This window comes from Dasypus novemcinctus, chromosome 2 (assembly GCF_030445035.2).
Source record: "Dasypus novemcinctus isolate mDasNov1 chromosome 2, mDasNov1.1.hap2, whole genome shotgun sequence".
Classification (NCBI taxonomy): Eukaryota; Metazoa; Chordata; class Mammalia; order Cingulata; family Dasypodidae; genus Dasypus; species Dasypus novemcinctus.
The window spans coordinates 38,773,344-38,825,874 of record NC_080674.1 but is presented as its reverse complement, the minus strand read 5'-3'; the positions used below and the strand labels follow the sequence as shown (position 1 = coordinate 38,825,874).

Here is a 52,531-nt window from a genome sequence, read left to right as displayed (position 1 = left end):
AGGTTTGCAAACAAAAACATATGATGAAAAAAACACATTTTACTTTTAACTTTTGTCAAAACATTTTTAGAAAAGAAAAACAGTTGATAAATTGGATTTTATCAAAATTTAAAATGTTCACTCTTCTAAAGAGAGCAGTAAGAAAACATAAAGGAAAGCCTCAAACTGGGAGTAAATATCTGTAACACATATGTCAGATAAAGAAATTGTATCTAGAATAACTCTTATAACTTATAAGAAGAAAAATAAACCAACAATTTGCCAATATAGAACTTGGCCAAGAGGTTTCAATAGACAATTCACCAAAAAAAAAAAAGAAATACAAATGGCCAATAAGCACATGGGAAGATACTCAACAACATTAGCTATCAGAGAAATTAAAAATAAAACCACAATTAGTTACCAAAACGTATCTGACATTTCAAATGACTGACTTTACCAATAGTTGGAAAGAATAAAGAACCACTCGAACTTATGCATTCCACTGCTGATGGGAATGAAAAAATAGTTCAATCACTTTGGAAAATTGCCTGCAAGTTCTTAACAAGTTAAGTATACACTGACTGTATGACCCTGCCATTCCACCTCTAGATATTTACCAAAGTGAAATGAAAGTGTGTTCAGAGCAGCTCCATTTATATTAGCACCAGACTGGGAAACAAAAAGAAAAAGAAATATCCAGCAACAGGTGAATGAATAAACAAGTTGTGGTATATCCAAGAAATAAACTACTCTTCTGCAATAAAAAGGAATAAACTACTGACACCCACAACTATATAGAAGAATCTCAAAATTATCATGCTAAGTAAAAGAAGCCAGACACAAAAGAGTACAACTTAGATAATTCCACTGATACAAAATTCAAGAAAATGTAAACTTTTCTACTGTGATCAAAAGCAGACCAAAGGTTGCAGGGTGCCGAGCTGAGGGAGTGTGGACTGCAGATGGGGCTAATGGAGCTGTGTTGTGCATCTTGCAGATGAGGGCAATGGAAATGTCTACACATCCATCAAAACTTATGAATTGGATACTTTAAATGGATGCAGTTTATTGGTTGCTAATTATTCCTTAATAAAGTAGATTGAAACATTTCTATGAATGAGATGTGTTCTTAAGTGTCTTTCTCTTTGGGTGCCTGAAAAGTTAGTATTTATGAATTATTATTGCAATTAAATATGCTTGAAAATGTGAATACAGTTTAATAATTTCCAAAATAGTAGAGCTAGTGCAGTTTGGAAGAAGGTGGAGATATATGTGTGTACATGAATTAGAACCATTTCCTCGGGAATCAGAGGGCTAATAAAAACAGACTAGGGGGAAACGGACTTTGGCCCAGTGGTTAGGGCGTCCGTCTACCATATGGGAGGTCCGCGGTTCAAACCCCGGGCCTCCTTGACCCGTGTGGAGCTGGCCATGCGCAGTGCTGATGCGCGCAAGGAGTGCCCTGCCACGCAAGGGTGTCCCCCGCGTGAGAGCCCCACGCGCAAGGAGTGCACCCCGTAAGGAGAGCCGCCCAGCATGAAAAGAAAGAGCAGCCTGCCCAGGAATGGCACCGCCCACACTTCCCGTGCCACTGACGACAACAGAAGCGGACAAAGAAACAAGACGCAGCAAATAGACACCAAGAACAGACAACCAGGGGAGGGGGGGGGGGGGGGAAATTAAATAAAATAATAAATCTTTAAAAAAAAAACAAAAAAACAGACTAGGATTAGGGGTCAAGCTCCCTTACTTAGACCTAATTCCAGTTTATTTTGTGAGTGGGACCTGGGGTCTTTCTATAACTTATGGAATTTCACATTTGACTGAAAAATTACAAGAACAGGCAAGATATTTAATTTGTGGATCTTTAATAGGCATGGAACACAATGTACACTAAGGATTTACCTATGGACATATATTTGAAGCACATTTTAAGATTTTAAAATGAAGTTCAGTATGTTGTTTATGCTTCTTTTCATTAAATAGCTATTCTTCTGCTTATCTGTTTCTCCATTACAACTGCCCACAACCTATATACCGAAATGCTCTATAGATGTGATTTTCCACATCTAATTTTTCTGTTGTTTCACCTGTCACATCATAATTTTGGGGTTAATGAGAAATGGTTACATTTATTTAAGTGCCAACCAATTATCTACAAAAAAGGAAGTAAAAGGGGTATGTGTGCTCTTAGATAAACTTCTACTTAGTACAAAGAAGTTACTATTTCTGATAAACAGATTTCATATTTTAAATGTCCTTAATAAGAATGCACTTTACCCAGTTCAACAATCTAATTCAACTAACATGGATTGATTTCACATCTGTACAAGGCAGATTTATTTGTGGCCACTGATGCATCTTGTCCAAGTGGTTGTTCCTTAATAGTTAATTAGCTTAGTAATTTATGATTTAGTAACTTAATGAAAGTGAAATGACACAGATTAAAACCATTGGGCCAATGTAGCAAAGAAGGATGTTTTGGATGAAAAAGCCTCCTGGAGTTTGGAGAAGACACTCCCCATTCTCCTGGGGAGAAGTTTGGGAGCATATCCAGCATATGTCAGCACTTTCTTGTTTAGTAGGTGTTGTGCACCATAGGCAGGGGCATTCTGGAGATATTACCTAATCCCAAAAGAAAGCCAAGAAGATATTTTCAAACAAGTGGCCTGATTTTTGCTCCTCAAATCACACCTAGTGGGAAATCTCCTCAGCCAAGTCCAGTCTTCATTAAAATCCACAAAGAATATCACCCCATTGACCTCTAGGGCAAGGCTAAGAATTTGGCAAGGCAGATGTAAGGCCCACTTTAGTGGTCTTAGAGAGTGATTATTACTGAGAATATTACCTATAATGTAAGATCCTGAATAGAAAGTGGAAGCCAGTTCTTCATGGTCTGAGTCTTGGGTTCTTGGTACCACTTCACGGTAGGAGAGAGTGGGATTGTCAGGGGTGGGATTGTCAGGGGCAGGGTGGATATCACAGGCACCCTGCCCCTGATTTTCACCCAGCGTGAAAGGGAACATGGGCTTGGCGTTTCCTCTGAACAGGGCCACTAGACTGTGTCTTACCTGCCAAACCTACTGCCAAGGAAGGAGGGTAAAACAGGGTAAAAAGAAGGGAAGTGAAAAGAGAAGAAAAAAGAAAAGAAACCTAGGATGTGAACAGTGGGAAATGACATCCTATCAGTATGTGGATGCTGAGGAGGGAGAACTTTATATCATCTGTAATTACACCTGCCTGCTCAGGTGTGTTGTCATTTTAAACCTTACCTGGTAATAAGACACCCTTTCCAGAAAGCCACCTGTAGACAACAGAGGGACAGGAAGGGGCTGCTGAAAGAAGTAAGATAATTTGATGAATATTTCCTTATAAAACATGGGAGGCAAGTTTTGATAATATTTTAGAAACCAAACAAATGCCAGCAAAACTTCCGGCTGATTCCTCTGCAAGGGCAAGCAACTTGGGCTTACACAGTTACCAGAGTATCCTAGGCAACAAGAGTGTAAACTTGAGAAAAGGCAGGTTCAGGATCGGAAGTGACAGTGAGCTGAGCCAATCAGGCTGTGAGTCTGCAGCAATGATCCCAAACCATCCAATTGGTGCTAAGAAAGTGAGACCAGGAGACTCGAAGAAAGGTAAGAGGGAGGAGGCAAAAGGGTTTGGGAGGGGACCAGGTTTTCCAGATGCAGGAGAGAGCGTCCATAGTTTCAATTTGAAGCAATTGCTGGCGACATTTAAGGTTAGCATTTAAGGTAAATCGATGCTTTGTTTATGATAAATAACAGTATTTGATGACGTTTTGCTTTGTATTAACTATAAAAAGACATAGTAGATCTTATACTCTGAAAAAGAAACCCTAAAAGTTGATGAGAGTTCTTGGACTGAGAGAGCCATCACTAGGTTGTCAGTGTTGGAAGGAAATAGCTTGGCCATGAGAAAAGCTTTTGTAATCATTGCAAAGAGATGCTCAGCTAAAAATGGACAAAAATAAGTTTCATTCAGTAAGAGGGAAAGAAATAACAGCACTGAGCAGTCATGCTGTACTGGGTCCTTGAATGTGAAGTGTTTGGGTGAATTCTTATAATTATCCTGTGAAGTAGCTATCATTTGTTTGGCCATTGATGAAAGTGAGCATCAGAGAGGTTAAATATCCCCAAGTCACACAGCAATTTAAAGACTGAGCTGGTATTCAGATCTTGGTTAGTCTGATATTCAAAGCTTGTGCTATGTCTGCCATACCCTGCTGAACTGACCACTTGGAATCAGAATAAAAATCACAATTCTTATTAGAGGGCACTGACACAGCTTGCTAAAAATCGTATCAGAGTTGATTTGATTAACCACAGAGATAGGAAGAACTTTAATAAATGGTGACACCATTTATCCAGCTGTCCACCCCTTGCCTTCAGTACGGGACAGAGTTCAGCCATACTAAGCAAAGGAAATGCTTTCCTTTCCTGTTTTTAGAGGTCTTACTTTTTCCTCCGAATCATACAACTACAGATATCCATTTATTTTGTTATTGTGAACTTTAAATACTGTGATTTAATTTGTAGGCATTCATTTCCATTTATGTTTATATTAATAGCAAGTATCAAGCCTTTACTTGGTGGTAAGTATCATGCTATGTACTGATGATAGGAGACACAAAAGATACAACCTTTGTCCTTAAGGACCTTATTGTCTGGTAGGGGAGGCAGTTCTGAAAACAAAGGGTTATATTATAGTGTAATATGGATGCAATTTGGGCCATATCTTATGGGAGACCTCACCACTGAGAAGAGGCAAGGATGAGCAGGCTTTCTCCAGGCCAGCGAGGGAGGGAGGGTGTTCCTGAAAGCAGGACCTGCATATGCAAAGGCACAGAGGTTTGGGACACCATAGTGTGTCCGGGACAGCTGTGAATAGGTGTAGGGGATGAATAGATTTTGAAGGGGTCAGGGAGTTATTAGTGACAAAGCTGGACCAAAGCATACTCTCAATGCTAAGAGGTTTAGCCGTTACCTGTCCACAATGGTTTTTAGCCAAAGGGTTTTAAGTTAGTGTGTAAAGTTCCTATTTCCATTTTATAAAGATGGTTCTGGTAGACATCTGGAGGATGGATTGGAGGGCATAATGCTGGAGGAAGGGAACCACATTGGAGACAATTGCAATAGCTGGGATGAGAGGTGACCAGGTCCTGGACGAAGGTAGCATCCATGGTGACAGAGGTGACAGAGGCCAGGCAACGGGGATGCAGAAAGTGCAAGGTGATAACCGTTGATGGGGTGGGGAGGGGGAGGACTGAGAATACTGACCATTTAATGACTTGGATAAAACCGTTGCCATTTCCTGAGGCAAGGAATAATGAGGAAAGGATAATGAGTTTGTTTCTGGAATGTTAGACTTGAAGTGTCTGTAGGTCATCCATGTGCAAATGTTTGGTGGGAAATTAGAAGCATGGCTCTGGAGCTCAGCAGAGTGCCTGGGTGGGAATAAAGACTTGGGAGTTGTCGGTGCATCAGTGAATATGGTTGAGATTGCTATGGGATGGTGTGAGAGGGAGAAGAGGATTAATAATTGGAACCTGGCAAACGTAGTATTTAAGAAGCAGGCAGAAATATTCTTCCAGTTTGAGTTGACCTCTTTGTTCATGATCTTTTTGTAGTCTGCTGGGGAACTATTGTGATTAGTAAGGGAAGAAATTGCAGTAGTGAGGTGGAGAGGGTGGACATGGTGGCTGCTGATGGTCGGGAGAGGGAAGAAGAGATATGGTGTGGGGGCATTTTTAGGAGTTGGAGTTGTCCTAGGTGGTGCTGCAGGGACGGATGCTGGATGTTGTGTGTCCTGTCGTGGCCCACTGGGTGGACTGGGGGAGAGTGTGGACTACAATGTGGACCACTGTCCATGTGCTGCAGCAGTGCTCCAGAATGTATTCGCCAGGTGCAGTGGATGTGCTGCAATGATGGAAGAGGTTGTTGATGTGGGAGGGGTGGGGTGGGTGGGGTGGGAGATATATGGGGACTTCATATTTTTTGAATGTAACATTTTAAAGAAAATAAAGAAAAAAGAAAAAAAAAAAAAAGAAGCAGGCAGAAGACAAGGAGGAGACACAATAGAAAAGACCTGAGAGGAAGCAGGAGAAACAGGAAGTGAAGGTCAAAGGTATTAAAGAGGAAAGAGCTTCAAGAAGGAGAATGACTAATAGAGTCAAGTGTTGGAAGAAGTGAAATAGAGACAAAGAATGATGTTGAACTTGGCAATCAGTTTACCAATGACTTATCAAGGCTATGTTATTGGAGTCACAGGGTGGAGGCCAGACTGAAGAATGAATGGGTTATGACAAAATGTACAATGGTCCATATCCCTATAAAATTGGGTAGGGTAGAGTGTAAACTGTAATGTAAACTATAGTCCACAGTTAGTGGCAATGCTTTAATATGTGTTCATCCATCTTAACAAATGTACCACACTAATGAAAGATGTTGTTAATGTGAGAAGCATGGGAGGGGGAAGAGGTGGGGAATATGGGAATCTCCTCTGTATTTTTAATGTAACATTTATATAATCTAAATCTTCTTTAAAAATAAAAATTTAAAAGCAAAAACAAAAAAATGAATGGCGTATGAGGAAGTGGAGAAGCAAGATTCTTACAAGCAGCTTGACTTTGAAGATTTGAGAGAGAAAGTCTAGGACCAGAGTGTATCCATGAACTAAAGGGAAGGAGCTGGGAGAAAGGAGAAAAAGGACGTAACTTGTGGCTAAGAGTCCAAAAAGGGCTGGGATCTATGTCTTGAGTGGGGAGATTATCCTTGGCTGGGAGGAAGTCCCACTCTCCCTCTCAGGAGGAGGAGGTGAAGTCAGAATGATTGCAGAGATAAATACCTGTATAGATTTGGAGCCCTGTGGGAGGGAGTTCCCATTTGGAGGCTCAGTTTTGTTCTGTGACTTAAAAGGCAAGGTGCGGAGGACAGTGGCAAAGCCTTGAACTAGCCTCTCGGAAGACTGGAAGAAGAATCTGACCAAGATAATATAAAGGTGTAGTTGACCATTTCTGAAGGCCCATCATGGCCAATGACCAGCACCTGCCAACCTTAGTGTATGAGTTTGTTCAGCTGCACTTCACAGCCTGCCTTTAAAGAGGGGGCGCGTGAAAGAACTGTGCTAAGTTAGGCACTCATAAATGAGAGGAGAGAAGATTGACAAGTAAGACTAGAGAATGAAGGCGCTGGTAGGGAGTGGTCAGAATGATGTACTGAGTGTCTAGAATGGAGAGGGAATGGCTCCAGAAGGGAGTGAGGTAGGTAATGGCTGTGTTGACAATGTAGGATTAAGGCCCTAGAGATGTTATAAGGGCAAAAGCATCTACAGTTGAATAATGGAATGGGAAAGTAGAGGGAAAGTAAATGTTGAAGTGTGAACTTTCAAAGGAAACTAGCTTTGGTCATGAGGACAAAATTCAAGACAGAGTCTTGGGAAGGGGATACAGAAAGGGCAAGCAGATGAAGTTGACAGAAATCAAGGAGCTCCAGGAAGTTCATGGCCTCAGGATGGGTGGATTGTCTGGATGAGCTCTGAAGTTGCCCAGATTGATGGGACACTTGGGATAGAGAGGAAGTCTCTGAGGCAGAAGCCAGAATGTCAGTGATTTAGAAAATTACAGAACCAAAGAGGAACTCTGGGAGTATGTCCAAATGGGCTTTGTTCAAAGAAGGATGTGAAGGGGACATGATGTGTAGGTGGCAGGCTATAACTTAGAAACTGTGGAGTTCCTTAGAATTTGGGAGTAAGAAGCAGCCTTCATCTGAGAAGAGGACCAGAGTAGGAATGCTCCTGACACAAAATCGGAGGTCAGGTAGGATAAGGACATCAGATCAATCAGCATCTTGGCAGAAAATGGATGACATATTCAAAAGTAAAGTTTAATGAGCAACTATTTCCAAAGACGTGGGCAGGGTTAAGGGATATAGACAAGGGGTGATGAATCACCACAGGGCTGTGTGTGTATGGCGGGGGTGGGGGGTGCAGGGGAATTACCTTTAGGCCTGAAGGGGCAAGATTGGGGAGCAGTTACCAGACCTCAAAAAGAATGTAGCTGCAGGAGAGGGCTGCCTTTGGGAAAGGACTGTGGTTGGCAGAGACTGAGCTAGAGAAGTCAATGCTCCAATCTCTTTCTCCTCCTGCCTCTGATCTCCTGGGAGTGCCTCCCACTTTCTGACTCCAGCTGGCAAGCAGAGGAGCCAGGTTGACACAGCTCACAGAGATCCACCTCCTGAGCCGGGATGCGGGTGGAGAATGGATGTGCGGAGGGGTCTGGGCAAACCTATTCAGGTCAGCAGTGGAGGGAGTCAGTTGTTTGAAGAGGCTGCGGATTAGGAGATTATACTGGAATAAGGGAATCCAGTATTGCGTCCTGCTGAACCAGCAGCAAGACTCATCCAGGAAGAAGAAGTAGAGGCCTGTGGAGATTCAGAAGAAAGCAGCACTAAACGTCCTTAAGCATTTATTAGGGGAGCTTACTTACAGAGAGCCACAGCTACCTCCCAACAGCAAGATGACAGGAAATTCAGTAGAGTATGTCCTCACCTATTGCAACCACTCTTTAGGTTTACTTGGGGCTGGGGACAAAGGTGGCTGAGCACCAGAGTCTTGCGTGCAAGTTTTGGGAAAGCACCTGGGTTTGTGCTCTTTTGTTAAGCTAAGATGTGCTGGGTGGACAGCAGTCAAGGTAATAGCAGCTGAAGCTCTGGGTGATTCCAGGGAGTTCCAGGGAGCGACATCTGGGGAGCAGGGCAAAGGCAAGGTCAGTCCTCAGCCAGGTAGGAGATGCTCTGTGCATCATACACTAGGAAAATCTGCATCTCTGCATGGACATTGCTCTCAGTCTCAAGAGGGCTGAGCCTCTGCCAGTAATTGTTCATGGTGGTGGTGGTGGTGGTGGTGGAAGTGGAGGTGGTGGTGGAGGTGGAGGTGGAGGGGTGCTTGGGGGCTGGCAGGGGTGGGAGGATATTTAGGCTGTGGAATGACTTTTTTGGTTTCACCTGTTGCTTTAATCTTGGGGAATCAATGGATTTATTTATGAACAAGGCTTTACACTATTGAAAAAAATTTAGGGGGAGGGAATTATGTAAAATACTTTGTGAAATTTTGTTCTTCATTCTGATCTCAGACGGCTGTGTATAAAGAAAAAATAACAAGGCTCATAAGAGCAGTTTTCTGTATTTCATAAACAAGTTGGCATCTGGGAGAAGATAATGATAGGCCACATGCTGCCTTCTTTTGGCACCCCTCGCCTCCATGAAAATTTGCTTTTCCTACATCGCTAGTCATAATTTTTTGCTATCAGTATCTTGTTTTTCTTTCTCCAGTTTGGGAAAACCTTTTTTTTTTTTGAAACAAAACAATTTCTCATAATATGAGGCGAAATAAAATTGGTGACTGGGGCTCAGAATTTTGGTCCTGCTACATGTGCAGGAACTGGGGACATGCCTCAAATCTCTCTGTACCTCACTGTCCTTATTTTATAAAAAGGGAACAACTACGTTCCCTCTAATGTATGTAGAAGAATGTTCTCACCCATAAGCAGTTCTGCACATAAATCCAACGAAACCTTTGCTGTTCCTAACAGAGTTCGCCTCCTCTTTGGTTGCTCTGTGTCTATAAAAGCCTCAGGCCCCAGAGGGTGTGGTGGAAAAAGCTGATCTGGAAGTGCTCATTCCCTTACCTTCTGGAAGGGCTCTCCACTCTACCAACTGCAGCAGAAACTCCCGTTGCCCATTCAATAGCAGTTTCCTTTATAACCAGAACCTGGGTGCTGACAAAGTAGCCAACCGAAAATGAGTTTTCCCTGCCTCCTTTGTAGGAGTGGCCAGGGTCAAGTGGAAGGAGTTGGGTGAAGTCTTCTGGGAATCACTGGAAAGGGTGCTCACAGCTGGGAAATGCATCTGTATTCTCCTTGCCCCTTTCTCCTTTCTGCTGCTTGGAGTGTGGATGTAATGGCTGGAGTTGCTATGATTATTTTGTAACTTGAGTTAAGTTTGAGAATAAACCTAGGTAGAGAGATAGTGGGAGCTCGATGTCTACCTGAAGGCCTACTTCCAGGCTTGATTTAATGAGAGGAAAGTAAACTTCTTTCATTTCCAGAGACATTACCACAAACCTAAAAAAAAAAAAAGAGAGCACTTAGGATGCTGAGAATTGGCTGAAATTTTAGGTGGTTATAAAATAAACATTGCATTGACAAACGACTCCAAAAGATGCATTCTAAGTCACTATACAGTATACTAAGCAAGTGATTTTGGCAACTAATGGCTGTGAAAGGGCAGCTGGTAGTTAGAGCTGTGACTTTACCTGAATCTAAAAGGATGAGGGAAGATATATGGCAATGATATATCTTCTGTCTGAGGACAAGGCTTCAAGGTGCCCAAGAAGTGGAATATTTGGACATTATCTGGTTGGTTCTAAGAGCATTATCATTCAAACCAGGGAGCTTGAAACAAAAGTTCTATTTTTCTTCTGTTTCTCTTTGTGTGTGTGTGTGTACTGCACACACATCCAACCAAACTTTTGTTTACCTTCTGTAGTTTAGATTTCTTCCTGCTGTTTCTTTAAGATCTTTCACCTGGCAGGCTGCCTGACTCAGAATAGACTGCAAGTAATTTCCTGGTAAAAGCCCCAGAGACTCAAGGCAGAGCAGGATGGAGGAGCAGACAGCGAGGGTAGTGTTACGAAGACAGCTCGTGTCTCCTGAGATTCCCAGAGGATGCTCAGGGTGACAAGGACCCCGCGTGCCTGTACCTGGGGCCTCTGTGCCTTATTAAACCTGGCCTAGCACCACCCTGTGTTCATTATACAGATCCTTGACAATCACGCTAAGCAGTTTTCCTCACTCTCTTTCACAGCCAAAAACGTTGGAGAGGCTGCCAAGTATTGATGAAATTCTACTGAAAGAAGAGGTTACGGTGGAGTTCCTTTCTCTTCCAGTTCTCAGGGCGAGCTGAGTCTCTCCTCACCCTGGGTCTCTGGTTACTTTACTCAGGTAGTGGTCAGTATCTAGGGGCAACCCAAACACTGCAGGAATAAGCAGTTGCCAATTGTCTCACTTAGGAATACCTTTGCTGCAAGTACCAGACAAGCTCATAAATCATGGCTTAAACAAATAGGGGCATGTCTCTCACGTGCACGAGTGTGGAGTTGGGCAGTTGCTGTCGTTGTTTCAGCAGCTCAGTGATGTTAGGGCTGCAAGTTGGTATCTCTGTGACTCCCTTGGCCTTTATCTCGTGATTGCATGTCAGCTGCCACAGCTCCAGACATTACATTCTTGGTCAAGGCAGGAGGAATGTGAAAGAATTGGGAGAGCTCTCCCAGAAGCCCTCTGCAGAACTGCTGGTTCAGGCACCCAGCTGAGGAAAGGGACATTGGAATGACTTAGGATCAGCTGGAAAATCAGCTGTAATTCAAACTACTTCAGGATGTAAGCTCCTTGAGGGTAGGGACTTTTATTGTTATTGTGTGGCCCATAAAATAGGTGCTCAATAAACTTATGTTGCAGGCAGGGCCCTGACTGGGGAAAGGCAAAGTAGAGTCCTACTATTTAAGGAGGCACTTATTTGCATGGCTGGGAAAAGGCAGGATCTACATTTGCATGATCCTGAGGGTGAGTGCCTCCTTAAACGCTGTGCCCTAGGCATCTACCTTGCCTCACCCTAGTCAAGGCCCAGGTTGAATAACTAAAATGATGATGTCAAGATTAATGAAGAAAAAAAGAAGAAAATGAAAAAAGAAGATTTACGGAGCAAACGCTTTACAACAATATTTATGAAACATTTTAAAATTTTGTCATTAGGTTAATTTATACCCCAAGGAGCGGTAGAAAGGGGAAAAAATGCTTTGATTTAGCATTTTGATGGGCGCTAGGGAAACCCGGCCATTGACAATAGCTGAAACATGAATTATAAACATTTTGAGAAAATGCCTTTCAACGCAGAGAAAATTTGGTAAGGTGCCAGACTTCAATAACATTATGCACCTTATTTCCTTGTATAATTATGTTACCTGAGTACAAATTAAACACTCCTATACTTTTAGGAGGTACCGGGAATTGAACCCAGGACCACATACATGGGAAGCAGCTGCTCAGCCACTGAGCTACACCCACTCCCCTACTCTTATACTTTTTTTTCTGTATTTAGGGTTTTTTTCATATTTTTATATTTTATTTTTATTCCCTTTATTGTTTTTTTAAGATACATAGATTACCAAAAAGTGTTACAATAAAAAATATGAGGTTCCCATATACCCCACACCCTGCCCCCCCCAACTCCTCCCACATCAACAACCTCTTTCATCAGCGTGGCACATTCATTGCATTTGGTAAACAGATTTTGGAGCACTGCTGTACCGCATGGATTATAGTTTACATTGTAGTTTACACTCTCCCCCAGTCCATTCAGTGGGTTATGGCAGGATATATAATGTCCAGCATCTGTCCCTGCAATATCATTTAGGACAACTCCAAGTCCCGAAAATGCCCCCACATCACATCTCTTCTTCCCTCTCACACTCAGCAACTACCATGGCCACTGTCTCCACATAATGCTATCATTACTTCCATTGCTAGAGTCACAATAGTTCTATAGTAGAATACCAGTAAGTTCACTCCAATCCATTTTTTATTCCTCCATCCTGTGGACCCTGGGATGGTGATGTCCACTCCACCTCTAGATTGAGAGGGGGCTTAGATCCCACATGGTTGATGGATGCGTTTCCCCTGCTTGCAATTGTAGACACTCTTGGTTCGCTGGTGTGGTGGTTGACCATCTTCACCTCCCTGTTAGCTGACCTGGGCAAGTCCAATGAACCAGAGAGTAGGAGTTGCAACTCTGCTGAGGCTCAGGGCCCAGCTGGCACATGACCAGTCCAGAGATTCAAGTCTGTTGCGTTTATACTAACCCCAGAGCTAACCACAGGTTCAGTAAAAGTGACAGAAGAGGCATGTGTAGAAAGATCATATCTGAGTTCAACTCCATCGCACTCAGGAGCACAAATTCCAAAGTAGGGCCCACTGGCAAGACACTGAACTCCAGAGCCATCTGCCACGACCGTAGGACCCTGTGTGTCTCCGCAGTCTCAGGAGCACCAGTACCTGGGGTTGTATCTACTCTTTTATATATATATATATATATAAAATATATATATATATATATTTTTTAAGATTTTAAATTTTATTTATTATTTATTTATTTCCCCCCTTTGCAGCTTGCTTTCTGTTTGCTCTCTGTCCATTTGCTGTGCATTGTCTTGTGTCCGCTTGTCTCCCTTTTGTTGTGTCATCTTGCTGCATCAGCTCTCCGTGGGTACAGGCTGTCAGCTCTTTGCAGGTGCCGGCCAGCTTGCCTTCACAAGGAGGCCCTGGGATGTGAACCCAGGGCCTCCCATATGGTAGATGGGAGCCCAATCAATTGAGCCACAGCTTCTCTCCCTACTCTTATACTTCTAATGCTACATGGAAGTTGGCAATCCAAACAAAAAACCAGATGTTTTCATATATTCATAAACTGTGCAAATAATTAAAAATTGACCTGTGGAAAAATAGTAAATGTGATGGAAGATAATCAGTACAGAAACTTAGTGTTCAGGTTTAAAAAAATCCACACAGCAAAACCCTCAAAGAAAACAACAGTAACTTCTGTAGTGATGGGAAGAGATTAAGTGGTTAAGTGGGGTTGTACATTTCAACCAGAAGGAGTTCACACCAAACCTTAAGTTATTTTTTTTTTTAGGGGGTATAGTACCTGGATTTGGATCCAGGACCTCATATGTGGGAAGCAGGTGCTCAGTTACTGAGTTACATCCGCTCCCTGATGAGAGTTGCTCTTGTTGTTTGTGTGTTTGTGTTATAACCAATTATGTTATCTCTGCTCTCCAAGCCTTAAAGTTTTGAAAACCTGAGCAAGGACCCTGAGGTGGGAGAGTGCGGTCATGCTTGATGAGCAGTGGGCAGCCTGGCTTTGCCCTGCACTACTGGGTGGTGAAATCCCATCAGCACTCCAATGCAATCGCTTCCTTGAAGTTTTTCCTTCCCTTCATCTTATTTCATGGACATTCTCTGAATTCATCCCCAGCAATTTGCCAGCACCTTAGCATAGTGGTTGAAGAGGTTGATTAAGTCAGGCAGAACCGACTTAGGCCCTGGTTCTGCCACTTTCCAGTGGTGCATTCTGAGGCAAAGCTCCCCGTTCTCTGGGTTTCTGTTGTGTCTCTGTCATTGGGTGGTAATAATCGAGAGGGCCCATGCCACGAAGTGCTGTGCTAATGCGGTAAACATTAGGCTTGGCCCCTGGAGTGGCAACAAATACTATTACCACCACTTCTCTCCATGACTTGATCTTATCCCATGTCTTGCCATGGTCTTTCCCATAACCTTTCCCACCAGGTCTTACTCCTTTTTACTAGAGCATGTCTTTATATTTCCTATAGCATAGCTTCTCAATCTTAGATGTGCATTAAAACTACATGAAAGCATTAGAATGCAGATCCCTGCCACCCATACCTGGAGAGTTCAATTTACTGTGTTTGATGTGGGGCGTGGGACTCTTCATCTATCAACTGCATCCCGATGGTTTTCTCAACCTCAGAACTACTGACATTTGGGACAGGCTAATTTTTTTTTTTCTAGCGGGGATTGTCCTGTGCCTTGTAGGATGATTAGTAATATCCTTTGCCTCCACTCACTACACGACAGATGTACCCCTTGCTTCCACTTGTGATAAATATCCCATGGGGGCCCAAACTGTCCCTTTATGGTAATCAGTGCTCTCTAGAATCAGCTGGAGAATTAGCACAGTGCTTGCGTTGCCAGAGGTGCATAAGGGTCTATATAGTTGAGTTTCATTGGGATACATGAAGTAACGTCAACATCACTACACATAATTTTCTTTAAATTTTTTCAGGGGTCTCCCAGTATGCTACTGCAGAAACCAAGTCTGCGTAATTCTCTCTTCAAAACTTCTGAGTCTTTAAAGTTATTCCTGGAGGGTGGAGAGGGCACTGCTATGTATTCCCTTCCTAAGCCCCTATTAGGCTATTCTCAGCACTTGGGATCCAATATTTATTCCAGAGGGGCTTTTTCTAAGGGGACTCTTGAGGAAGCACAGGTTTTTTGCCATGTACTATGTAGGAGGAACCCTTGTTGAATGGACTGGGTTAGGGGGGATACAAAGAGGAGATGGTTTAATTTTTTCCCAATCATTGCTTTAAAACATTTTCTGTCTCCATCTTGAGATGACATGTCAAATAATAAAGGGTTCAGGGAGTCTAAATCAAAATTTCAATCTTACATCCAATTTCCAAGTAGAGAGGCAAAGAGTGGCCTATCACTTCATATCGCCCATTCCCACTGCAGGGTTTGATGCTCACAGTCAATCCTGAGCTGCCAGGGAATAGAATAGCTTTGCCTTGAATGTGAACTTGAGAGAAGGCAAGTAGGTTTCCACCTCTCTGGAACTAGCATAAACTGCTACAGTTTAATCAATAGCTTTCCACTTTCTACACTGCATTCTTCTTTCTTCCCTTCTACACAGCAGGATGCTTTAAAATTGCAGGGAACTGTCACTGCAACTTCAGGTCCCTTGCTATTGAAAATCGCTAATGTAATGGTGGAGGTATTTAACAATCACAGAAATGCCTAAAAACATCCTTGAGGCAAAATTATTACATGATCTGGCTGTGGGGAAAATGGGTTTGATGGCACAGAGAGGCGGGAGAAGTGTTTGGAAAAATTGGATGACTCTGCAGGTAGTCGCTGTTCTCACAGGGCTAGGTTTAAATGACTTCCTCACTAGGAGAGTTTCCAGTCATAGTAGACGCTGTCCCCTTGCCTCAGCACCCTAAACAAGGGGTTACAAAAAAGGATTCCAGCAAATCCAGGCCTGTCCATTTTAGAGCACGCCCCTGCCCAGCCAGGCAGTCTGCTTCCTTCCACACTGCAGGGCCACTGACCTACCTCACCTCCACCTTCCTGTATGCCCTATGCAGTGCCTTCCCTACTATCATGTACCTAGTTCAGTTCCTTCTTCATTAGCTGCCCTCTTGTCTAAAGTTCATCTGAGCTCACTACACTTTTTTCAACACCCTTTGCTCCTTCAAGCACCCACTCTTTCTCAGAAGGAAGAAAACCAGGAGTGTGGTGTCATAGAAACCAAGGGAAGGGGTTGTAAACAGTGGGGAGAGACATTTCCTTAGGATTCTGCAACAAAGAGGATGCAAAAGACCTTGATGCTTTCTGTATGGGGCAGTCCCTGCAGCTCTGAATGTCACTTTTGTATTGAAAGGGTGTTTTAAAAATGATAGGTATGTAAGTCAGTCTACTGCCACGAGGGGGAACCAAAGATAACCTAATAAAGTTCAGACTGGAGCTTTCGAGTGTCTCTTTTCTAAAAGGTTAGCGTAAATCTGTCTCTGAACTCAGCAAGCGGATTCCCACGAACCCTACTAAGAACACTGATGAGGTAACCCTCCAGTCATCATCGCCTTTCCATACCTTGTCCCACAATTATTCTTGAAACCCAGGGGGACAGAGACCTTTGGCAGCAGCAGTCGTTGTGCTTGGGAGGGAGCCTTCCCTGGGCCCGTGGGAGAAGACGTGGTGAGTGTCGCTGGAAGGTCCGCTTTGGTTTTGTTGCTGGCAGCTCCGCACAGCCAGTGCCCCAGATCTTCAGTCAGCTGTGAGTCGTCACTCCAGGAAAGTCCCTTCCCACCAGCCACTGGGGGTTGGGAAACAGGGACAAGCAAAGAGTTCTGGAGGTCATTGGTGAGTCCTCCTTCTCCCTCAGACTGTACAATTAGTTGATCACCATCTTGACTCTCTCCCTCTCTGCTCCCAGCACCAATACCTCTTCCCAGGCAGCACTGCCTCTCACCTGGTTGGCTACACGGATCTGCCACTGGCCAGCCTCACCTTCCAGCCCACTCTCCACACTAAAGCTAGAGGGTTTATTTAACATGCCAACTGTCTTTCCCTTATTTAGAACCTTTTGCAGCCTCTTATTGTCCCCAGTTCAAAATCCTGCCCACTTTCATGTTTTTCCAAATTTCCCTTTTCCATATTTCCTCCCACCCTCCACAACTCTCTTGTCTTATACACACACTCCTCTTCTCCAAGAATACTAAAATGCGTGTGTTTCTCTAATTGTGTTTTCTTTTTCACGTTGGCCTTAGAACTTGGCACACATGCTGCCTGAGCTATACAATGCCTTTCCTTCTTCTGCCCCCACAACGGCTGCCTCCAGAGCTGCCACCTTCCTTTAGGATTAAGGCTCCTCTGAAAAGTTTTAAGAAAGCCCCACCCCAAGGCTCGGTTAGCTGCCCGTCTTCGTCTTCCGATTTGCTCTGGGTGGGTAGTGTGGTTGCTTCCCCCCCCCCCCGCCCAGGCTGTAAGTGCTGTCTTCTTCCCCCTTTCCCGCCACACCTAGCTATATGTCAGCCCCCAGTGGAACTGGCTTTTGTTGGAAGAACTCGGGGAATGAGCCCGTGGGTCCGCGCAGACGCTGTTCCAACACACGGTGGCGCTGCAGCCACTTGCATTCGGGGGGCTGCAGCTCGTCCGTGCGCAGGCCTTCCGTCCTTCTGCCCAGCCTGGCTGGACGAGCTGTTTCCCCACGCCGGCTCCCTGATGTTAACAGAGGTTTTTCTGGAGTCAGGGGCTCTTGATGCAACACTGTGATGTCGGTGACATTAGTTCAGGGGAACAGACACTTGCCTCGGTGCTGGTGCCTTCATGCAAGCTTCTGAAGGCAGGTGTATGGCCTTTCTTCACCCAAGACTCTACTCAGTCCTGTCTTCTTCAAACCCCCCAGTTTGTAGCAAACTTTTTTTCCTCTCCCCTCCCCCCCACCCAGCCCCTCCTTCCTGCCCCCTTCCCAGTTGTCTGTTCTCTGTGTCTATTTCCTGCGTCTTCTTTGTCTGCTTCTGTTGTTGTCAATGACAGGGGAATCTGTGTTTCTTTTTGTTGCGTCATCTTGTTCTGTCATCTCTCCGTGTGGGCGGCGCCATTCCTGGGCAGGCTGCACTTCCTTTCGTGCTGAGCGGCTCTCCTTACGGGGCGCACTCCTTGCGCATGGGGCTCCCCAACGTGGGGACACCCCTGCGTGGCAGGGCACTCCTTGCGCGCATCAGCACTGCACATGGGCCAGCTCCACATGGGTCAAGGAGGCTCGGGGTTTGAACTGCGGACCTCCCATGTGGTAGACGGCGCCCTAGCCACTGGGCCAAGTCCGCCGCCTGTAGCAAACTTTATCTGCTTCCTGTCCTGCTTAAATACAGAATTTCAGTACTCAAATTTAAGATTTTAAGTTATTCGAGGGCTTGCTTCTCTAATTACTCTCTACCCCTTTGAATAGTACACAGTAGATATGGGCTATATGTTGATAAACTAGGTAGCTCAATGATGAGAAAGAATGACTAACAGGATGGAGGAATAAAATATGGATTAGAGTGGACTCACTGGTGTTCTACTATAGAATGATTGTGACTCTAGCAATGGTAGAAACTGTATCATCGATGTGGAGACAGTGGCCATGGGAGTTGCTGAGGGCAGGGAGAGGGAGGAAGAGATGAGATGTGGGGATGTTTTCAGGACTTGGAGTTGTCCTAAATGATATTGCAGGAACAGATACTGGACATTATATATCCTGCCATAACCCACTGAATGTACTGGGGGAGAGTGTAAACTACAATGTAAACTATAATCCATGCGGTGCAGCAGTGCTCCAAAATGTATTTACCAGGTGCAATGAATATGCCACAATGATGAAAGAGTTTGTTGATGTGGGAGGAGTGGGGGTGGGGTGGGGTATATTGGAACCTCTTATATTTTTAAATGTAACATTATTTGTGATTTATGTATCTTAAAAAAAAAGACAATTAAAAATAATTTTTAAAATGGGGAAAAAAAAAAAAGACAATGACCCTGCGGTGTCATTCGGGACAGCTCCAGGTCCCAAGGTTGCCCCCACATCGCATCTCATTTTCCCTCTCCGGACAGATGCAGGGCATTATATATCCTGCCATAACCCACTGAATGGACTGGGAGAGAGTGTAAACTACAACATAAACTATAAGCCATGCAGTGCAGCAGTGCTCCAAAATGTATTCACCAAATGCAATGAGTGTACCACACTAATGAAAGAAGTTGTTGATGTTGGATGAGTGGGTGTTGTGGAAAGTGGGGTATATGGGAACCTCTTATATTTTTTAATATAACATTTTGTGTGATTTATGTACCTTAAAAAAAGATAATTAAAAAACAAAGAGAAAAAAAGAAAATGGCTAATATGGGAATTTCAAGTACCAGGGTGGTCAGCAGGAGAGAATGGAATTATTTCCATAAAAATATCAAAGTAGACTCCAGAGGTCATTATCTGTGTCATCCCTGGGCACAGTCAGCCTCAGAAGGGAGAGCAGGTTGGTAACTTGGCTCCATCACACTGTGCTTTTAGGCTCTTTTATATTATATTGTATTCCATGAAGACAGCGGAGTAGAAAGAGCCCTGCTTGGGAGCCAGAGGCCCTATATTCTGATGTTGGACAGGACTTTTGGGCAAGCCACATCACCGACCCAAGCCTCAGTTTCCATGTCTGCAAAATGGGAGTGTGCAGTGCTCGACCTTTAGTTCTCCCCACTATTGGATTTTTTTCTGTGCCTCCCTGCGCTCCCCACCTGCTTCCATGGATGGTCTTAGAAAATAAAGCAAGACACATCAGAGCAAAAAAAGAGCAAAGAAAGTAGGGTGGAAAAGACAAGGCGAGAAGAAGTGGGAAATAAGGCCTGGGAGGTGGGGGACAGGGGTCAGGTGGAAAGGAAAGAAGGAAAGCAAGCATGCCGGGAAGGAAGAAGTTCCTGAAGTAGATCTCCGGGCTGGAGAGGGCACCTCTCCAGGGGAGGTGTGGCTGGAGGAATAGCGTCAGGGCAAGCAAGTGCCTCAGGAATGGCCAAGAGAGGGCGGGGGGCTGGCTGCCTGCTGGCCTGGTGGCCGTGTGTGTGAGCCGGTGAGGGCTCCCGTGCGGGTGCTGCTGGGGCTGGGAACCTGGGAGCAGCGCTGGGCAGTGTCAGGTCCAGGTCGGGCAGAGCCTGGTGATGAATAGTCCTGCCCATGTCGGCTTAAGGAAGACCACGCTCCAAGAAGAGGTTGGATCTGGGCAGCAGGTGTCCTTGCTGGGTGGGAATTTGGAAGGCGCTCTTGGACATGCCCGACGCAACTAGAGACGGAGGTTTCACAGAGGGGTGTGGCCACCTGGAATTCGGAGCAACTTCAGGAGGGTCCCCGGTTGGGTTAGAGTGATTTCTTCCTAAAGTGGAGTAAAGGACCTACACGGGCGGGGGCGTCCTCCTTGGCTCAGGGTTCAAGTGGGGGGAGGTGCTGCCATCTTCCCTGCGGAGGGAATCAGGAGGAAGAGTGGCTGGTAGGAGGTGCTGCAGGACACGGGCTGAGCTCAGCCTAGCACCCATGAGTGCGCCCGTCTCCTCTCTTTTTGTAGCTGATAGGCCCTCTTCCTAAAGTTAAGCTTTGCAGGGGAGTTTGTGGGTTGTGTTGGAGTAGGACTTCCTTAGCATAGGAGAGGGCACAGACCCGAGGGTTGCCTTCGAAAGTTGCCTCCTTTAGGGAAAAGAACTCCCTCCTGCTGGGGTTTCTCGGGGAAGGGTCCCCAACCTCGGAGTTCGGGAGTGGGGCTTGGTCGGGGGCAGAACCATCTGAACCCACCACGTTTTCTGCCCCGAGAGCCCGATTTGGGCATCGTCAATCCCTCTCGCCCCTTTGATTTACAACCTGCCTTGGGGTGTCTCTGGGATGCCCCGGTTACTGTGTCCCTGATGGTCTCATATGAGGACTAGAGCTGGGATGGAATTTAAAGGTTGTCTTATCCCAGTCCCTAAGGCTGCAGACACTTCTCCATCCAGCAGGGGCAGCTCAGGAGGCGGTGCTTCAGCTGCCTCCACCCCCTCTCCTATTTCTGAATATTTAAAACCGCGAAGCCAAATTGTAGAAAAAAAAGTATTTTTTTCAGGTGACAGATAGTGTCTATTTCCCATTTTTCTCCTGTAAGGTGTTAATGGAGACTAACCCAAGGAGAACATAATAATCACTGGTGTGAATCTCAGTTAAGAAAGAAGCAACCAAAGTAAACCAAATAATAACAAAACGATGTATAACTGAAGAAAAGAATATTAAACACAGGGTCAAAGAGAATTCTTAATAAAGATTAAAACACATAAGTTTAGTTCAAAAAGGAGAATACAGAGAGATGGGACTTCTTTTTTATTTAGAAAGCATTGCGGAAAACGGCTGTATATTTAAAACTATTGTCCAGCCTTGAGAAACCAGATGTCCTCAGGGCTACTTAGATAAGTAGGTTATAAACACGGCAGGCACAGCAGACAGTTGGTACAGTTAAAAATTGGAAATTCTTGGAGGTTGGAGCCTGTTCCCGGGAAGTGGACGGCAGAGCTAGCTGTAAATTTCTCTCCCAGCAAGGCTGCTGTCGGCCCTGCCAGGCAGAGGCAGACGCCGGTGCCTGAGCTCCGCTAACACGGCTGTGGCTTTTCCGTAGATGGCAGGGACGGCACGGCATGACCGAGAGATGGCGATCCAGGCCAAGAAAAAGCTCCCCACGGTCACGGACCCCATTGAGAGACTGCGTCTCCAGTGCCTGGCCAGGGGCTCTGCGGGCATCAAAGGACTGGGCAGGTATGACAAGGTGTGGGGGCTGGTGGGGGGAGGGGGGCAAGTCACCCCCCCTTACCATCTCAGGTTCTCTTTTGCCAAGTGCAGAATTTGGAAGAGTTGATCTCTGAAGTCCCCTGTGACTATTTTGGGTCCTTGGTCACAGATCCAGCAAAACCCATGCCTGCTACAGGAGAGGGAGATGCACACCCAGTGGACAGCTGGCAGATCTGTGAGGGGGACACTCCCTGAAGCTGGACTCCCTCACCTCAGGGGGCACCGGACTTGCTTGTTGGGTTATTGAGCAAACCCCTGCCAGTTGGGTTCTCTCCGAGGTCCTGGTGTCTGAGCCTCTAATAGTGAGAATGCCCTGAGAAACCCAAGGGCAAGGGAGATTGTAAGACTCCTGTGGGCAAGTCGTAGACAGTATAGCTCTTCAACAAACTGCATCAGTGCCCTCATGTGTGCCGGGCATGGCGAACATCTTGGAAGAGTGAGTGCTGATGAAGACTTCTCCAAGTGCCCTGGAGTACTTAAAACAAGGCGAGGAAGAGCCATGCAACGGGCCATCTCAGTGGTGTGAGACGTTGGAGGACAGGAGAACAGTGTGCTAATGGGCGGGGAACACAACCCTGAATTCAGAGGCGAGGGAAGGCTTCAATTACAGTGAGGTGATGAATGCCTGGGGTGCGACTATCACTAGTCCCAAGTTCCAGACTAAGCTAGCTCTGTCAGAAGCCCTGCTGTGGCCACAAGGGCCCTGGTGGCCAGGCGGCCCCAGTTCTACTCCCTTCCAATTCTGTCACTCCCACCTACCCCTCTTACATCTTCCGTCCACATTGTTGTCCTCTGTGCAAACTCTCAGGACCACTGCCCTCTCTTTTACACCCTGGCCCGTCCCATGGACACCCTCCTGCTACCTGCCATCTCTGCCCCACACCCCTACCAGCACTTCCACTGTGAACCAGTCTATTGTGAACAGACACCTCGTCGCCCTAGACTTTTGCGTGGACAGGACCCCTATCTCACACCTTAGCTTTCTCCAAGTCTCTCTTCAATTTGGGTGGAGGCTACCCCTTCTCCTCCACCTGTGCCGTAGTGTCCAGCACTCTCAGTTTTATCCCCCATCTTGGGTAATAGTCCCCTCTTTTTGCTCATTTATCCCTTCTCAGTAAACCTCTTTGATAGCCATCTCTTCGGGTGAGATGCCACCATCTCCCACCCTCCAGGGCACTCGATGTTCTGTGATGTATTGGTTCCTGGCCTCAATTTTTCCACTTCCACTCTGTTTTGAGCTTTTATCCTGGTTAACACTGGATGATGCTATCAACACCCTGACCCCTTCATTTTTTTTTTCTTGACACCAAAATCAGCTGGCTTCTCAACAACACTGCATTTCCCCCTCATTGTACATTTTTTTCTCAGTCATTTCCAACTGCCTCTTAAATGTAGATGTTTCCTGAGATTCTGTTGCCAGTACCTTTTTACTTCCCTCTACCACTTGCCCACTTCTGAATTAGCTCTTCTTTACCCTGGTGGCTTAATGATATGTTACTTATTTCAAGTTTACAGGGAAACTGGTCAATTGCTGTAGCATTGCTGTTCATTCGTTCATTCATTTGTCCAGCCAATCCAATGACTATTGATAGAGAAACCCTATGCAATAAGACAATCGTAAGCAGAAGTCAAGGGCTGTGCCATCATGGAGTTTTTACTCTAGACTGTGTGATCTCTGTCTTTGGGTGTTCTTTCTTGTTTTTAGAACAAAATATGAAATGCAAAGGAGTAAGAATCTATTATTTTTACACAAACTTAAGCTAGAGAAAATGACTTGGAACCTATAGTTTACTTTAGCACTAACAGGAAACTTAAGATCAACTGGTTTATTTCATTCATTCATTCATTCATTCATTCATTCAAAAATTGAGGCCCAGAGAGGTTGCAGGATTTATCCAAGGTGACTTAACTAAGTTGTAGTGGTAGAACTGAAGCATCAACCCAGGTTTTCTCAATCCTGAGTCAGCACTCTATCTACAATGCAAGGCTAGCAGCAAAATAGAACATTCTCCAGGCTGTGCTGAAGGTAGTGGTAGGTGAAGGAGATAGTATAAGAAAAGGGCCAGAGTGGGGTGTGATGAGATGGATGGAAGGACTCTAAGAGTTACAATCAAACAAAATTGAAAGATGTATGATTTCTTTCGTGGAAAAGGATGTGGGTGCCACGTGCTTGGAGGTATCAGACGTAGCTGGAGATAATGGGACATGTTCCCAAATGAAGGCTTCTCGTAGCTAGCACTGTGTGGTGTCTACACATCTTGAGCAGTTAGTAGATGTATATTGAAAAGATAAGAAATCCTGTTTACTTTCTATAGTAGGTTCTGTAAATCTTTTCAAGAAAAATAAAGCACCATATGATTTTTGAAGGATTTATGCTTTCCTTTAATTGGGAGATGGAATTTTGAAAACTGCTACCTTTGTGTATATTTTAATAGACTTTATTTTTTATTCCAGTCTTTATCTTTACAGAAAAATTGAGAAATAGTACAGAGATTTCTATATACCCCCTCGCTCAGTTTCCCCAATTATTTGTATCTTACATTAGTAGGGTACAATTATTTCCATTAGTGAACCAATATTGATGTACTGTTATTGATAAGGCCCATAGTTTATTCATATTTTCCTTGTTTTTTACCTAATGTCTTTTCTATTCTAGGACTCTGTTCAGAATTCCACATTGTATTTACTTGCCATGTTTCCTTAATAAGTCTTAATCTCCTCTTGGCTGTGACAGTTTCTCACACTTTCCTTTTTTTTGATGACTTAAACAGTTTTAAGGAAGACCGGTCAAGTATTTTGTACGATGCTCTTCTATTGGAATTTATCCAATGTTTTTCTTATGATTAGACTGGGGTTATTGGTTTTTGGGAGGAAGAGCAGAGATAAAGTTCCATTTTCATCACATCCTCTCACGGATACAATCTATCAATATAATGTTGATGTTGATCTTGGTTCCCTGGCTGAGGTAGTGCTTCTCAGGTTTCTCCACTATGAAGTTATTCTTTCCCCTCCCTTTCCATAGTTTATTTTTTGGAAGGAAGTCACTATGTGCAGCCCACACTTAAGGAGTGGGAATTATGTTCCTCCTTCTTGAAGGAATTCTTCTGCACGGGAAATTTTCTTCATTTATGTGTTTATTTGACCTTTTATTTATACCAATATGGACTCATGGATGTTTATTTTATTCTTTGGATTATAACCCAATACTTTATTTTGTTGATGAATTTGTTTGATTGAGCTTTGTCCATTAAAAGTTTTTTTCAGATGGCTGCTGTGTCCCTTTGGCATACCCTCATCCATGTAGGGTTTTTTTTCTTTTAGTTTTTGAACACTTACTTACTTATTGTCACTGTACAATGCTCCAGGATCATCTTGAATATTTCCTGCCCTGGTCCTAGAATTGCCCATTTCTCCAAGGTGTCCTGGTTCCTTTTTTTTGAGAACTTGTTTTAGAAACTAAGATCTGGATGCTAAATATGTCATTGCTACTGGGATGTGGTTGCTTCTAGGACTCTCAGCTGACAGAGCAAAGAACTATAAGTATATATACATATATACAAATATTTCTATATATAACCATCTGTGTCTGTATAAAGCTAAACATGAATAATGCTGATGTCTCCAACTCAAATCCAATACTTCATGGATAATTCTAGCCTCCTTCTCCTGCTTATGTCAGTCACTCCAACAGTGAGAAACCTGACTCCCACCTTCCTTCAGCCATTCACTTGATTGTTGGGTTCCAGTATAGATGCATAGCAGTGTCAGTGTGGGAAACAACTTTATTAATTAGAGTACAGCTTTATTTACATTATATTAAATTTCAGTCTTTGTGGTGTAAAGTTCTATGAATTTTGACAAATGCATAATGTCACATATCCACCGTTATAATATCATGCAGAATAGTTTCAATACCCTAAAAATTCCCCATGCTTTGCTTATTCAGCTCCCCTCCCTGTGCCTGGAAACCACTGATCTTTAGCATTGCCTTTTTCAGAATGTCATGTAATTGGATCATACAATATGTATATATTTTTTAAGGGTTTCTTTTTTTGAGAAGCTAGCAACTGGCCCTCCATATTGCAACAAAGGTATGGAACAGAATCTGGTCTTCTGTATTTTACTTTGAAAAACCTTGAGAGTGATTTTCATTTTAAGTCTTTAGACTTACACCTTCTTACTGGGTTTTCCTTGTGTGTTTATTTTCTTTAGAGTGTTTCGAATTATGGATGATAACAACAACCGAACCCTTGATTTCAAAGAATTTGTGAAGGGGTTAAATGATTATGCCGTGGTCATGGAAAAGGAGGAGGCAGAAGAGCTTTTCAGGAGATTTGATAAAGATGGCAATGGAACAATAGACTTCAATGAATTTCTTCTCACATTAAGAGTAAGTGGCTGTGTGAATCGGCACATGTGTGCCGAGCTTGACTTTCATGTGGTTTGGTTTGGCTATTTTGAGGTTTCCCTTTTAGCAGTTGTTAGCACACTGTGGAGGGGATGGGCAGGGCACCTGAGGTCTGGTTTAAGGCCTTTAAGGAGTGATCATAAGGTGTACCTTTAACAGCACATAACTGATTTCACAGCACTGAAGGGAGTCAATAATTCACACAGGATACAAAAAAAGAGGCTCCATTGCTTCTGTGTCTGTGTGTTTTTTCTTTTTCTTTAGCCTCCAATGTCCAGAGCCAGAAAAGAGGTAATTATGCAAGCTTTTAGAAAGTTAGACAAGACTGGAGATGGCGTTATAACAATTGAGGACCTTCGTGAGGTGTATAATGCAAAACACCATCCAAAGTACCAAAATGGAGAATGGTCAGAGGAACAAGTATTCAGGAAATTTCTGGATAACTTTGATTCACCCTATGACAAAGATGGATTGGTAAGTAAAAAGAGCTTAATCTATGTGGAATTTCTTCTATACAAGTTGAAATGGGAAATAGGTCCAGTGCCTTAAAAACCTCAACATACATACCATATTTGTTGTAAAAACAAGAGAAATAAAGTATTTCCTTAAGGACCATCTAGGAGGTTGAGAACTAAATAATAAAATATGTGTGTATGTGCCCAGAAACACTCTCCTAGACACATATATCAGTAGGGGGTCCACATGCAGCTAACCACCTGTCAGCTGGAGAATGTGGTATTTTGGTTAAACACTCCAGTTCACGGTTGCCATATTTACCACACACAGTTAGTCACATTCCAGTGAACTAGACTATAATAAAACATATTTAACTTCAAAATGAGTATTCAATTTTTAAAAAGCACAATTCACCAGGCATTTTCAGATACTGGAGTACATTTACATTTGCCCTTATGAGCATGATTTATCATCATGCTTTACTATATAGAAATACCATTGAAGGGAGGCTTTCAGTCAGGGGAATGCCAAATAACAGAATTTACTCTGATTTATTTTTCAGTAAGCTTTGAGATTAAAATGCATTTCTAAACTACAGGGAACCTAAAAGCAAAAGCAGACACCCTGTCTTCATCAACCGTTACCTTCAAGTTACAAATAAATGACTAGGTAGAGTAAGGAAACGTGTCCTCAAGACTGTGTAGGGTGAGATGAAAGTGAGATGAAATAACGTCATCTGTCTTTTATCAACAGTCATAAATGGGTGTTTTACTTTTCTTCTTAAAAACCCAGAGCCAGTTTAGCTCTCAGGTGTCCTGAAGAGATGGTGATGGGAGATGAGGGATTCTCTCTGTCACACTCATCACCTGTGGAACCCTGGGGCGGACTCCTTTGTACCTTTGCCACATGGGATGGAACAGTGGACAGGAAGAGGAGATGGGGTGATGGGGAGGGGAAATGAGACTTCTCCTTCTGAAGGGAATTCCCCACCCCCCACCTTTTACCATGAAATGTTGTGATGAGCCCCATTAGCAAGGAGTGAGGAAGAGGAAGGGCTTTTAAGCAGAATACCTTTCTTTTCTTCCTGCTGGCATTTCTTCAGTCAAGGACAGAAAAAATACCCTCCTTTTGACTGAAGGGATTGCAGAGGCAGACAGGCACCTAGAGAGTGTAGGGCAGCTACATGCTTAGGGACAGAAAAGGTGGAGATGGTCATATTTCCCCTGCAATACTGCCGGCCTTTGATCTCCAAGATGTCAGTGGAAAAATAGTCAACTGCCATTTCCCCAAATTAGCCTGACTCGACATGGGATCCCAGAGTGATTTGCCTTCCTTTCTGCAGGTGGTTCCTCCTCGTCGCCAGGGGAAACCTCAGCTGCTCTTTTCTCCAACTCCCGTCAGCGTTGCTGGTCGTTATGTTGGCAGATGATTTAAAGTCCCTACCCCTGCACCTTTTGACATTTTTCTTAATAAGCTGCATTAAGCTCTCAAGTACTCATACAAGTTATTGGGATTTTTAGTAGTCACAGAATCTGATGTTACCTGAATATCATAGACCTTGTATGAACACCCAAATCTGGCTGTAAGTTAATACCCCAAACCTGGGGGATATATTTTAATAATGTGGCTTGCTGGGCTGCACTGCAGAACCACAGATGCAGACTTTTTTTTTTCTTTTTTGAATGGTGCCCAAGAATTTGTAGTGCAAATAAGTGCCTTAGATGATTCTTTTTTTTAATTTTTTTATTTTTTATTTTTTATTGACTTTGTAATAATATTACATTAAAAATATATATGTGAGGTCCCATTCAACCCCACCCCCCCATCCCCCCTCTCCCCCCCCAACAACACTCGTTCCCATCATCATGACACATCCATTGGATTTGGTAAGTACATCTTTGGGCACCTCTGCACCTCATAGACAATGGTCCACATCATGGCCCATACTCTCCTCCATTCCATCCAGTGGGCCCTGTGAGGATTTACAATGTCCGGTGATTACCTCTGAAGCACCATCCAGGGCAGCTCCATGTCCCAAAGACGCCTCCACCTCTCATCTCTTCCTGCCTTTCCCCATACCCATCGTCCACCATGTCCACTTTTCCCAATCCAATGCCACCTCTTCTATGTGGACATTGGATTGGTTGTGTCCATTGCACCTCTAAGTCAAGAGGAGGCTCAGATTCCACATGGATGCTGGATGCAATCCTCCCATTTTCAGTTGTAATCACTCTAGGCTCCATGGTGTGGTGGTTGTCCTTCTTCAACTCCATCTTAGCTGAGTGTGGTAAGTCCAATAAATCAGATTGTAGGTGCTGGAGTCTGTTGAGGCTCAGAACCTGGCTATCACATTGTCAGTCCAGAGATTCAAATCCCCTAAATATATCTTAAACCCCAACGTTAACTGCACCTCCAGCACATTAGCATGAAAGTCTTATGAAGGGAGATCCCATCTGAGTCCAGATTCATCACACATAAACACCATTTCCAAAGAGGGGCCATCTGCCCTGGTAGTTAACCCCATCGGCCATGACCATAACTCTCATGGGTCTCTTTAGCCTTCAAAGGAACCAATATCTGGGGGTTGTATCTGCTTTATCTGTCTCTCTGACTCTGCTCAGTTGTGCATGAGGGCAATCCTTCTGCCAGCCTCCAGACTCTTTTTTAGAAACTCGTAGCCATATAAACTCATTTTAGATGATTCTTATACACATTCATATTTGAATCTCTAGCTCTAAAATGTTCAGAAATTCCTATTTTTAATAGCTAAAGAAAATATGCACATGGACCTCATTTAGCATAATAGTGGCTCTGGGTAACATTTATTGAGCACTTATTATTTACTGAACACTGTGCTAAGGGTTTTACTGGGGTTATCTTATTTAATAGATGCATTGAAAACGTTTCTAAAAAGTAGTGTGTGATTAAAACTTTTGTACATTGAATTATATTTTAAATGCCCAAGGAACTGTTGATGTAAGGGAACTCTGGCAAATTCTCTGACAAAACAAATAATTAGCCCCTAATTTACCTTTTGCAAATTGAGTTTTTAAAATTGAGTTGTTTTATACATGTAAAACCACAATTTTCTAATAAAAACAGGCAGAAAAACCAAACAAAAAACAAAAACAAAAATAAAACAAATTAAAAAAACCAAAAAGATTTCTGGCGATGAAGCACAGCTATAAGAGCCAGTACTCTCATTTATGGTTAAAAATATAGTTGATATTCAAATATAAGGGAATTTAGAATAATGTAGGACAGTTAGCATAGTCCCTATTCAAGGATGATATTTAAATATGTGACATTTTAATAATCGAGCCTAAGCTCTCACGTGCTTATAAATGCTCATATTGGGGTTTGCAGCAGTCCTGGAATTTGGTGTTCTAGATGCTGGACTATTGCCCCACACTCTGGCCTCATAGCAGGCTGTGTCTCAGAAGCCATTTTGATGGAGTTATGAAAACAATGAAATGTGTGAAACAGACTTCCTTTCCCCTTGTTCTGTCCCTAAACTCCACTCTAACTGGTGAGGCTTTCACTTCTTTTTTTTTTTTTTTTAACTTTGTTTTGAATTTTTCATTAGTATATAGTAGTTTATGACCACAGATTTTAAAAAAAGTCATTTAGAAATGGTTAGCTTTTCTTTTCTTTTTTTAAATTATTTATTTCTCTCCCCTTCCCCACCCACCCCCTCCAGTTGTCTGCTCTCTGTGTCCATTTCCTCTGTGTTCTTCTGTGTCTGCTTGTATTCTTGTCAGCGGCACCAGGAATCTGTTGTCTCTTTTTGTTACATCATCTTGCTGTGTCAGCTCTCCGTGTGTGTGATGCCATTCCTGGGAAGATAGCACTTTTTTCACATTGGGTGGCTCGCCTTATGGGGCTCACTCCTTGTGCGTGGGGCTCCCTTATGCAGGGGACACCCCTGCATGGCACGGTACTCCTTGTACACATCAGCACTGCACGTGGGCCAGCTCACCACATGGGTCAGGAGGCCCGGGGTTTGAACCCTGGACCTCCCATGTGGTAGGTAGACACTCTATCTGTTGAGCCAAATCTGCTTTCCATGGTTAGCCTCTTTTTTTTTTAGATTTATTTCTCTCCCCTTCCCCTCTCCCCTGCCCCCACCCCTGCCCCCACCCCTGTCCCACTTGTGTGTTCTCTGTGTCCATTTGCTGCGTGTTCTTCTTTTTGTCCGCTTCTGTTGTTGTCAGCATAACAGGAATCTGTGTTTCTTTTTGTTGCGTCATCTTGCTGTGTTAACTCTCCGTGTGTGTGGCACCATTCCTGGGCAGGCTGCACTTTCTTTTGCACTGGGCGGCTCTCCTTACAGGGCGCACTCCTTGCGCGTGGGGCTCCCCTACGCGGGGGCACCCCTGCATGGCACATTCCTTGCGCACATCAGCACTGTGCATGGGCCAGCTCCACATGGGTCAAGGAGGCCCGGGGTTTGAACCATGGATCTCCTATGTGGCAGGTGGATGCCATATCCACTGGGCCAAGTCCGCTTCCCCCCATGGTTAGCTTTTGAGGCAATATGAGTCTCATCTCCTCATCTACCTCAAGGAAGAATTAAAAAATAATTAAATGTATTTCATATATACTGCTGAATGTATGTAGATAACCTAAACTTATTTTAGAATTTTCTAATCAGTCTTGAGTGGAGGACAAGGGACTGTATTCTTACCATGACTCATATTTTCATTGCCCCCATCTGGGACCTTCCACAGTGTATAGTATATACTCTCTCAAATAAGATTTAACCTAGTCAAGAGGGCCACCAAAAGCGGAGGTGTTCACGTCCTTGATTTTTCTAATGTAAACAAAATAAAGTAAAAATTTTGGCACTTAGCTAAGGCTAGCTTTTTCTGAAATGAGCAAATATATTAGCTCTGACTTCAGGTTTAATGTAGTCTCACCTTCAGATGGGGCTTAAAGTTGACCTTATTCTTTGCTCCATCTCTCATTCTTTCCTTCTTCTCCATGCACAGGTAACTCATCTCTGGGTCACTCCACCCATTGGGAGACCTTAGGCTGAGGGATGGGTATGATAGCCTTCTCAAACATGCTTTCATACACCAGGATTTGCTTTCAATTGCAAGTAATGGGAACTTTCATTAAACAGGAGTAAACAAATGAGCCTTCTTTTTTTTTCACCTACAAAACCTGCTAAGTTGAGTGGTTCAGGGCTGGCAGGGTTGAGGGCTCTGTGATTCTCCTGGCCGTTACCTCCTGATCTCAAGATGTCTTTAATTTTAGTGAGCACATCTGAGTTCTAGGCAGCAAGAGGAAGGAAGAGGGGAGGAGGGGCTGAGGGAGGGGCAGAGCCTGTAACAGGAAAGGAAAGGCTTCCTTAGAAATCTGTATAAGATTTCTGTTTGTATCTTATTGGTGAGAATTCTGTCACTGGGTTATTCCCAGCTGCGGCTGCAAGGGAGTCTGGGAAAGTGAGTTTTCAGGTTTTCAATTTTTGTAATAGAGAAAAGCCAGAAAAGGGGGTATTAGCATGGGTATAAAGTGAGTCGTATTCAACACCTGCCGCCCTGGTGAGGCAGCAATAACAACAGCAAAAACTACAACAGAACTAAAAAAGTGAAGAGTTTAATACCTTTTCTCTTTGAGCTGTGAAATATGTTCCTCAGTCAAACCACCAAGTTAACGTGCACAGTCAAAACCCCTCAGAGTCCTGTGCATATTTCTTTCTTACTATTTGTTGCTGAATGATCTGCTTACTTATCTAATTCCCCTACCAGCTTTGATGGCTGAGACTTTATCTTTATCATCTTTAACATTCTCAAATTTTGATGTGCCCAATAATTAACTGGGATGCTTGATGTAAAAAAGCAAATTCCACAACCACTTCTTCCTACCAATTATCACTCTTTATTTTGGGGGCAGGGAAAAGGAAAGGGAGAAAACTGGGATGGACTAGACAGGGGTCTTGAATTATATATGGATTTCACTTTTCATGATATTTTTACTTCTTTGTGAGCACTGAAACTTGGGGGCTAACTAGAGAACATGGATTTCCAAGATAACCATTATCCTATACAAGCAGATCCATGCTGGAGTGGACTAAATGATGACCCCCCTTCCCCTCAATGGTATATCCATGTCCTAATCCCTAGAACCTATGAATATTGCCTTACGTGACCAAGAGTGAATGTTACCGTATAAGGTGAAACATGTGACTAAGATAAGGATCTTGAGAGGAAGAGCTTCTCCTGGTTTATTGAGGGGAGGGCTCTAAATGCGAACGCATGCAGCCTGTAAGAGAGAAGCAGAGGGAATTTGCAGACTGGCTCACGAAGAGGAGAAGAAAGATGTGACCTGAAGCCAAGGAACAGGCAAAGCAGGTTCTCTCCTAGAGCCCTGTCAACACCTTGATCTTGGACTTCTGGCCTCTAGAACTGAGAGCATACATTTCTGTGTTTTTTTTTTTTAAGCCACCAAGATGATGGTAATTTGTATGGCAGCCACAGGAAGCTAGTACACACACTTTTGGCTTAATTGACAGGTCATATCGGTTACAGAGATCAAAGGGTAGGGTTCACCAAATCCTCTGGACAATGTTTCACTGAATCAGGTAATCACAACAGCCCCAGCATGGTTGAACTGGAGTAGACATATCACCTTAACTATTAAGAAATAAATGGATAACTAATGTTATTTTTCTTCTTTCAAAAATCAAGGAATAAAAATCCAAACATGTAAATGCGTTAGTCACTTTTCCAAAGACGTTGTCACAGGGGTAAGAATGAGACAGAACCAGGGGTGGGGTGGAGAGACGCGGTATGTCTGTTATTCACTCTGTGCCTTGAATGAGTAATTTGCATCTTTGAAACACATGCAACAGAGGAGCATTTAACTAGAAATCTGTTTCTTAGTCCTCAGGACAGAACGCCATTATTTCAAGGTACAATATCACTCATCCTGCTACAAGGACACGAAGTGTAGTTTCTGACTTGTCCCTGAAAGACAGTATTAACTGCGGTTAATGAACTCTTTTTTCCTGTTCTGAGTTGCATTCTCACTTATCTGAAGTGATGAACTCCTGCTCTTCTCTTACGCCCCTCTCCCTCCCTCCTCAGCTCCACAGTTTCTCTTGTCTTAGATCTATTCCTTGGCTGGAATCACCAAACGTGCGCATGCGCGCACACACACACACATACACACCTGTACGGCTTCCTTGACTGAATTTCTCTTCCTTTTGCAGGTACTGGAGATGGGCCTCCATTGAGCAGTGAGAAGCGAAGTTTCTTTTTTTGTTTCTAACTTTTCCACTGCAGGTGACGCCTGAGGAGTTTATGAACTACTACGCAGGAGTGAGTGCGTCCATTGACACGGATGTGTATTTCATCGTCATGATGAGGACAGCCTGGAAGCTCTAAATGTATGACCTGGGAAATTGGGGACTCAGGTGCAGCCATGTGGCTCCAATTGATTAAACATCAGCTCAAAAACAGGATCGTATTTGATTTGATATTCAGCCCAGTATTCCTTCCAAGTCAAAACACACTGCATTTTCTATAGCTAGAGAATAAGGCAGAATTAAAAAGAGACCAAGTAATTACCTCTGACCCTAACTTCTCTGAGGCTTTTCCTTAGTTCCAAAATGGGAATGAAATAAAATTACATTTGTGAAATTCTCAGCATCATGGCTGATGCATATAGGTGGCTAATAAACAGTAGGTTTCTTCCTTGATCATTCACACATTTTGAATATATTCACTTTAACCCCTTACCATTTACCCACAGCTTGTCTCCATCTCCTAGAAAGTCCATTTCTAGATAGTGATTGTAAATCTTTAAGTATTTCAGGTCTGGTTTGGGGATGAGAGGGAAACCAGGCATTAGCCTCAATTTTGGGAGCCTTGGTTTGGCAAACATATTTAAAATGAAAAGAATTTTTGACAACGGCCTCCTACATCAACAAGACTGGTGTGATTGTGGAAACCATTTCCTTGAGTGGTAGAGCCAGGGCTGCTCAGAGCGTTCCTGTGGTTAAAGTTTCGAGGCTGGCCTGTGTGCTCCGAGGTTATGTGGGACAACTCATCCTGTGAGGGGCAGACCATGTCAGCAAGCAGTTCCACCCAGTGGGATGTTTACCTCTCCCCTCAATGCTGTCAGCCAATGGTGCTCGAGTTCCCACCAGTGCCAGGAGATTGGGTGGGATAGAGACTAAAATCATGGCCCCCTCCAGTGCAGATCTTCTAACTTGACACATTTTAACTCAAAATCATCTCCTCCCTGCACTCATCTTTGGCTTCAAATTGTTGGTGGGTAAGAATCTTCCGTATAAAAGGCTGACTACTAGAAGCAAAGTAAGCTCCAGATACTGGAAAATAGATGTGAAAACTACAGCCCTGGCTCTGTGTGCTCTGCATCTGGGACCAGAAATAAAATCACCATGGTAGCCCACTGGTTACTGTGCTGGATGCAACAGATTGGCAGAGCTGGTGGGAAGAGGAGGGCAGTGTGACTCCCTGGCCTGCTATTTGGGGATGGTCTCTTTTTTTGCCACCCCTGTCCCTCTGTCCCTGGTTGCACTCATCCTGTGGTTTGGGCCCATGGTGTAGGTAGTAGTCTCTTGTAAGATATTATGTATTTAAGTGACTCTGGGTTCAAGATTTGAACACACTTGCAAATTTTGTACCAATTCACTTATTTCCACTTTGTTTCACAGACTTGGAAGTTGAGAAGAGAATCTACATTGATTTAAATATTGTGAAAACAGGTGTTGCCAGATGAGAATTATAGCAATCATGAAAGAAGGCACCTTGCTTTGTTTCTACTTAGGAAACTAAACTCTCATCTACCTGGTGACAGGCTGGAAAAGGGATCTTTTGCCATTAAGGATGGAAGCTAGCTTTTAAAAAAAAATGGCAAAAATCTGGTTTTCATTGGATTTATTATCTAGGCTTACATAGAGGTTGGCAGGCTAAAAGATGCCAAATGTTTTGAAGAAATAGGTGAAAGTTATGTAGAAAACACAAAGAAATTATCAAGAAATATGTAGAAAAAATATCCATGTTTTCTATAACCTGTGCTTTACAGATAGCAGCTAAGAAGCGGTCCTTGGTTTCCTGGGCATAGTAGGTTTCAAGCCTTGCCTATCTAGATAGATTCATGTCTTTGATTCTGGGTATGACTCATGCCCTTCTTTAACTGGGGCCACCATGGTAGCATGTGCTTCTGAGCAAGGACTAGATTGTAGCTATTGGCTTTGTCTTCCCCAGTTGTACATTGCCTTCTATGGCATGAGGGCACAGGGTACTGCTATCAGATTCCAGATAACCTGTACTTCATGTATTTGGTCAGATTCAGTTACCTCCATTCTAGCAGCTTGGGTTCTGGTCCCCAAGCAAAGGTTCTACCAAGACCCTCTAACCCTTGGTAAATAAATTCTTTTAAGAACCTGATGGTCAAGGACCACTCTGCACTGAGTCTTATCTATGACTTCTGGCATAGTCAGGAACTGCTCATTATTTAACTGTACTCCTTCTAGCACCAGTGGGAGGAACAGAAAGGGTCATTTAAAAAAATCATCTGATAACACTTTTCTGGATATTTTTAATTATTCTATTTGCAATTTGCAAAAGTAAATATTTGGGTCAAAAGATGCAATAAAACTATCCAAAACAACCCTTGGGTGCATTTTGCCTATTGGACTTAGAACCCAGATAGGAAATTAAACAAACAAGCCAAAATAAAGAGGATGAAATTACCAGTTTTTTAATGAAAAAGGAATGCTCTGATATGGTTGTAAAAATTCTGAGAAGCAGGATTTGTCAGAACAAACACATAATAATACTGAATCTCAGCTTCTAAATCCCTCAAAAACAGACTTAATACAACAACGGCAGGAGACCCTGACTCCATTCCCATTGTACCGAAACTCCATTCAGAAAAGCCAAGATGCTTGAACTGAATGGTGAGTAAGGCAGAATTCTTCCAGCCAGTCAGTTGGGCTTTTTTTCAGTCACAGTCATTTAACCTTGATAGGATTTCTCCTCAGGTCCAGGTGGTACTCTGATGGACAGTGTACTTATTCTTTGTGGTTTGGTGGCAGGCATGGAATCCATTTCATACCCTCATAGCTGCTTGCAAGACAGAGAAGGGTGCCCCACCTGTAGGCTAGAGGTTGGCTTTGCACACATTGTAGATTTAGGGCAAAAGTTCATTCCATCAACAAATATTTATTGATCCACTGCCGTGTACCACACAGGGTCCTAGGCTTCGGGGTCAAGCAATGAACTACAATAAATGCAAACCAAACCACTGGCTAACAGGGGTTTCAAACCAAACTAAATGCACACAGTTGCTAAGAGATCAGACAGGGCAGAGAGATGTAAGGGAAGTGTGGATATGTAAAATTCTCCTCTCTGATCTTATCCCAGTCCTTGAAAGTAGAACAGTTGGGAACTTTCAGCTGGCAGTGTGTCAAGGAGTTTCATAGTCAAATTGGTGAATGTAAATGAACTATCATGATGATACAAGAAAAAAAAACCCCTTTATTCTTAGAGGCAAATAATTGTAATAGCTCTTCATTTCTCTTGGCTCCTGTAGCTTGTCTCAATGAGCCATGAGCGTAAAAGTAGGTAAGGAGTCCACCCTCACCAAACCTCTTAAAGATGTGATCTGTTATGTTGATGTTTGATTAAGTGGCGATTATGAAACTAACCATATTTGTTTTTGGATGGTATAGGAGTACCCTTCTACTCTTTCATGAAATTCTGCTAAATACCTTCTGAGTATACCTTTTTGGATTTATACAGATCTATTTTGGGCATAAAAATGAGAAACCTCACAACTTATAATTTTTCAGTTCTTTCTTAGACATTATAGGCAGTATTTTTTTTTTTTTTAATTAAGAGCTGGGTGAATGAAACAGCCACATTTGAAATGTTAGAAGAGTTTATGACTGAAAGGAAAAACGAAGTGTCAAGGATCTGATAGACTGTCAAATAATGTTATTGATTTTCCTGTAATTGGTCCTATTGAAAGCCAAATGTTCCTTAGCATGGTTTTACTCCTCTAAGTTGCTGCTAGTTCTTTTATTTAATAATAATAATAAACTAATAAATTAATCTCTTAAAGTTATTTGTACTATGACAGATGATGGGTGAAAACTGTTGAAAGAAACATAAACAAATGATTGATGGGGTTCTGAGAACACTGCTTGTGTGAGAAGAGTTCTTTTTGCTGTCTCAGTTGGTGTGGTGAAAGGTTGTGGTGAAACAGCTCTTCCTCTCTGAGAATAGCATGACCTTCTTGCTTGATTCTCACACCTGTTTTGCCATAGCCAGTTTTTTCCCTCTCAGCAATATATAGTGGAAGGTGCTCCACTTGTATGAGCAACCAAGTAGAAGCTGAGGTTTTGATATAGACCTTGCAAACTAAAAATGTATATTGTCTCAGGGGGAAAAACCACAAAATGTGATGGTCTTTTTTCTTCGGTTCTAGATTTCTTCTCCCTGTTCTATTTATTTATTATTTCCCTGGAGTATTATAAAAATACTGTCAGCCATTGAACACTGCTGATAAAATTCTATTTCACCAATGTCCTTGTGATCACTGTGGGTGTCTAGCTCCCATTCTTACTTCCAGATGAGCACCTCAAACATGCAAAGGGTCTGCCCGAGCTATACATCATGCTGCCCATATATAACTATCTCTAATCTCCAGTTCTGCTCTAGATTCACTAATGAATTTACAGGGTACCCTGTGACTCAGAGCTCAAGCACCTGAAATTTGAAGGAAGATAGGAGAATGTAATTGGTAATCTTGTCAAAAATTTGAGTAACTTTTTCTTTACTGACCTTAACACTAGGCATTTAGAAACTGGTATTGATTCTGGGAACATGTTCTTAAGTTTGAAAGGTTTGAGTTGCTGGTTGCCTAGAAACACTCAGGCCACATGCAGAATTGATGACAATCAGAGCTTCAAGAGAGCCTTAGAACAGAATGGAGACTGACATTGAGAGAAAATGACAGCTGCTAGAGTTGCTTGCCACTTCCAGGGTTATTGTAAGTCTTAGAGTGCTTCTACATTGATGGAATAAACTACTACCCAAAAGTAGGGCATTATCAAATGTTAGGCAATACTGTAGGAAACCCAGATCATTCCTTTACTTTCCAAGGGTACTGGGAAATTAAGTCCTATTCCATAAATTTCATACTTGGTCATGTCTAAAATTTCATTTAGCACTATCGTTATTATCTTTGAAGGTTGCAAAGTACATGTAGTAAATCACCAGTGGTCTAGGCTTCACTAACTGTACTAATTGAAGGAGGGTTTGAGTGAAAATTTACTTTTGTTTCATCTATACTAAAAAAAAAGGGGGGGCTTGTTAAGCAAGTCAGTAATGTAAGGAAAATTAGAAAGGCTAACTCCCTATATTAATAGAATATATGCTTTATAGGTACTTGGTCATATCTATTTGCATATAAGTACAATTAGTATGTGAGTTATAAACAGTTCCCCCATGTCCTCTAAAAAAGTCCTAGGCCAATTGTCAGTTGACAATATATTATTTGCATAACTAACTCATACTACTTACTAGATAGTGAAGTGTTCCTATATATCAATCTTATCTTGAAAGTATTTTTAATAGAAATTGAAGCTTAAAAGCAATATTTTATAAAGCAAAAATTTAATGAGACTTATGATATAAATTTTTAAATGTTTTTATTTAAAGAATTGTACATGCCTCCAGTGGTAAGCTATTTGTTCATTGAAAGTAAGAATTAATGAATATAGTTGGGATATTGCTTTTCATGAACAGAAATTCAGAAGTTTTTAAACAACAAAGTTAGCCCGTGGTTTCATTTATTACGTTGACCTTGTCATTTTGTCACGTTTTCAGATTATGCCTTGCCATCAGCATGGTTCTGATTTAATAGAATTTCTTCCATTAAAATGTGAAACATTAGCAACTATTGCAATAAAATAATTCATCTTACTTTTATAATTTCAGTTTTAAAGTGTTTCCAAAATGTGTTTCTTTTTCTTAACTGTCTTACCTGTTATGGTTCTTTGAAAGTTTTCTTCTCATATGGTGCTTTTGGGTCACTTAAAAATGCTACTTGTGTGATATTTGAGTTTCAGATGATTAGAGTTTTTCTTTGCAAATGACAAGGTCCTGTTCAAATTGTACTCTTTTGTGCTTTCAAAAGAACAAAACTCCATTATCCATAAAAACCATTAGTTTGACATCCAGGAGCAAGAGTTTGAAAATTTGATGCTAATATTCCTTTTCCTGCAGGGTTGGACTACTCCCATCTAGAAGGCCAAGCAAGTTCCCAGAATGCCCTGGCCTCTGAATGGCACTTCTAGGACTGAGGGGGAATATTGCTCTGTGAGCTGGTATTAGGAGTGGGGGAAGTTAAGAGGGAGGAGAGAGAGAGATGGAACCTTGGGGCTGATTTCTGCTCCTTGTGTCTTTGCTCTTACTTCATTGCCAATTATAGGAAGCTCAAGCCCTACCATCAAACCCTAACATGTATCCAGTCCCCATCTGGGCATCAAGAAGTACAAGCCCAACCATGAAACACTAACACGTATCCAGGCCCAATCCTACCATATGGCTGGTTGCCGTGCACTCCACCATTGAATGCCAGGTGTCATATTCTCCAGGATGTCCAACGATCCTGGGCAGTGCTCATTTTCTAGTTATTTTCCTACCCATCACTCTTCAAAATGTGCTTGGTGTAGTCTCCCTTTCCTAAAGAGCTTTTCTCCCCCCTCTGTTGGTTTGTGCTGTAAATTTCTATACCCTGAAGCATCAGTAATGGTCACAAGTATGATGATACAAAGGACACTTTAGAGCAGTGTCCCATGAAACTTTCAGTGATGATGGAAATGTTCTGTATCTGTACTGTCTAATATGGAATCTGTTAGCCACATATGGCTACAGAGCACCTAATATGTAGCTAGTGAGATTGAGGACCTGATTTTTAAATTATTTTTAATTTTAATTAATTTAAATTTAAATAGCCACCTAAGGTTAAGTGGCTATGGAATTGGATGGTGCAGTTCTAGAGACCTTATCTTAATTCAAAGAAATCACAGCATGTGGCTGGCCAGTGGGCACTGGGCCTAGGTAAGCCAGGCTTTCTCTGACTAACCTGACCCTGTTTGATCTCCAGTGGCAAATCAAATTTGATAGACGCTATTTCAGGGTAAACATAAAATGCTCTGTGATGACACACGTATTTGATACCTCTCCTTCTTTCTTCCCTTGTCTTTCTTTCCTCCAGGTTTCAAAAGAAGACTTTTTGAACTATTATGCTGGTGTTAGTGCTTCTATTGACACTGATGCCTATTTCATTTTAATGATGACAAAATCCTGGAGATTATGATTTTTTTGTCTATTAATTCTTTTGGGAATCAGGGACTCTCAGAGAACAGAGTGAGATTGAAAGAAGTTTGATGCTGTTCATCATTAAAAGGTGTAAACAACTTTTTGAAAGATACAGATTTTTAAAAGCAATAGGTCTTCTGTCATCTTAATTACATGGAACATGTTCATTTCTACCAATGGCTGAGGATACATTTGAAATCAGCAAGAAAGATAAAAAGAAGGAAAGGAAGAAAGGAAGGAGAAAGAAAGGAAGAAAAAAAAGAAGAAAACCATAAGTAAAAATCAGAAGCAGTTCCCAGATGAAATAATGTACTCCTTGTTTTAGATATTCCTATTGTAGGTGTAAATGTAAATCTTGTCCGCATTTTCATTTTATTTGACTGTCTTGGGAGTCTGTGTCAGAAGGTGATAATAAAAACATTGGAGGTAATGAAATTTCTAAGCTCACTTATTTTAATATTTCTCTTAGCTAGTACTCCATAAATAAAAGAAACTTAATTTTATCCTGAAATTTAATGTTTTTTTTTTTCATTGTTGTTATGTTCAGATTGTAGTACAGGGATTTAAACTCAGCAAATTCACATACTCGCATGAAAAGGGGATGTCAGTGCCCCTGCCGAGAAAAGAAAGGGGGAAGGCTGGCCCACTTGGTTGAGTGCTGGGCTTTTGCGAAGGGGCTCACACACTGTATCTGCTTGTTAGGATCAAAGGGAGTGCACAGGCAAAAGGAAGCATCTATTTGCAGCCTTGGAGGCTTTCTGGAGCTCAAGGTAAACTGGAGAGGAGGACTTGAACCTGCTCTTTGTAATTCATCTTTATGAAGCCATTTCTAACTCCTCCACAAGGCAGCTAGATGTCAGATTTTCTGACTGATTTCTCCTCCTCTATTCACGGCTTTTCAGGTAACAAGACTCTCAGTTGACTGCAAATGTACCCACAAACACACTCTCTTGCAAAAGGGTGAAAGTGAAAGTGGGAGAGGAGATGGAAGGCTAATGCTGTGCTTGTCATACTTTAATGAGCACACGAGTCACTGGGCTTGCTTGCTAAAATCCTGGTTTTGATTCAGGAGGTCTGGAATGGGGACTAAGATTCTGCATTGCTAACAAGCTGCTAGTGATGTTGGGCTCAGATCACATTTTGAATAGCAAGGAGTAAAACCACATCAACCTTTATACTTCCAGTGCGTTTGCTTTATTATTTGTTTACCTGTGGCTGACCCTCAACTACTTTGTGGTTTTTGACTTCTGGGCCATCCTTCCCTTGTCTTTGAAGTCATGAAAATATGACAGAAGTATCAAATAAAATGAATGTGCCTCTCAGACGTGTGTGGTGCTGACACACATTACTTCTGTTCCCATTCCCATTTGATGACAACTAGTCACATGGTTGCATCTAAAATTGCAAGAGGACCTGGGAAATATAGTTCCTGGAAGAAATCTTGACATAGAAAATCTATACAACAGGAGGACAGTACATATTCTTCTGGACAACTGGCTGTCTCCGTCCCTTGAGTAGTAGTGGATGAAGTAGATCCCCACTGTGTTTACTTTCTTATGGGAGGCATGCTTGTTGGTCTTCATAGCCCATGTGGAGTGAAATTCTTGGCAGGCTGCCGGAGTGTAAAACTGAGGTCTCTCTATCTTTGGCCATATTGGAGATCAGGAACAATGTATACAAGCATGTAATGCAATAGTTCTCCAACCAACAGGCCCTGTCACGTGGGTATTGATGGCTTGATTCTGGACTTGGAAATTCTTGCTGTCACAGCAACTGATCCAGGCCTAGGAATTTAGCATCTATTTCCATTTAGGGGCTTTTCTTGGGAGTCTTGGCTATAGCCTATCAAATATACTGGACTAAATGATACATGCTAACAAATGTGCAAATTTTTACCCAACGGGCAGATCTCTTTGTAGAAAGCCTAATTATAATTATGAGGCTATTCAGTTATTAAAATCAATGATCCCTTTGGTGGGGGACTGAAATGGCCTCTCAGAACTTTTGCTTTTCCAATGCTTCTTGGCTGGCTAACCTCAGGAGGGAGCCTCCTCATTTCAGATATGTTGAGTAGATATTTTCCATGCAATCACTCAGGATCTGGAACATCTTGTCTGCCAGGGAGTGATTTATCTCTCTCTCTTTTATATAGTCATTTAAATACCTCTGCTCTAATTTATAGTCTGTAGTATTTATAGTAATTTTAGTGTTGCTCAGAGGGCTATCTTATTTTCATGCTATTTGGTGTGTACCTCATTGTGTGGTGACCGACCACAAAAATCAGATGCTTTCATATTGTCACATTAAAGGAACACATCAAATCAGAAGAGAATGATTTTACTCCATCAGGATAACTGGTCAACATGATTTAATTAAAAAAAATCCCTCTTTGGGAAGGATACTTCAGAGGCTACAAATGTAGCAAACTAATAATTAAAGCTGGAAATGATTACAGAAGAAATTGTGGAGAAAAAAATAGAATCAGGTAGAATTAAAAGTCAGATTATTATTAAGATATATACTATCTTATAATGTTAGTTCCTCTCCCCCCACCAAAAACAAAACAAAACAAAACAAAGACAAAAAAGGAAGGGAGATCTTGCTTTCTTTGGTTGTGAGAAGATAGAAAGGTAGACACTTGCACATGTTGCTCACTTTCACATCAATATAAGCAAATCCAAAATAAAATTCTTCATTCTTTTCCTGCCTTTCACTAAACGCATCCCATCTTCCACTTTTACCAAACTTGTCTCTAGGCCTTAGTACCTCAGCACTATCCTTCTAACTACCTAGGCTAGAAACCCAAGGGCCTTTGTTCTCTCTTGCCAAGAGGTAGCATAACAGTGTTCAAAAGCAGACTCTGGGGCCTATCTGCCTGATTTAAAATCTGGCTCTGTGGCTTATTAGCTGTGTGGCCTTGGGCAAGTTATTTCACTTCTATAACCGTGCTTTCCTTATTTGTTAAGGATGATGACAGTGACTACATCACAGGAAAAGGATTAAATGAGTTAATTTATGCAAAGCACTTAGAGTTATACCTGGCACAAAGTAAGCACTATCAAAGCATTTGTTCTTATTTTAATTACCTCCTTTTGAATTCCTTTTTAGAGTCTGCTGATTAGATTCCTGTGTGTTCCTTCTTCGCCTTTCCCACTGCATATACTTGGTTCTTCAGCATCCCTTATAGATATTTTCCTTGCCTATAGTTTTCTACCTTTCAAGCCTTCCCTCTCATTAATATGAGAATAATTCTACCTGAGCCTCAGTTTGATTAATGTCACTTAATTTCTTAAAGACAGTGAATTGCTCCCTAACTCCAACTTAAAAGTCCAGATATCTGGGCATGGCATTGAAAGCCCCCACAATTTGCCTTGGCCTTTATCTCCAAACACATTTACCACCACATCCTTCCCATTTCCCCATGCTTCAATTATATACAATACTCACTATTCACTAAACTGCCTCAGTATCTCAAGGCCCAAATTCAAAATGTATAGTCTTTACAAAGATTTCCTCAACCTTACAGTTAGGTTGACTCGCTATTTTTCTTCTCCCCCTTGCCTCTTTCGTTGAGTGTATATCTTTCATTATATCGCATTCCAGTACTCAGACATTTAAGAAACATTACTTTATTTTCTCTATTGGATGCTCTGATTTGGAGACCTCTCCGTATTCAAGCCGGCTGGCAGAAATTTAGTTTTACATCTTCCCTGGGACTCTCCCTTAAGGCTGTTTTACGGTTCTCATTCTGAAGCAGTGCCAAGGCACGCAGGTTCCCCTTGAGAAACAAAAAACTGTTGTTTTGTTTCAGATGCTTTTGGTGTCTTCTTTTCCACACTTGGGAAATAGCAACTTTGCCAAGCCTCCAATGGATTAGATGGAGAGCTCAGTTTTGAGAGATCTTTGCAAAATCCGAATGAGGAATCCAGCAAGCAGTTGGACTCTCGCTGCATGCTTGTTAGTCTTTTCCTGCAGCTTTTATTGAGCCCGTATCTAATTAAACACTCTGTTCCTTAGGCTATAAATGTAATGTTTTAGACTCTCAGTGGTTCATAGTGTCTTTAGTGTCATCTTAACATGTTTTCTGATTATTCTGCAATTTTGACCTGTAGAGTTAACACTTTGCAGAAACTAATTTGATATAAAAATATAGCAAAGGTACTTTCAGCCTCTGTAAGTTTTCCTCTTCTTCTTGATGAGAGGTCTTTACCTAGAGCACAGGGGAACTGGTCCTTCTAGTTTACAGTTGAAGGGTCCTCCAGATTAACTCAAGTGTTTCTGCAGAATTGAACATTTAAACTTTATTTTTCAAGCCTTTAGGGTATTTGCATGTAGTATGCTTCACAATTAGTTTTTATCAGTCTTGAGGAGTGTTAACATGTTTCTTGGAATCCAACAGCTTTTATGTATTACATTTTCTTTGAACAGCTGCATCTTTGTAAACCATATGCAAATGTCCACACAAATGCCACAAACCATTAAAATTCAGAAGTTGGTTCAGACTTCAATGCAGATCTCAATAAAGAATAAAAAAATTAAATACAGATATTCATCATAGAAATGAAACTTTGGAAAATTCTTCCCCTACCCCACCCCACTCTATTGTTTCCCCACTTCTGTGGTTAGAGTGGTTAAGAGTGCAGCTGGGGAGGTAACCGTGGATGGAGAAGGCAACTGAATCATTACACGTGGCTGCCCAGATGTGAAAGTCTCTCAGGGATCTGTCTCAACAGCCTAGCATGGCATTCTTCTATTCTGAATGGTGATGAGGAAACAAATGAACTGTAACAGTATCACTCACTAATATGTTCGTTCGTTCATTCATTCATTCATTCATTCATTCCATGTTTATAATTGAGTGTCTACTTTGTTTAGCAAAGAGTCATAAACTCCAGTATGTTATAGTCCTCTACGTAGAGTCCTTGAAAGCTCACAGGGTTTTCAGACAAATCAGGTAATCACAATTCAGTGTTCAATGTCAGGGAGGGAGGAAAGAGGAGGAGAGGAAATGGGAGTGAAAGAACATAATCCATTTTCTTCCTTTCCCTCCTAGTTCCTCTTGCCATCTGTGTGTGTTTTTACTTTGAACATGAAACTTATTTTAAACCAGATTGAATTATGTTTTGGTCAGTGAAGGTGACAGAAGAGTTTTGAAATCTGAAGATGTTGTTAAGGAAAGGAGGATTGAACAGAGTACCACATTCCTGATTAAAATCTCACCAAGTAGGGGCAACCAGCAAAATGGTGTCAGAATAAGGAGCTCCTAGAGTCAGCTTGCGTTACAGGGCAGTTAGTAATTGCCCAGCTCTACCTAAAGCATCTGTTTGGGGGTTCCAGGAGACCAGAAGAGCATCCGATAAAATGCTTGAAAGAATGGAAGGAGGAGACTGTCCATCTGCAGAGAATATTCATAAGTAGAGCACTCCACACCCCAGAGGCTGGTGCCCATCCTCCACTGGTGGCACGAGTCACCTCGGGAGATATTCCGCTGCTGGAATTGGAAACTCTGCTTCCCAAAAATGGGAGAGGAAGAGATAGTTGGGCACCCAACTTCAGCTACTGATGAGTAAATTCAGCAGGCTACAGTATAATCCTAAGAACAGCTAAAGTTTGAACCTGTCCAAGTCACAAGAAGGGTAGTAGCTCTGTTTTAACTCTGCCCCTGGCATGAGGGTTAGCAGGTTAGACTGAAAATCACAGTGCTGGTAGGGACCAGCTTCTTTCTATCCAGATCAGACTGCACCTCTAGCTTAAGCCCCAGCCCACCATTGGCAGGAAGGAAGCTCGGGGGATCTGCACCAGCCTCTCTGGGAAAATACAGGCAATGCCACAGAGGCTGGTTATCATCCTACTTTGGCAGCTGTAGCTGGAATTGAAAGCTCCATTTCCCAAAAACAGGAGAGGAAGAGATGGTTGGCCACCAATTTTAGCTACCAATTAGTAAATTCAGCTGGCCCTAAGAACAGCTAAAGTTTGAACCTGTCCAGGTTGGAAAGAGGCTGGTAGCCACCATTTTGCCTCCTCCCCAGCATGAGGGAAGCTGGGCTGACTGAAAATCACAGTGATGGTAGGGACTGGTTTCTTTCACTCACGCCAACCTGCAGCCCTAGTTTAGTCTTCAACCCTACCTCTAGCAGGGAGGAAGTTGGAGGTACCTGTACCAGCCTCTCCAGGTAACTGCAGGTACATTTGGCTGGCACAGTCTGAAAAGTTGGAAGTCTACCAGGGCAACTGCAGTCATTTTGTGTTGTTGTTGTTGTTGTTTTAATTTCTTTGTCTTTATATATATTTTTAATGCTACATTAAAAAAATATGAGGTTCCTGTATACTCCCCCACCCTCCTCACCCCACTCCTCCCCCCATAACAACAACCTCCTCCATCATCATGGGACATTCATTGCATTTGGTGAATACATCTCTGAGCACTGTTGCACCACATGGTCAATGGTTTACATTATAGTTTACACTCTCCCCCAGTCCACCCAGTAGGCCATAGGAGGACATACAATGTCCAGCAACTCTCCCTGCAGTAATACCCAGGACAACTCCAAGTCCTGAAAATGCCTCCACATCACATCTCTTCTTCCCACTCCCTACCCTGAGCAGCTACCATGGCCACTTTCTCCATCTCAATGCTACATTTACTTCCTTTACTAATCACAAGAGTTCTAGAATAGAATATCAGTAAATCCACTCTAATTCATACTTATTCCTCCATTCTGTGGACCGTGGGATGGTTATGTCCACTTCACCTCTATATCGAGATGGTGCTTAGATTTCACTTGGATGATGGATGCAATTCTCATGTTTGCACTTGTAGGCACTCTTGGCTCCCTGGTGTGGTGGTTGACCTTCTTCAACTCCCTGTTAGCTGGCTGGGGTAAGTCCAATAAACCAGAAGGTAGGAGTTGCAAGTCTGTTGAGGCTCAGGGCCTGGCTATCACATGGACAGTCCAGAGATTCAGGTCCCCTGAGTATACACTAAACCCCAGCACCAACCACAGGCCCAGTAAAAGTAACAGGAGAGGCTTGTGAACAAAGATCACATCTGAGTCCAACTCCATCAAACTCAGGAACACAAACTCCAAATTATGGCCAACTGACATGGCACTGAACTCCATCTGCCATGACCATAGACCCTGTGGGTCTCTGTAGCCCTCAGAAGAACCAATACCTGGGGTTGTATCGACTTTAGTTGTCTCTGGGACTCTGCTGAGGGGTGCATAAGGGCAACCCCTCTGATGACCTCTCAGCTCTTTTTTTGGAGACTCATAGCCATATAAATTCATTTGTCCTTTCCATTTCCCCCTTTTATTCAAGGTCAAAAAGCATTTTTAGCTCCTGATATTACATGTAGGCCAAGATATTCTTCTGGTCTGAGTTGACCCTTTTATTCAAGGTCATTCTCCAGCCACATCATCAGCTGGTACTTGGTAGTAATCCCTCGGTGCCAGGGAGGCTCATACCCAGGAGTTAAGTCCCATGCTGGGGGGAAGGCAATGCATTTACATGCTGAGTTTGGCTTTGAGACTGGCCACATTTCAGCAACATGGAGGCTCCCAGGAGGTAACTCTTAGGCTCCCTGCAACTCTAGGACTAGTTCTTATTTCAAGCACACAGGCTCACAAGCATAGTCATTAGCATCAAGGGCTCATTTTTGGACCATCCTTCCTTACTGGTCTTAGCCATTATACTCGGGGAATTGTTGCTGTTCCATTAGGGAATGCAACAGAGCTCCCCTGGCCAGGAACTCAGCACTTCCCCAGTCATCGTTCCCAACTGTAACCACTATGAAGATATCCAAACATTTTTATTCACCCCACACATATACCCTGGAGAACTCCCTCCCAACCATGCACCTCCCACCAATAACACCCACACCAGTATTCCTCCCCTGCCACCATCGAACCCCTGTGTGGTCTAAAACCTCCCCAAAAATGAAGCCCAATATATAGCCAGGTTCCATTAATAGTAAAATGGAATATAGTGATGGGTTTAAAGGTTAGATATAGAATACATATTAATTTAGAAAAATTAAGGTAAAAATAAATTGGGCTATGAAAAAATTAAAAAATGAAAACGTTTTGTTTTTGAAGTTTTGCTTTCCATCACTGCCCCGTGCCAGATGCTCCCCCATAAGCACCTTAAAAAGGTAATCCTTCCTTATTATATTTTCTAAGGAGTTTTCTTAACATTTTAGTTTCAACCACATACCCGACAATGTCCCATGTTCAACTATTCCCCTTAACCCCCCCCCCCAATTCCTTGGGCCATCTGACTCATCTTCCCAACCCTAGCCCCCCTGAAGCCTTCAAAGCCCCATCCAATTGTAACACTATACCCCCATCTTATCCCTTCCCTGTAAGAATACTTGCCGTCACTTGAACTATTGTGACAAGTAATGGAAGAAACTGTAGCACTGATCTGGAGAAAGTGGCCACAGTAATTGCTGAGGGCAGGGAGAGGGAAGAAGAGATGTGATGTGGGGGCATTTTTGGAACTTGGAGCTGTCCTAAATGATTTTGCAGGGACTGATGCTGGACATTATATATCTTGCCATAACCCACTGAATGTACTGGGGTAGATTGTAAACTACAATGTAAACTATAATCCATGTGGTGCAGCAGTACTTCAAAATGTATTCACCAAATGCAATGAATGTGCCACAATGATGAAAGAGGTTGTTGATGTGGGAGGACTGGAAGAGGAGGTGGGGTGTGGGGTATGTTGGAAACTTTTATATTTTTTAATGTAACATTTTTCATGTTCTATGTATCTTCAAAAATACGATAAAAATATGATTAGGAGAAAAAGAAAAAAAGAAGACATAAGGGAAGAGGATGTGGCTCAAGTGATAGAGCTTCTACCTACTATATGGGAGGAACTGGGTTCAATCCCTGGGGTCTCCTGGTGAAAAAGGAGAGAAAGTGTGCCCACATGGTGAGCCAGTGCCCATGTAAGTGCCCATGTGGTGAATGCAAGTGCCCATGTGGTGACCCAGTGCCCACACAAGCGCCTGTGTGGTGAGCCAGTGCCCACGCAATTGAGTCATACAGCAAAATGATGATACAACAAAAGGGAAACAAGAGGAGAGTCAAGGTGAAGCACAGCAGAAACCAGGAACTGAGGTGGTGCAATTGACAGGGAACCTCTTTCCACATCAGGAGTGTCCAGAATTGAATCCCGGTAAATCCTAGAGGAGAGAAAGTGAGAAGAGAAGACAACACAGACAGCAAAAACAGCATGGTAGGAGGAGGCGAAGGGGGGAAAGTAAATAAATAAATAAATAAATAAATAAATAAATAATAAATATTTTAAAAAAAGACGACATTGGATGAGCACAAAGAATTTGGAAGCATGCATAGAAAAACAGTAGAACTTATGGGAATGAAAGGAGCAATAAATGAAATTAAAGTACAGTGGAATCATATAATAGCAGATTTTAGGAGCCATACAAAATGATTGCTGAGGTTGAAGAAGTGGCCTCTGAAAACAAACATACAAAATAACAGATGGAGAAAAGAATGGAAAAAATTGAGCAAGCTCTCAGGGAACTAAATGACAGCAAGATATGTGCAAGCAAATATGTTATGGGTGTCCCAGAAGGATAAGAGAAGGGAAAAGGGGCAGAAAGAATATTTGAAGAAATAATGCTAGAAAATTTCCCAACCCTTTTGAAGGACATAGATTTCCATGCCTAAGAAGCACAACATACTCCCATCTGAATAAATCCAAATAGACCAACTCTGAGACACATACTAATCAGAATGTCAAATGCCACAGACAAAGAGAGAATTCTGAGAGCAGCAAGAGGAAAGCAATGTATAACATATAAGGGATGCCCAATAAGATTAAGTCCCAGTTTTTCATCAGAAAGCATGGAAGCAAGACAGTGGTATGATATATTTAAGGCACGGCAAAAGAAAAACTTCCGGCCATGAATCTTACATCCAGAAAGACTGTCTTTCAAAAATGAGTGTGAGTTTTGAATATTTGCAGATACACACAAACCGAGAAAGTCTGTCTGTAACCAAGAGACTGGCTTTGCAGGATATACTAAAGGGTGTGCTGCAACTTGAAAAGAAAAGATAGGAGAGAGAGGCCTGGAAGAAAGTCTAGAAATGAAGATTATATCAATAAAAGTAAATAAAAGTGTCAAAAGAGTGATGAAAATAAAATATGACAGATAAAATCTCAATATTCAGGAATAAATTTAACCAATGATGTAAAAAGCAATTGTATTCAGAAAACTACAACACCCTGTTAAAAGAAATAGAAAAAGATATAAGTATTTGGAAGAACATTCCATGATCATGGATTGGAAGATAAATATCATTAATATGTCAATTATATCCAAATTGATATGCAGATTCAATGTAATTCCAATAAAAATTCAACCAACATTTTAAAATTTAATGGAAAGCATGATTATCAAATTTATTTGGAAAGGTACAGGGTCATGAATAGCTGGAAACATCTTAAAAAGGAAAAGCAAAGTTGAAGGACTCTCATTTCCAGACTTTAAATCATATTACCTTGCTACAGTGGTAAAAAGAGCATCATACTGGCATAAAGAGAGACACATAGACCAATGGGACTGAATTGATGATTCGGAATCAGATCCTCACATTTATGGTCAAGTGACTTTTGACTAGCCTACCAAACCCACCCAGCTCAGGCATGCAGTCCATTCAATAAATGGTGCTGAGAGAACTGGATATCCATTGCCAAAAGAAAGAAAGAGGACCCCTATTTCAACCTTATACAAAAATTAATACAAAATGGATCAAAAACCTAAATATAAAAGCAAGAACCACAAAGCCACTAGAAGAAAATATAGGAAAATATCTTCAAGACCTGGTGGTAAGTGTTGGATTCTTAAAGGAGATAAAAGGAAGACTGAGATGGACTACTGATGTTAAATGTATTTAGAAGTTTTAATTAACTGTACCGTAAAAGTGTGGAAATGTACAAAGTTAGATGGTAACACATTATAGTGAATAACAGCTGATGTATAAATGGGAATGTGGCTAAAAATGGCAGTCTAGGGATGTAAATACCAATTGACAGAAAGCTAGAGAATAGGGGCTGAATAGCATAGTAAACCTAGGGGTAGATAAGAACTGTGGTTGATGGTATAAATGCAAGAGTGTCTTTTGTGAGCCAGAGCAGATGTACATCACTATTGCAGGGTAGTGGGAATTTGGAGATGCATGGGAAAAATACAACTGGACTGATCAACAGACTGTGGTTAACAGTAATAATGTAATATTCATGCATCTATGCCAAAGATGTACTGTGTTGAAAGTGGGTAAATATGGAAAAAATGTATGCTATGGACCTGGTAATAATCTGATGACATTATCTCATAATCTGTAACAAATATTCCACCACGGTGTCGTGTGTTGACAGAAGGGTGGTGTTTGGAAATTCTGCATATGTGCACAATTGTTTTGTAAATTTATAACTTCTGTCATAAAAATATCTTTAAAAAATAATAATAGAGGTGGGTTGGTAGAAAGTACACCAAATATAAGATAAGAACTATAGTTAGTAGTAAG

At 42.3% G+C, this 52,531-nt stretch overlaps 1 protein-coding gene across 6 annotated transcripts; it reads left to right on the top strand.

Annotated features, from left to right (window-relative positions):
* Nucleotides 1-3,630: 3,630 nt before the first annotated feature.
* On the top strand, nucleotides 3,631-41,473 carry CAPSL (calcyphosine like). Of its 6 annotated transcripts, XM_058307722.1 has the most exons (7): nucleotides 3,648-3,737; nucleotides 21,571-21,707; nucleotides 25,953-26,130; nucleotides 26,413-26,622; nucleotides 33,894-36,538; nucleotides 39,873-39,965; nucleotides 40,867-41,473. In XM_058307722.1, exons 2-5 carry the CDS (start codon nucleotides 21,571-21,573, stop codon nucleotides 33,993-33,995), a joined length of 627 nt encoding a protein of 208 aa, XP_058163705.1. In that variant the 5' UTR covers nucleotides 3,648-3,737; the 3' UTR covers nucleotides 33,996-36,538; nucleotides 39,873-39,965; nucleotides 40,867-41,473. The 6 variants fall into 6 exon arrangements, with proteins under 6 accessions (XP_058163691.1, XP_058163690.1, XP_058163705.1 ...); XM_058307708.2 differs by having other exon boundaries at nucleotides 3,631-3,737; nucleotides 39,873-41,473; XM_058307707.1 differs by having other exon boundaries at nucleotides 3,645-3,724; nucleotides 39,873-41,473.
* Nucleotides 41,474-52,531: the final 11,058 nt, after the last annotated feature.

Excerpts from the sequence above, each read along its gene's own strand:
- CAPSL (XM_058307708.2), top strand. The coding sequence starts at position 21,571 with ATGGCAGGGACGGCACGGCATGACCGAGAGATGGCGATCCAGGCCAAG. Across the intron at positions 26,131-26,412 it reads AATTTCTTCTCACATTAAGA|CCTCCAATGTCCAGAGCCAG; the intron begins GTAAGTGGCTGT and ends CTTTTTCTTTAG. Across the intron at positions 26,623-33,893 it reads CCTATGACAAAGATGGATTG|GTGACGCCTGAGGAGTTTAT; the intron begins GTAAGTAAAAAG and ends TTTCCACTGCAG.